Raw genomic sequence first — 72,089 nt, 5'->3', positions numbered from 1 at the left:
TTAGTTCCATTTCTCTAGGAGGTGGGTCCAAAAGGATCTTGCTGTGATTTATGTCATAGAGTGTTCTGCCAATGTTTTCCTCTAAGAGTTTGATAGTTTCTGGCCTTACATTTAGGTCTTTAATCCATTTTGAGCTTATTTTTGTGTATGGTGTTAGGCAATGATCTAATCTCATGCTTTTACATGTCCCTGTCCAGTTTTCCCAGCACCACTTATTGAAGAGGCTGTCCTTTCTCCACTGTATATTCCTGCCTCCTTTATCAAAGATAAGTTGACCATATGTGCGTGGGTTTATCTCTGGGGTTCCTATCCTGTTCCATTGATCTATATTTCTGTTTTTGTGCCAGTACCACACTGTCTTGATTACTGTAGCTTTGTAGTATAGTCTGAAGTCAGGGAGCATGATTCCTCCAACTCCGTTTTTCATTCTCAAGATTGCTTTGGCTATTCGGGATCTTTTGTTTTTCCAAACAAATTTTGAAATTTTTTGTTCTAGTTCTGTGAAAAATGCCAGTGGTAGTTTGATAGGGATTGCATTGAATCTGTAGATTGCTTTGGGTAGTAGAGTCATTTTCACAATATTGATTCTTCCAATGCAGGAGTATGGTATATCTCTCCATCTATTTGTATCATCTTCAATTTCTTTCATCAGTGTCTTATAATTTTCTGCATACAGGTCTTTTGTCTCCTTAGGTAGGTTTATTCCCAGATATTTTATTCTTTTTGTTGCAATGGTCAATAGGAGTGTTTTCTTGATTTCACTTTCAGATTTTTCATCATTAGTGTACAGGAATGCCAGAGATTTCTGTGCATGAATTTTGTATCCTGCTACTTTACAAAATTCATTGATTAGTTCCAGTAGTTTTCTGGTAGCATCTTTAGGATTCTCTATGTATAGTATCATGTCATCTGCAAACAGTGACAGCTTTACTTCTTCTTTTCCAATTTGGATTCCTTTTATTTCCTTTTCTTCTCTGATTGCTGTGGCTAAAACTTCCAAAACTAAGTTGAATAAGAGTGGTGAGAGTGGGCAGCCTTGTCTTGTTCCTGATCTTAGTGGAAATGGTTTCAGTTTTTCACCATTGAGGATGATGTTGGCTGTGGGTTTGTCATATATGGCCTTTATTATGTTGAGGAAAGTTCCCTCTATGCCTACTTTCTGCAGGGTTTTTATCATAAATGGGTGTTGAATTTTGTCGAAAGCTTTCTCTGCATCTATTGAGATGATCATATGGTTTTTCTCCTTCAACTTGTTAATATGCTGTATCACATTGATTGATTTGCGTATATTGAAGACTCCTTGCATTCCTGGAATAAACCCCACTTGATCATGGTGTATGATCCTTTTAATGTGCTGTTGGATTTTGTTTGCTAGTATTTTGTTGAGGATTTTTGCATCTATGTTCATCAGTGATATTGGCCTGTAGTTTTCTTTCTTTGTGACATCCTTGCCTGGTTTTGGTATCAAGGTGATGGTGGCCTCGTAGAATGAGTTTGGGAATGTTCCTCCCTCTGCTATATTTCGGAAGAGTTTAAGAAGGATAGGTTTTAGCTCCTCTCTAAATGTTTGATAGAATTCGCCTGTGAAGCCATCTGGTCCTGGGCTTTTGTTTGTTGGAAGATTTTTTATCACAGTTTCAATTTCAGTGCTTGTGATTGGTCTGTTCTTATTTTCTATATCTTCCTGATTCAGTCTTGGCAGGTTGTGCATTTCTAAGAATTTGTCCATTTCTTCCAGGTTGTCCATTTTACTGGCATAGAGTTACTTGTAGTAATCTCTCATGATCTTTTGTATTTCTCAGTGTCAGTTGTTACTTCTCCTTTTTCATTTCTAATTCTATGGATTTGAGTCTTCTTCCTTTTTTTCTTGATGAGTCTGGCTAATGGTTTATCAATTTTGTTTATCTTCTCAAAGAACCAGCTTTTAGTTTTATTGATCTTTGCTATCGTTTCCTTCATTTCTTTTTCATTTATTTCTGATCTGATCTTTATGATTTCTTTCCTTCTGCTAACTTTGGGGTTTTTTTGTTCTTCTTTCTCTAATTGCTTTAGGTGCAGGGTCAGGTTGTTTACTCGAGATATTTCCTATTTCTTAAGGTGGGATTGTTTTGGTATAAACTTCCCCCTTAGAACTGCTTTTGCTGCGTCCCATAGGTTTTGGGTCGTCGTGTCTCCATTGTCATTTGTTTCTAGGTATTTTTTTATTTCCTCTTTGATTTCTTCAGTGATCACTTCGTTATTGAGTAGTGTATTGTTTAGCCTCCACATGTTTGTATTTTTTACAGATCTTTTCCTGTAATTGATGTCTAGTCTCATAGCATTGTGGTCGGAAAAGATACTTGATACAATTTCAATTTTCTTAAATTTACTAAGGCTTGATTTGTGACCCAAGATATGAACTATCCTGGAGAATGTTCCATGAGCACTTGAGAAAAATGTGTATTCTGTTGTATTTGGATGGAATGTCCTATAAATATCAATTGTCCTTCTTGTTTAATGTATCATTTAAAGCTTGTGTTTCCTTATGTATTTTCGTTTTGGATGATCTGTCCATTGGTCAAAGTGGGGTGTTAAAGTCCCCTACTATGAGTGTGTTACTGTTGATTTCCCCTTTTATGGCTGTTAGTATTTGCCTTATGTATTGAGGTGCTCCTATGTTGGGTGCATAAACATTTACAATTGTTATATCTTCTTCTTGGATCGATCCCTTGATCATTATGTAGTGTCCTTCTTTGTCTCTTCTAATAGTCTTTATTTTAAAGTCTATTTTGTCTGATATAAGAATTGCTACTCCAGCTTTCTTTTGATTTCCTTTTGCATGGAATATCTTTTTCCATCCCCTTACTTTCAATCTGTATGTGTCTCTAGGTCTGAAGTGGGTCTCTTGTAGACAACATATATATGGGTCTTGTTTTTGTATCCATTCAGCCACTCTGTGTCTTTTGGTGGGAGCATTTAGTCCATTTACATTTAAGGTAATTATTGATATGTATGTTCCTATTCCCATTTCCTTATTGTTTTGGGTTCGTTATTGTAGCTATTTTCCTTCTGTTCTGTTTCTTGCCTAGAGAAGTTCCTTTAGCATTTGTTGTAAAGCTGGTTTGGTGGTGCTGAACTCTCTCAGCTTTTGCTTGTCTGTAAACGTTTTAATTTCTCCATCAAATCTGAATGAGATCCTTGCTGGGTAGAGTAATCTTGGTTGCAGGTTTCTCTCCTTCATCACTTTAATTATGTCCTGCCACTCCCTTCTGGCTTGTAGAGTTTCTGCTGAGAGATCAGCTGTTAACCTGATGGGGATTCCCTTGTGTGTTATTTGTTGTTTTTCCCTTGCTGCTTTTAATATTTCTTTGTGTTTAATTTTTGACAGTTTGATTAATATGTGTCTTGGCGTATTTCTCCTTGGAATTATTCTGTATGGGACTCTCTGTGCCTCCTGGACTTGATTAACTATTTCCTTTCCTATATTAGGGAAGTTTTCAACTATAATCTCTTCAAATATTTTCTCAGTCCCTTTCTTTTTCTCTTCTTCTTCTGGAACCCCTATAATTCGAATGTTGGTGTGTTTAATGTTGTCCCAGAGGTCTCTGAGACTGTCCTCTGTTCTTTTCATTCTTTTTTCTTTATTTTGCTCTGCAGCAGTTATTTCCACTATTTTATCTTCCACCTCACTTATCCGTTCTTCTGCCTCAGTTATTCTGCTATTGATCCCATCTAGAGTATTTTTCATTTCATTTATTGTGTTTTTAATCGATGCTTGATTCATCTTTAGTTCTTCTAGTTCCTTGTTAACTGTTTCTTGCATTTTGTCTATTTTCAAGATTTTGGATCTTGGAAATAGAATCTTGGATCATCTTTACTGTCATTATTCTGAATTCTTTTTCAGGTAGACTGCCTATTACCTCTTCATTTGTTAGGTCTGGTGTGTTTTTATCTTGCTCCTTCACCTGCTGTGTGTTTTTCTGTCTTCTCATTTTGCTTATGTTACTGTGTTTGGGGTCTCCTTTTTGCAGGCTGCAGATTCGTAGTTCCCGTTGTTTTTGGTGTCTGTCCCCAGTGGCTAAGGTTGTTTCAGTAGGTTGTGTAGGCTTTCTGGTGGGGGGGACTAGTGCCTGTGTTCTGGTGGTTGAGGCTCGATCTTGTCTTTCTGGTGGACAGGTCCACGTCTGGTGGTGTGTTTTGGGGTGCCTGTGGCCTTATTATATTTTTAGGCAGCCTCTCTGCTAATGGGTGGGGTTGTGTTCCTGTCTTGCTAGTTGCTTGGCATAGGGTGACCAGCACTGTAGCTTGCTGGTCGTTGACTGAAGCTGGGTGCTGGTGTTGAGATGGAGATCTCTGGGAGATTTTCGCCGCTTGATATCATGTGGAGCTGGGAGGTCTCTTGTGGACCCGTGTCCTGAATTTGGCTCTCCCACTTCAGAGGCACAGCACTGACTCCTGGCTGCAGCACCAAGAGCCTTTCATCTACCCGGCTCAGAATAAAAGTGAGAAAAAGTAGAAAGAAAGAATTAGTAGAAGAAAGAAAGATAGAGAGAAAGAAAGGAAGAAGGAAAGAAAGGAAGGAAGGAAGGAAGGAAGGAAGGAAGAAAGAAAGAAAGGAGGGAGGGAGGGAGGAAGGACAGAAAGAAAGAAAGAAAGAAAGGAGGGAGGGAGGGAGGAAGGAAAGAAAAATAAAGGGTGAAAGGAAGAAGGGAGGGAGGAAAGAAAGAAAGAAAGAAAGAAAGGGGCTGAGGGAGGGAGGGAGGAAGGGAAGGTAGGAAAAAAAAGAGAGAAGTTGAAGTAAAATAGAATAAAGTATAAAATATAGTAGCGTTAGTAAAAATAAAAAAGTAATTATTGAAAAAAAAAAAACGGACGGATAAAACCCTGGGTCCTATGGTGGAAGCAAAGCTATACAGAGAAAATCTCACACAGAAGCATACACATACACATTCACAAAAAGAACAGGGGCAAAAAAATCGAAAATCTTGCTCTCAAAGTCCACCTCCTCAATTTGGGATAATTCGTTGTAAAAAGAGGAAAAGGAGAAAAAGTCTGAAATCTTGCTCTTAAAGTCCACCTCCTTAATTTGGGATAATTCGTTGTAAAAAGAGGAAACGGGGAAAAAATCTTAAATCTTGTCCTCAAAGTTCACCTCCTCAATTTGGGATGATTCGCTGTCCATTCATGCACTCCACAGACGCAGGGCACATCAAGCGGACCGTGGAGCTTTAATCCTCTGCCTCCGAGGCTGCACAGAGAGATTTTTCTGTCTCTTCTCTGCTCTCACAGCTCCCGGGTCTCAGCCTTGGACCTGGCCCCGCCTCTGCGTGTAAGTCGCCGGAGGGCGTCCGTTCTTCGCTCAGACAGGACGGGTTTAAAGGAGCTGCTGATTCGGGGGCTCTGGCTCACTCAGGCCGAGGGGAGGGAGGGGCACGCAGTGCGGGGCGGGCCTGCGGCGGCAGAGGCCGGCGTGACGTTGCACCAGCCCGAGGCGCTCCGTGCGCTTTCCCGGGGAAGCCGTCCCTGGGTCCCGGGACCCCGGCAGTGGCGGGCTGCACAGGCTCCCGGGAAGGGGGTTGGACAGTGACCTGCGCTCGCACACAGGCCTTGTGGCGGCGGCAGCAGCAGCCCCAGGGTCCCACGCCCGTCTCCGGGGTCCGCGCCTTCAGCCCCGGCTCGCGCCCGTCTCTGGAGCTTCTTTAAGCAGCGCTCTTAATGCTCTCTCCTAGCACACCAGGAAACAAAAGGGAAGAAAAAGTCTCTTGCCTCTTTGGCAGCTCCAGACTTTTTCCCCGGACTCCCTCCGGGCTAGCCGTGGTGCACTAACCCCTTCAGGCTCTCTTCCTGCCGCCAGCCCCCGTCCTCTCCCTGCGCTCCGACTGAAACCCGATACCCGAGCCTCAGCTCCCAGCCCCACCTGCTCCGGCGGCGGAGCAGACAAGCCTCTCGGGCTGGTGTGTGCCTGAGGGCACCGATCCTCTGTGCGGGAATCTCTCCGCTTTGCCCTCCACACCCCTGTTGCTGTGCTCTCCTCCGCTACTCCGAAGCTTTCCCCCTCTGCCACCCGCAGTCTCCGCCCGCGAAGGGGCTTCTAGTGTGTGGAAACCTTTCCTCCTTCACGGCTCCCTCCCACTGGTGCAGGTCCCGTCCCTATCCTTTTGTCTCTGTTTATTCTTTTTTCTCTTGCCCTACCCAGGTATGTGGGGAGTTTCTTGCCTTTTGGGGGGTCTGAGGTCTTCTGTCAGCGTTCAGTAGGTGTTCTGTAGGAGTTGTTCCACGTGTAGATGAATTTCTGATGTATCTGTGGGGAGGAAGGTGATCTCCGCGTCTTACTCTTCCGCCATCTTCCTCCGTCTCCACTAATCATCTACAGTGAGTTAATATGAGTTAGAACTGAGGTGGAAGCAAGATGAGATCTCCAACTCTTGAAAGGTCTAAGGATTTATCAGAGCCCAGGGACCGGTAGAAATGCTCAGTTCTCTGCTTCCTGCTTAGATTTCACAGTCAAATACAAAACAGTTGCCCCAGGAAAATCATATTGCCATACACCCTAATTCTTAATGTTTAAGGCAGGCCACTTTACCATTTGTTGATCATGAATTGAATGAATGAATGAATCTGTTTTGATTCTCTTAAATCTCAGAGAGTAATATGTTCTCATAAATAAAATTTTCATAATTTCAATGCTTAATACTCCTCCATGAAAAGTATTTAGATAGTTATCTACAAGATTTTGGCTTAAAAGATACATTGAGACCCTTTGCTAATGTCCTTTTGCTTAATCATGGGCTATGAAGGAGAGGAAGTCTGCTGCTGAGAAACAAGATTCCTTTCTCTACATTCAGTAGGCACTAAATAAATATTTGTTAATTGAGTAAAAGGACTCTCACATAAAAAATGACTAGAGAAAACATAAGTTCAGGGTGGGTTCAACTCTCATAAACTCTCACTGGCTATGCTTCTTGATGAACTCTTTGTGACTTGAGACCGTGTTATCATGTAGCAGTGTGTCTACCCCTTGAAAAGTATGGGTGAGAAGGCAGTTGGTGGGGGAGAGGGGAAGCAAAATGAAATGGAGAGAATCACTAAACATCCAACATCCATGGGACTTGCTTCTGGCAATCCCTTTGGGGAAGAGAAGTTTTGCAATTTGCCTCATGATTGTAAAATGAATGAGGGTTAAAGCAACTATACTCCAACAAAAATTAATTAAAAAAATAAAATGAATGTGGATTGGTTGCATGTTTGAGGGAGATTGAATTGTTGGTGATAATGGAGTAGGGGAATAGAAAAGGAGGGAAAGATGGAATGTTTTGAGCAATTTAGCAGAGTAATATAAATTTCTAAATTGTGATGCAAATGCTCCGTGTTAACCTTGGATTTTTGATACCCCCACACCTCTGCTCAGTGAACAGGCAGGTGAGTCACACTTTGTGTTTGTTGGTTTTGATCTGTGGTATATCAGCCACCCAGCTACCACAAGGTCCTATAGAGATGGATGCAGAAAGACTGGAGAGATGTCTACATGTTACTGCTCCCTGGGCCAAACTGCTCCAGCGTCACACAGTTTCTGCTCCTGACACTTCCTGCTTGGCTGGGTGACCAAGCCCTGCCCAACCTTCCCAAGGTTCCACTGTTTACCTCCTTGTTAAGACCCCAGGTGGAGGAAGGAAAGTGACATCTGAAAGAGGATGTGCAGTCTGGACAAAAGGCTGATTTGGAGAGAATTGTTTGTCTGGCCACAGGACCATAACTCTTCAACATTGTCTCAATGAACATCCTCACAAGCTCTGAAAATAGTAACCTCTGAGGAAAATAGCTAAGAACTTCCCTATGGGCAGAATGACCCTTTGTCTATCATTGTTTCTCTGGCTCTAGATCAGGAGTCAGCAAACTTTCTCTGTAACAGGCCAGAGAATAAATAGTTTAGGCCTTTCAGGTCTCTGTTGTAACTATGTAACTCTGTCATTGTAGTAGAAAAGCCACCATAGACTATGTGTAAGTGAATGGGCACAGCTTTGTCCCAATAACACTTTATTTACCAAAACAGGCAGCTGACCAGCTCACAAGCCACTGTCTGCTAGTCTTTATTCTAGACCATTATTTAATTCTGGACTTTTTTATATGTGTGATATTTTTCTAATGCGTATGAATAAAACTAATTTCATCTCACTCTTCTTGATTTAAAGCTGTGCTCAACAAAAGAAGTAAATGAAAACAATATTTTATTCTATACATAGAAAATCCATATGAGCCAAGACTAAATCTGAGGAGTTGGAGAATTGCTTATCCAACGATAAACACCAAGTGGATGGGGCTCTGTGGGCTCTAAGGAACTGTACAGGGATAAACAGACCCCTGTCTCACCTTTAATTGTGAGATATTAATGGAACAAGAATGAATAGGAACACCTACAGGAGTTTTGGTCTGGAGTTTTCTCAAGAGCAAGACTCATCTCTTGCATTCATTCTGTCCCATGAATAATCCCTAGTGACTGACTCAAAGGTTTAATTAGTCAACTACAACCCTGAGCCTGTGAGGTTGCCCATCATGTGCCTTTTCAAATGCACCTCTAACCATGACTTATAATATTTCCTTCCTATCTTGGAAAGCATTCTCCTTGGGAATTTTCCAACTTCTAGATGAAGACTACTAATGGTATAAAAATCAGCTTGACTGTAGGTTCCAGGGCCAAGTCCCTGTGGGATCTAGTCTCTATCTGTGAAGGAGGGCAAAATTCTTGAACTAAGCTAATTCTTTCTGTAACTCACATTTTCTGCTCTTCTAATTTCATTAAACAACAACAGCAACAGATTGTCCCTCAATGTTCAACAGGTAAGTCTGGTTTTCCACCTGCAACAGTCAGTAGCAAACCACACATTTTTCTCAAAAATTATACTTCCAAATTCCACAAGCTTCTTGTGGCATTTGGCTCTGGCTTTGCAGTGATATTTTTGGAGTTATCGCTTCTTTTATATGACTGACCTCTGCTTCCTGATACTACATAACCAAATTCTGGTAATCATGGTATAATTAAACAGTGATAGAAAGAATATTTTCATTTGAGATATAACTTAGTTCCTCACCTTGAGGTCAAAACCCTCAACTATAATCCTAAAATATAATGCAGATGTCACAGACAGAACATAGACTGGTACCATAAATAAGTGAACAGACAGGGTAGAAACTAGAGAATCTGTGACCAATCTAAGAAAAGCAGCCCCAGCGGAGGATATTTGTCCTTGGCAATGATTTTTTTTTTCACTATAATCAGTCACCTAAAAACTGAACCCTGGATTTAAATCCATTTCCACCTAATTGCACGTTGATTAAATGGACAAAAAATTTTGAAACATTTAAGTAGAAAGTTCTGATAATTAAAGATACTGGATCTTGGGGGGACCGTCAAGATGGCAGAGGAGTATGACATGGAGATCACCTTCCTCCCCACAGATACATCAGAAATACAACTACATGTGGAACAACTCCTACAGAACACCTACTGAATGCTGGCAGAAGATCTCAGACTTTCCAAAAAGCAAGAAACTCTCCAAGTATCTGAGTAGGGCAAAAGAAAAAAGGAAAAACAGAGACAAAACAATAGGGATGGGACCTGCACCTTTGGGAGGGAGCTGTGAAGGAGGAAAAGTTTCCATATACTAGGAACCCCCTTCACTGGTGGAGACAGGGTGTGGGTGGGTGGGAAGCTTCAGAGCCAAGGAGGAGAGCGCAGCAACAGGGGTGCAGAGGGCAAAGCGGAGAGATTCCCACACAGAGGATCGGTGCCGACTAGCACTCACCAGCCTGAGAGGCTTGTCTGCTCACCTGCTGAGGTGGGTTGGCACTGGGAGCTGAGGCTCAGGCTTCGGAGATCAGATCCCAGGGAGAGGACTGGGGTTGGCTACGTGAACACAGCCTGAAGGGGGCTAGTGCACCACAGCTAGCTGGGAGGGAGTCCAGGAAAAGTCTGGACCTGCCTTAGAGGCAAGAGACCATTGTTTCAAGGTGCGCGAGGAGAGGGGATTCAGAGCACTGCCTAAACGAGTTCCAGAGATGGGCACAAGCTGCGGTTAACAGCATGGATACCAGAGATGGCCATGAAATGCTAAGGCTGCTGCTGCAGCCACCAACAAGCCTGTGTGCAAGCGCAGGTCATTATCCACACCTCCCCCCCCCCCCCAGGAGCCAGTGCACCCCTCCACTGCCAGGGTCCCGTGAACAAGGGACACTGCCCTGGGAGAACACATGGCATGCCTCAGGCTGTTGCAATGTCATGTCAAGCTCTGTCACCGCAGGCTCGCCCAGCATTCTGTACCCTTCTCCCCACCAGCCTGAGAGAGCCAGAACCCCCTAATCAGCTGCTACTTTAACCCCGTCCTGTCTGGGCAGGGAACAGATGCCAGAGGGCGACCTACATGCAGAGGAGGGGCCAGATCCAAAGCTGAATCCCAGGAGCTGTGCAAACAAAGAAGAGAAAGGGAAATTTCTCCCAGCAGCCTCAGGAAGAGCAGCTTAAATCTCCACAATCAACTTGATGTACCCTGCATCTCTGGAATATTTTAATAGACAACAAATCATCCCAAAATTGAGGTGGTGGACATTGGGAGCAACAGTAGACTTGGGGTTTGCTTTCTGCGTCTAATTTGTTTCTGGTTTTATGTTTATCTTGGTTTAGTATTTAGAGCTTATTATCATTGGTAGATTTGTTTATTAATTTTGTTGTTCTCTTCCTTTCTTTTTATACATATATATTTTTTCCTTTTTCTCTTTTTCTGTGTGTGTGTGTGTGTATGCTTCTTTGTGTGATTTTGTCTGTATAGCTTTGCTTTTACCATTTGTCCTAGCATTCTGTCTGTCCATTTTTAAATTTTTTTAAATTTTTAGTATAGTTTTTAGGGCTTGTTATCATTGGTGGATTTGTTTTTTGGTTTTGGTGCTCTCTTCTTTCCTTTTTTAAATTACTGTTTTATTTTTTATTTTTAATATTATTTTTTATTTTAATAACATTTCATTTTATTTTATTTTATTTTATTTTATTTATTTTCTTCTCCCTTTTCTTCTTAGCCATGTGGCAGACAGGGTCTTGGTGCTCTGGCTGGGTGTCAGGACTGAACATCTGAGTGGGAGAGCCAAGTTCAGGAAACTGGTCCACCAGGTACCTCCCAGCCACATGTAATATCAAATGGTGAAAGCTCTCCCAGAGATCTCCATCTCAATACAAAGACCCAGCTCCACTCAATGACCAGCAAACTACAGTGCTGGACACCCTATGCCAAACAACTAGCAAGACAGGAACACAACCCTACCCATTAGCAGAGAGTCTACCTAAAATCATAATAAGTTCACAGACATCCCAAACCACACCACTGGACGCGGTCCTGCTCAACAGAAAGGCAAGATCCAGCCTAATCCACCAAAACACAGGCACTACTCCCCTCCACCAGGAAACGTGCATAACCCACTGAACCAACATCACCCACTGGGGGCAGACACCAAAAACAACAGGAACTACAAAACTGCTGCCTGTGAAAAGGAGACCCCAAACACAGTAAGTTAAGCAAAATGAGAAGACAGAGAAACACACAGCAGATGAAGGAGCAAGGTAAAAGCCCACCAGAACAAATGAAGAAGAAATAGGCAGTCTACCTAAAAAAGAATTCAGATTAATGAAAGTAAAGATGATCCAAAATCTTGGAAATAGAATGGAGAAAATACAAGAAATGTTTAACAAGGACCTAGAAGACCTAAAGAGCAAACAAACTATGATGAACACCACAAGAAATGAAATTAAAAATTCTCTAGAAGGAATCAATAGCAGAATAACTGAGGCAGAAGAACGGATAAGTGACCTGGAAAACAAAATAGTGGAAATAACTGCTGCAGAGCAAAATAAAGAAAAAAGGATGAAGAGAATTGAGGACAGTCTCAGAGATCTCTGGGACAACATTAAACACACCAACATTTGAATTATAGGGGTCCCAGAAGAAGAACAGAGAGAGAAAGGAACTGTGAAAATATTTGAAGAGATTATAGTTGAAAACTTCCCTAAAATGGGAAAGGAAATAGTTAATCAAGTCCAGGAAGCACAGAAAGTCCCATACAGGATAAATTCAAGGAGAAACACACCAAGACACATATTAATCAAACTATCAAAAATTAAATACAATGAAAAAATATTAAAAGCAGCAAGGGAAAAACAACAAATAACATACAAGGGACGCCCATAAGGTTAAAAGCTGGTTTTTCAGCAGAAACTCTGCAAGCCAGAAGGTAGTGGCAAAACATATTTAAAGTAATGAAAGGGAAAAACCTACAGCCAAGATTACTCTACCCAGCAAGGATCTCATTCAGATTTGATGGAGAAATTAAAACCTTTACAGACAAGCAAAAGCTAAGAGAATACAGCAACACCAAATCAGCTTTACAACAAATGCTAAAGGAACTTCTCTAGACAAGAAACACAAGAGAAGGAAAAGACCTACAGTAACAAACTGAAAACAATTAAGAAAATGGTAATAGGAACATACATATCAATAATTACCTTATATGTAAATGGATTAAATGCTCCTGACAAAAGACATAGACTGGCTGAATGGATAAAAAACTAGACCCATATATACGTTGCCGACAAGAGACCAACTTCAGACCTAGGGACACATACAGACCGAAAGTGAGGGGATGGAAAAAGATATTCCATGCAAATGGAAATCAAAAGAAAGAAGGAGTAGCAATTCTCATATCAGACAAAATAGACTTTAAAATAAAGACTATTACAAGAGACAAAGAAGGGCACTACATAATCATCAAGGGATCAATCCAACAAGAATATATAACGATTGTAAATATTTATGCACCCAACATAAGAGCACCTCAGTACATAAGGCAAATACTAACAGCCATAAAAGGGGAAATCAACAGTAACACAATCATAGTAAGGGACATTAACACCCCACTTTCACCAATGGACAGATCATCCAAAATGAAAATAAATAAGGAAACACAAGCTCTAAATGATACATTAAACAAGATGGACTTAATTGATATTTATAGGACATTCCATCCAAAAATAACAGAATACATATTTTTTTCTCAAGTGCTCATGGAACACTCTCCAGGACAGAACATATCTTGGGTCACAAATCAAGTGTTGGTAAATTTAAGAAAACTGAAATCATATCAGGTATCTTTTCTGACCACAACCATATCTAGCTATCAGACTAGATATCAATTACAGGAAAAAATCTGTAAAAAATACAAACACATGGAGGCTAAACAATATACTACTTAATAACCAAGAGATCACTGAAGAAATCAAAGAGGAAATCAAAAAATACCTAGAAACAAATGACAATGAAAACACAACGACCCAAAACCTATGGGATGCAGCAAAAGCAGTCCTAAACGGGAACTTTATAGCAATACAATCATACCTTAAGAAACAAGAAACATCTCAAATAAACAACCTAACCTTACACCTAAAGCAATTAGAGAAAGAAGAACAAAAATACCCAAAAGTTAGCAGAAGGAAAAAAATCATACAGATCAAATCAGAAGTAAATGAAAAAGAAATGAAGGAAACAATAGCAAAGATCAATAAAACTAAAAGCTGCTTCTTTGAGAAGATAAACATAATTGATAAAGCATTAGCCAGACTTATCAAGAAAAAAAGGAAGACTCAAATCAATAAAATCAGAAATGAAAAAGGAGAAGTAACTGACAGTGCAGAAATACAAAGGATTGTGAAAGATTACTACAAGTAACAATATGCCAATAAAATGGACAACCTGGAAGAAATGGACAGATTCTTAGAAAAGCACAACCTTCTGAGACTGAACCAGGAAGAAATAGAAAATATAAACAGATGAATGACAAGCATGGAAATTGAAACTGTGATTAAAAATCTTCCAACAAACAATAGCTGAGGACCAGATGGCTTCACAGGTGAATTCTACCAAATATTTAGAGAAGAGCTAACACCTATCTTTCTCAAACACTTCCAAAATATAGCAGAGGGAGGAGGCCACCATCACCCTGATACCAAAACCAGACAAAGATGTCACAGAAAAAGAAAACTACGGGCCAATATCACTGATAAACAAAAATCCTCAACAAAATACTAGCAAACAAAATCCAACAGCACATTAAAAGATCATACACCATGACCAAGTGGGGTTTATCCCAGGAATGCAAGGATTCTTCAATATATACAAATCGATCAATGTGATACACCATATTAACTAATTGAAGGAGAAAAACCATATGATCATCTCAATAGATGCAGAAAAAGCTTTTGACAAAATTCAACACCCATTTATGACAAAAACCCTCCAGAAAGTAGGCATAGAGGGAACTTTCCTCTACATAATAAAGGCCATATATGACAAACCCACAGCCAACATCGTCCTCAATGGTGAAAAACTGAAACCATTTCTACTAAGATCAGGAACAAGACAAGGTTGCCCACTCTCACCACTATTATTCAACATAATTTTGGAAGTTTTAGCCACAGCAATCAGAGAATAAAAGGAAAAAAAAAAGGAATCCAAATCGGAAAAGAAGAGGTAAAGCTGTCACTGCAGATGACATGATACTATACATAGAGAATCCTAAAGATGCTACCAGAAAACTACTAGAGCTAATCAATGAATTTGGTAAAGTAGCAGGATACAAAATTCATGCACAGAAATCTCTGGCATTCCTATACACTAATGAATGATGAAAAATCTGAATGTGAAATTAAGGAAACATTCCCATTTACCATTGCAACAAAAAGAATAAATATCTGGAAATAAACCTACCTAAGGAGACAAAAGACCTGTATGAAGAAAACTGTAAGACACTGATGAAAGAAATTAAAGATGATAAAAACAGATGGAGAAATATACCATGTACTTGGATTGGAAGAACCAACATTGTGAAAATGACTATACTACCCAAGGCAATCTACAGATTCAGTGCAATCTCTGTCAAACTACCAATGGCATTTTTCACAGAACTAGAACAAAAAATTTCACAATTTTGTATGGAAACACAGAAGACCCCGAATAGCCAAATCAATCTTTAGAAAGAAAAACAGAGCTGGAGGAATCAGGCTCCCAGACTTCAGACTATATTACAAAGCTACAGTAATCAAGACAGTCTGGTACTGGCACAAAAACAGAAATATAGATCAATGGAACAGGATAGAAAGCCCAGAGATAAACCCACGTACATATGGTCAACTTATCTTTGATAAAGGAGGCAAGAATATACAATGGAGAAAAGACAGCCTCTTCAATAAGTGGTGCTGAGAAAACTGGACAGCTACATGTAAAACAATGAAATTAGAACACTTCCCAGCACCATACATAAAAATAAACTCAAAATGGATTAAAAACTTAAATATAAGCCCAGACACTCTAAAACTCTTAGAGGAAAACATAGGAAGACCACTCTCTGACATAAGTCACAGCAAGATCCTTTTTGACCCACCTCCTAGAGAAATGGAAATAAAAACAAAAATAAACAAATGGGATCTAATGAAACTTAAAAGCTTTTGCACTGCAAAGCAAACCATGAACAAGATGAAAAGACAACCCTCACTATGGGAGAAAGTATTTGCAAATGAAGCAACTGATAAAGGATTAATCTCCAATATATACAAGCAGCTCATGCTGCTCAATATCAAAAAAACAAACAACCCAATCCAAACATGGGCAGAAGATGTAAATAGACATTTCTACAAAGAAGATATATAGATTACCATCAAACACATGAAAGGATGCTCATCATCACTAATCATTAGAGAAATGCAAATGAAAACCACAATGAAGTATTACCTCAGAATGGCCATCATCAAAAACTCTACACACAATGAATACTGGAGAGGGTGTGGGAAAAGGGAACCCTCTGCCCTGTTGGTGGGAATGTAAATTGATACAGCCACTATGGAGAACAGTATGGAGTTTCTTAAAAAACTAAAAATAGAACCTCCATACGACCCAGCAAACCCACTACTGGGCATATACCTTGAGCAAACCATAATTCAAATAGAGTGATGTACCACAATGTTCATTGCAGCTCTATTTATAATAGCCACGACATGGAAGCAACCTAAGTGTCCATCGACAGATGAATGGATAAAGAAGATGTGGCACATATGTACAATGGAATATTACTTAGCCAAAAAAGGAAATGAGATTGAGTTATTTGTAGTGATGTAGATGGACCTAGAGACTGTCATACAGAGTGAAGTAAGTCAGAAAGAGAAAAACAAATACCGTATGCTAACACATATGTATGGAATCTAAAAAAAAAAACAAAAAAACAAAAAAACAAGTTCTGAAGAACCTAGGGGCAGGACAGGAATAAAGATGCAGATGTAGAGAATGGACTTGAGGACACAGGGAGGGGGAAGGATAACCTGGGAGGAATGAGAGAGTGGCATGGACATATACACACTACCAAATGTAAAATAGATAGCTAGTGGGAAGCAGTACATAACACAGGGTGATTAGCTCAGTGCTTTGAGGCCACTTAGAGGGGTGGAATAGGGAGGGAGGGGGGGAGATGCAAGAGGGGAGAGATATGGGAATATATGCATGTGTATAGCTGATTCACTTTTTTATACAGCAGAAAATAACACACCATTGTAAAGCAATTATACTCCAATATAGATGTTAAAAGAAGAAAAAAACAAAGATACTAGATCTTATTCCACTAACCAGCTTATTCCCATTATCCAGACCACTTGGTGGTTTCATCTAGCAAGCTCAGAAGAAGGAACAGAACATGACTTTACAATACAATGTGGTGCCTTTAAAGACTGGATGAAAGCATAGGGGGTGGGAAAGCAAAATGTCCACTGAGGACAAGGGTCCCCTATGTGAAGTCACCAATAGAGTGAGCTAAGGAGTAGGAACTTTAGCAGAACACCCTTTATCCATGTAAAAAGTTATGTTTACCTTGACATTCCCTGTAATGGACTGAATGTTTTAGCCTGATACCCATTCATATGTTAAAACCATATTCCCAATGTGATAGTATTTGGAGGTGGAAGCTTTGTGAGGTAATTAGATCATGAGGGTGGACTCTTCATGAATGAGATTAGTGCCCTTATAAGAAGAGGCTGGAGAACTAGTTGGGTCTCTTCCTGCTGTATGAGAATACAAGTCAGCAGCCTGCAACCTGGAAAGGGGTCCTCACCAGAACTGGACAATGCTGGCACCCTAATCTTGGACTTTCAGCCTCCAGAAGTGTGAGAAATAAATTTGTGTTGTTGATAAGCCCCCTAGTTTATGACACTTTGTTAGAGCAGCCCAAGCTGAATAAGATATCTCCTCAGGAAAAATAAGATGCATCTCTGAGTGACTAAGGAATAGGTTGAAACTTCTATCTTGTCTAAAGATGAAGAGGTTACACCTGATATGTCTCATTGCCTAAGAGTGAGGGAGAAGGTCAGACATTGGATTCTCTGCAGAAATGAAAAATCCAGTTCCCCCCTCCCCTCTCTTTCAGACTGGCTCACTGTCCTGTCTCCCTCTTCTCTCTTCGAATGAAACAGTGTAGTTCTGATATGCCAGAGAGAAAAGTCTTGGAAAATAAAGACAGTGACTTATTACAAAGATAGAAAACAGTTACTGTTTTCACAGATGAAGTCTCAAGCTTTCCTATCCAAAATGCAGTTTTGAGTGACAGTGGCAAATATTACTGTACTGTTACTGGAAGAAAATTCTAAAAACAGAAATAGTAAAGAGTAGTAAAGATTGAAGTCTTAAGTAAAACTGTCACTCCTGTGGGAGCTGGGGTGGATAGGAGACAGTGATAGCAGAGCAGGTGGATACCTCATAGGGGAAAGCTACCCATACACCAAACATGAACTGGAGTGCTTGTTGTTTGACCATGCAAGGGAGACATGGTACGTGGCATGTCTGGTTCTGAATGTCCTGTTTGCTGGGGTTGTTTCCCACCAGGTACTTTTCAGCAGGAACTGTAAATCTTACTGCTCTGAAAACTGTTGTGATCCTTCTCTCCAGAGCTGTTTCCATGTCTTGGGCTGACAGTCAGCTCTTCTGGGCCCATTGAGGAGGGCCCAGTGACCTTGATCTCTCTTGAAAGACCCACCCCTCTCCACAGAGCTCAGATGCCCAGCTCCAGTTTGCTTCTTCAGAGATAGCAGGACCCTGGGGTTAGGCTAGAGCAGCTCCCCAGAGCTCTAGATCCCCACTATGTGGAGTGAAGACTCAGGATCTTACTGGTGCCAGGCAGAGACAGTGACTCACAGTGTCAGAAACTGGAGCCTCCAATCTTAAATTCACGGGCAGAATAAGTATCAGTGGGGCTGAGCATGGGGAAAAACATGAACACTGTAGCTTCAGCATGGACGGCTAGTCTTTTGTTTCTTTGTGCAACTTCTGTTCTTGTGGAAAGTAGGAGCTGGACTAGAGAAACTCTCAAAATTGTTCTTGGTATTTCATAAGAATAACAAATGGACTAAGCTCCTTATAGTCTTTCTCTTCTTATCAAAGTAATATCATCAATCAAATCTTCATTGATCACTGACTGTGTGCGCTGGCATTTAGCAGAGGGTTGGGAACTTTAAAAGACAAGGCTCCTGCTCTCCAAATGTCTCCACATGCTGGATTGCAACATATGGGGCTAAAATGAAGAGTCAGAGGAGCAGAAATCAAAGTGAACGGGAGTGGTCAGAGGAGGGGGTGACAATTTGTGTTGATCCTTGAAATTGGGAATAATGGAGGAATTTTTATTGACTTTATTAGGAACAGTGCCTTTTTCAAGGTAGACTGATGCTACCAGTGAACTTCTTCATTCTATGCAAAAGGTATGTGTCTGCACAGTGACTCATCCAAAAAAAATGTTTCTTCTCTCATGTAGTGGATGATTCATCATGATTCTTTAATGATTGCTACCCATGAAATTAGCCAAGATCTGGGTTAGGACCTGCAAGTATCTGTATCCACATTTTTCAAGGATAATTACCATGGATTCCTTACCATTGTATACTTGTAATATGTTACATAAGCAATACCCATATTCCCACTCCTTGTATTAGAGGCTGAAATAAGTCTACCTTCTGTTCCCAGAGTCTTTCACAGTCAGGGTTCTCATATGTCATCTTCTATTCAGCTAGAAGTCCCGGGCTCTAATGTAAGCTTAGATACCCAGGAGCCTGGGGGACAAGAGACTGAAGGAGGAGATCTCACCTTATTCTGCTCAGTGGCTGAGGGTACAGGAAACATCACATTTTCCTAGCACAGAGAGGCCACAGGAACCAGTCTGGGACAGCAGCCCAGGATTCCCTGTCAGCAGACCTGGAGATCTCAGCCGTGAAGGAGCACAGTGCTGGCCAATATTATTATAGAGTTGACAATGGTCACAGTCCCATCCAGAACAAGGTGGTGAATATCTCTGTGAGAAGTAAATTTCACTCCCATTCATCTCAGACAGAAATCCCCAAACCAAGAGCCAGGAGTCATGAGGAAATTCCAGGAGATCCCAGTGATCAGTGCTGTGGAGAACCACCAACAATTTGAGGATGGGTTACCTTCACAAGTTAAACTGCTGACATCTTTTTTTTTTTAATAGCAGAAAACACAAAGGGAGTTGGGTTGGCATTAGAAGTAAATAAGATGAGAACGACAAATGACCATGTCTCTAGACAATGACCCAGAATTGATATTTCCCCAAATTTCTAAAGACACTTTGAAAAAACAACCTCTGATTGCTCTAATTGGGATACAGGAATGGAAGGAATACACAATGACCAAGAGCCAGGCCAGTTGCTGAGATCCTGGTATGGGAATTCATGAGTCTAATGCAGCATCACAAATCCTCTCTGATAGCTCCCTTTGGGTCTGTTAGTTCCAACATCTTGTCCTGTCCTCACCCTCAGGGGTCCCAGGACCCAGGCTGTCATGGGGGATATGGTAGAGCTTTGCTGTGAGGCTTGGAGCTGCCCCTACATCCCCCCACCAATCCTGTACCGGTTTTATCATGAAGACATCAACCTGGGTAGCAGCTCAGCGCCCTCTGGAGAAGGAGCATCCTTCAGCCTCTCTCTAACCGCAGGGCATTCTGGAAGCTACTCCTGGGAGGCTGACAATGGCCTGGGGGCCCAGTTCTGTGAACTGGTGCCACTCTCCATTTCAGGTGGGTTGATGGTCCCTGGATACAAGAGTAGTATTATAGTCAATGGCTTTTTATTGATACCATACTTGGGTTTCAGAAAATAGGTGGAGGTCTAGGTGATGTCTGCTCTATGGGGGGAGTTGGAGAAGGTGAGCTCCCTCAATGCCTGACTGCTTTTCTTCTCTCCACACTAACCTGAAAAGTGCACACTATGCTTAAAGTTTCATGAATTTATATTTACTGTTTCTGCATAGTATTGGCAAGGATTCCAGGGCCCATTACTGACATAGATTGGATTTGAAAAAAAAAAAAAAGAGAGAAAAATGAAAACCTTCAAAAATCTGATCATTTATTTTCATGCTTCACAATTTTCTAAGGTTCCATGCAGTGGGCAACGTTGCCATATTACTAATTTTACAATATGCCATTTTTCCCTGTGTGTAGTCACTTGAGACTAAAACCATTAACACATTCCTCCATGCTTGACTTTTAAATAAAAAGTCCAATTATTAAATGTAATTTAATAATTTTCAATAGACAAAATTAGTTTATATGCAATGGAGTAAAATGTAATTAAGAGTTATATTTAAATAAATGAAAACAATTTAGTATAATATTTTCTCTTTTATTTATCCATTTCTTCTCAGTTACCCTACTCATGACAAGAACAGTGACTCCTTTTTGAATTCTTGAATCTATTATATGGATCATAAGGGGCCATCTTCACCTGCATGTTTGGTGGTTGATGCTGAGTATAGGTTGGGACCTCAACCTAGACAGTCAATTAGAGTGTGTATGTGTGACCCTTCAATGTGGTCTGGACTTCCTCATAACATGGTGGCCTTAGGGTAGTCAGACTTTTTATATGTTGGCTTAAGCTTCAAAACAAAATGTGATAGTGAATCTACAACATCTCATCAACTAATTCAAAAATTACAGTATCACTTCCACCACAGTTTTATTGGGTCTTAGCGCCTAACAAACTTGTCCAGATACAAGGGGAGGGAGTATAGACTCCACCTCTAAACTGAGGAACTGTCAAAAATTTTACAGCCATATATATATTTTTTATTGAAGTATAGTTGATTTACGATATTGCATTAGTTTCAGGTGTACAGCACAGTGATTTGGTTCTGTTTCTGGGTTTTTTTTTGCAGATCATATTCCATTATAAGTTATTACAAGATATTGAATATAATTCCCTGTGCTATACAGTAAACTCTTGTTGCTTATCTATTTTATGTATCATAGTTTGTATATGTTAATCCCATACTTCTAATTTATCCCTCCCTACTTGTCTCTGTCTCCTCTTTGGTAACCATAAGTTTGATTTCTATGTCTGTGAGTCTGTTTCTGTTTTGTATATTTATTCATTTGTATTATTTTTTAGATTACTTACATGTAACTGATATCATATAGTATTTGTCTTTCTCTGCCTGACTTGTTTCACTAAGCTAAGTATTCTCTAGATCCATCCATGTTGCTGCAAATGGCAGTATTTTATTCTTTTTAATTTTACAATCATATTTTAAACATTTCCACACACATCAACATGAATACCAGTCCATGTCTCCCAACCCCACAGGACTGTGTTAAAGCACAAGCCTCCCTGCTGCCCTTTCTAGACTTGGCAAGTGCCCTTTTTTTTTTTTTTTTTTTTTTTGCGCTACGCAGGCCTCTCACTGCTGTGGCCTCTCCCGTTGTGGAGCACAGCCTCCGGACATGCAGGCTCAACGGCCATGGCTCACGGGCCCAGCCACTCCGCGGCATGTGGGTTCCTCCCGGACCGGGGCACGAACCCGTGTCCCCTGCATCGGCAGGTGGACTCTCAACCACTGCGCCACCAGGGAAGCCCCGCAAGTGCCCTTTTAAATAAGGTTTCAGAAGCCAGGTTTTTCCTCCATGAGCTCCTTTCTTCTCTAATCGTGTCTCAGAATTCTTCACTGTCTTATTATCTCTTCAGTACCTTGAAAGAGACTTTTAAAAGAATTTCGCCCAGCATTTCTAGTGATCCTCAGAAGAAAGGTTAGTTCAGTTTCTTCTTCTATCATTACTGGAAGCATAAATGCATCCACCTTTTATAACCAACACTTTCATAAAGGTGTTATGTTTTTAGCCTTTTCAGCATAACTATATCTCTTTGTAATATATAATTTTTAAGACCCAAAACTTAGAGAATACCTCCAAATGATATATCATACTGACCCCTACTAATATTATACTAGCCAAAATACGTTACCAATGACTAATTATTGGGTCTATTATGTATGGAAAACTTACACATATTATCTGGAATTATAAAAAAGAAAAGTATATTTTAAGTGTGTGATATTGCCCATGGTTAACAATCTTGGGGAAGTAGTTTGCCATGTTCACACAGTCAGTAGAGGGTAGAGCTAAGACCAGAATCCATATTTTCCTGACTGCAGAGGCTTAAACCTGACTTTGTTGCACCTCCTCACTTTATTTTCCCCTTATAAGTTTCACCAATTTTAGTAAGGCATCATTTATTAATCTATAAGATACAGCATCTATATTAAACAGTATAAAGTTTCTAACAAAAATTAAAGATAGAACTATTGTATGATCCACCAATCCCAGTTCTGTGTTTTCATCCAAAATAATTGAAATCAGGATCTTGAAGAGATATTAGCACTGCTATGTTCATTAAAACACTATGTGCAATAACCATGATGTGGAAGAAACCTCACTGTCCATCAATAAATGTATGGATAAAGAAAACATGGTGGGCTTCCCTCGTGGTGCAGTGGTTGAGAGTCCGCCTGCCGAGGCAGGGGACGCGGGTTTGTGCCCCGGTCCGGGAGGATCCCGCATGCCGCGGAGCGGCTGGCCCCGTGAGCCATGGCCGCTGGGCCTGCGCGTCTGGAGCCTGTGCTCCGCGGCGGGAGAGGCCACAGCAGTGGGAGGCCCGCGTACCGCAAAAAAAAAAAAAAGAAAGAAAACATGATATGTATGTTACTAAGTCCAAGCTCCCTCTGCTCGCTGCACGACAGGCCAATAAATCAGGAGACAAGGTGTTGTGGCAAAGAATAATGACTTTATTTGGAAACCTGGCAGACTAGTGTCTAAAAACACCCATCTTATCGGGGTCTGGATGTCAGTTTCTTTTATAGAACAGAGGGTGGGAGGAGGTGAGGAAGTAAAATAAAAAGGCCATAAGCTTGCAAATATCTTCTGGAATGGCCAACCTCAGAGAAGGGACATGCTAATTTCTTCTTTCTTGCAGCTGTTCACAGGTGGACAGGGTCAGGATGCTTCCCTAAACAAAGGCACTTTGGTTTAACATCCAGGCAGAGGGGCAGGGTTCCCGGAGGCAGGCCATTATGTACACACAGTGTCATTTTAGTGAACAAAAGCAACAAGAAGCAAAGGTTAAAGTAAAGAAACAGATCCAACATGGAGTCAGGATTGGCTCTGCCCTGTTATATGTACATACAATGAAAAACTACTCAGCCTTAAAAAAGGAAGGAAATTCTGCAACATGTGACAACATGGATGAACCATGAGGACAATTATGTTGTGACATAGGCCAGTCACAGCAAACAAACAATGCATTATTCCACTTACATGAGCTATCTAAAATAGTCAAATTCATAGAATCAGAGTGGAACTGTGGTTGCCAGGAGGAGGAAATGGCGTAAAGTTTCAGTTAAGCAAGATTAAGTTAAGCTTTAGAGCGCTGCTGTATAACATTGTATCTATAGTCAAAAACAATGTATTGTATAATGAAACATTTGGTAAGAAGATAGATATCATGTTAAGTGTTCTTTCTACAATAAAAAAAGAAAGGAAGGGAGGAAAGGGTGTAGGAGGAAATAAGGTACAGAAGGAAGGAAGAAAAGAAAGAAAACATGATGGAGAACACACCAAACTCTTTACAGCCCTCTGATACTACAGTCTAAGGAGAGAAAGGAACATCATACAATCACATAAATGCATACAGAAAAACAAAATTTGGTAACTGTCATGGGGGGGGGGGAAGAATAGAATGCCTTCTGGTTAAAGAAGAGGACTTCTTTCCATTATAGCCTCAGGATAGCCTCCACAAAGAAGGGAAACTTGATCAGAGGTTTCTGTTTCTAATACAAAGATGTTTTTGTATGGTCATAACTTTCTATCCTGGTAGTTAGATTGCTGAGAATGGTCTGTCTCTATGTCTCGAGCATGCATTCCCAACAGAGGTGATATCACCCTCAAAGCAGCAAAAATTGGTCCTTGTGGAGGTGAAAAAAAATCTTACTTTTTATGTATATATATACATACAGCATATCTGTGCTATTAATGTTTCATAGAAGAGGAGCGTGGCTAGAAAAAAAAATCTGAAAAGGCCCCTTAGGGAAATGCTAATGAAATAAATGTCAAGAAACCCTGGTCCAGAGTTTTCCATAGTTTCTCAAAAAATACTTATTTAATGCCTCCCTGCAAGGGAGAATTGGTAGAGGTACAAGGGATACAACAGTGGGTAAGATAAACATGGGCCCTTGAATGACAGCTGAGGAGAAGACGTAAAAACAAACAAGAAAATAGAGGAAATAATTACAAATAATGATAAATGCTATGAAAAAAAAAAGCATACAGGGGCTTGAAACAGAAAATAATCAGGTGAGACCTCTTTGATTGCAAGGCCAGGGAAGGCCTCTCTGATAAGGGCTCTGGCTTTAAAGACAGAGGTTCTGTATTATGGGCCCTAACAGTTGTTCTTTCTTTCATAATGCAAGTGCCTGACTTAAGCTTTGATTGCTGAGACACCCACTTCAAAGAGCTGCTTTGAATAAACACATTGCCAGCCACTAGATAAAAGGCAGCACCAAAGCCCACCCCACCGCCCTCCTTTGCCCCCCAGGCTCCTTTGTTTTAGAGATATTGGTTGATTTTGGTAACTGACCATTTGGGCCTCTTGTTTTTTTCTCTTCCTGTGCTTTAACTTCTGGCTTTTACATTTTAAATTCACCAATAAAGAGTGAGCCCTCAAAACACTAAGCCCCACCCTCCACCCCAATAAAGGCAGAACCCCAGCCCATGACCTCACAGTGTAGCCCCAGGTGTGCCATGTGCTTTCCAGGACCTGTGAGTAATAAACTCTTTTTTTTTCCAAAGTTTCTTCATGGTTATTGCTGAGGGTGTCTTGCAATCGTAATCAGAATCACAAGGGCCTGCCCAGGCACAGCACTGGTTATAGGCTGAGATGGGGCACAAACAGTTTCCTACCTAATGTTTGTTCTTTTTTTTTTTTTTTTTTGCGGTATGCGGGCCTCTCACTGTTGTGGCCTCTCCCGTTGCGGAGCACAGGCTCCGGACACGCAGGCTCAGCGGCCATGGCTCACGGGCCCAGCCGCTCCGCGGCATGTGGGATCCTCCCAGAGCGGGGCACAAACCCGTGTCCCCTGCATCGGCAGGTGGACTCTCAACCACTGCGCCACCAAGGAAGCCCTGCTTGTTCTTTTATCTCCTAATTTGCACAGATCTGGGAGGAATTTAGGGGCAGCTCCTTTTGTTGTTGGTGAATTTTTAAAAATTTTTCCTCCTCAACAACTTCGTGCCAGTTTATGTAAGGTCAAAAGGCTTTCACGTCTGCTGTGACCCTTTGACTTTTTGTGACTTACACCATAAAGCATAGCAGGACACCACAGTCACCAGATATGTCTATATTAGGAGCCTTATGCAGAACCAGATGTCATATGAATTCAAGGTAATGGAAGGGTTTTTCCATTTGAAAAATGAAAAAAAGTTATTTGAATACTAGCAAATCTATAGCGTGGCATTTCAGAGAACCCAGCACAGCTTTGGAGACATTTCTCCAGAGAGAGTTGAGCTGCTGGAAGATAACTGTCAACGTCTAAAACTGCACAACTGCCGGTGTTAAAATTCAAACCACATTTCGGAAGGTTGTGTTAATTTTTCAGAACTTAACACAAGATTTGATTATTTTACTTCCCCTTTTCTAACTCTTACAGATCTCATCTGAGTACCTCCCTTCTGTCCTCTTTCGTGGGTGAGAAATAAGCCTGGCTTGTGGTGAGACAGACTTTCCCTGCCTTCAGCCAGGCCAGGTCCCCATGTTTCTGTGGCTGCTACTACTGATCCTGGGTGAGTAGATGGGTTGGACTGGGACAGGGGCCTCTGTTCCTAATGTCAGCCAGGGAAGACCAAGGAGCTTCTGTCTCTGCTTCCACTTGGGGTTCAGAGACAGATAGCAAGTGTCAAATGAAAGATAAATGCACAACGTAAAAGTTGAGAATTAAGTTTTATTAAGAAACTTACTGAGGACTACCACCCAGAAGACAGCCTCTCAGATAGCTCTGAGGAACTGTTCCGAAGAGGTAAGGGAGGAGACAGGATATATACAAACTTTTTGCTAGAAAAACATGTATTCAAGCATAAAAAGATTACTGCTAATCACAAAGAAGAGAAATCTCAACTTAATGATTTTAGTGCTTTTCTCTGTATGGGAAGATGCAAGAATCTGGGGTCATTTAAAAATTTCCCTTAGATATGCATCTTAACTATCTAAGGACCTGTATATCCAAAACACAGAATGCTTCTTGTTTTTCTCCATCCTGAATTCCCCTTGGAGCTCACTGTTGGCCGGCAGCTGCAGTGGCTAATGGCTTGATCCTTTTAAAACTGGAATGGCAGGCAACATTTTTTTCTTTACAGTGCCCTTCGTTGGTCATAAATTCGACCAAGGTTTGGGAGGCATTTCATGACCTATTTGTCCCGTGGCGCTAAGAACACTTATTCCTAAGTAAGGCGAAGATCTCAGTGATAGGCCGTTCATGTGCTATATCTGGATTAGGCCCTGTTAATAACATAAAGTTCTCTGGATCATCTGTCTTACTAGTCTATTATGATCCAGGAAATGTTTTTCCCTTGTTACTTCTTCCCATATCTAGAGTTGCACTATTACAATTATTCTGTATAGAGTTATATATGTGATCATTGCCTCAAGACTTTTAGCCATCATTAATTTTGTTAGAGGCCTGGTTAAACATCAGGTAATTTAAGAGACAACAATATTACAAAATAGACAGAATATAAGTAATATAGCTCAGAGTGGAGCAGAGAGAGACACAAAGCATAGTTTGAAAACAACAAAGAGAGAACAGATTAAAATAATGATGAGTATAACTAGTTATCATCTGGATTACAATAAGCCATAAAGTCCAGAGGGGAGCCAGCTGGAAAAGCCAAATTCTGGAGGGATCAGGTAGAGAGAAAAAGATAAATATTTCATCTTTGTTTACAAAGGTATACTTTATCAATTTTTTGTAGGTCATAGTGTAAGAGGAAAGGTTTTCTGGAAAATAAAGATTAAAAGTCAGTAATATTTCAGAAAAAAGTTATAAAATGCAAATTGTGTTTATTAGTTCATTCAGTCCCATGTAATTGATTCCTGCTGATCTGGATGAAGTCGTCAGGTTTTCCATTAGAGTTTTATAATTTCTTACCCAGTTCAGTGGTATGATTTAGAGTCATCAGAAACCTTATTTGTCAAAAAGTCCTTTCTGTGAATCTTCTTGAAGATCTTGATTTTGTAAAAGCATCATAGTAAAGCAACGACTGTCTATGAAAGACAAAAGATTTTAAATGGCATGGTTAAATATCTGATTACAATGTAACTGACAAAGAATATACAACATTCTGTGACATACAACATTTTAAGATAATAATTAGAATTATGACTAATAACACTATACCAGGACATATTGGATTTATAGGAATTTCATATAATTTTTAGAAGCCCTATATTAATGACATATACCCATATAATATAGCCTAAGAAAGTTTATCACAACTTATTTGACAATATTTCCCATGTAATTTAACATACTCAACAAACCTAATTAGTTTAATATCTCTCTTTGAGATGTTTCAGTGGCCCTTTGAAGAATCACAAAGTTAGCTAGAAGTCAAAAGAATTCATTTGGCATTTGACTTGGGAAATTTGTCAAAGATATCAAAAGGTTTTTAAAACACTTGGTCAAATAGGATCATAGGTCAGTGTGAAGCAATACTTATTCACTCAACCAACGAGACCATAAAAGATTTTAAAGGCAAATACAGAAAGCTACAACAAATTACTTAAAAGGTAAAGAAATTTTACAATCTGTTATCAAAAGCAGATCAATATTCCAAGAAAACTTTATTCTCTGAACTTGGAGAGAAAACCAAATTCTAGTTTTCTACCAGCTTACTTTCAATATTTAAATTTATTTACTCAATTAATTTTATTTTAATTTTAGCCAGTCCTTCCTGACCATGCACAAAACTCTTTTCTTGGGGTTCCTTTCCCACAAACCTTCTGTAACTTTCTTTTTTACTTTCAGATTTAGTCCTGTGCTTTTTCTTCCTTTTTCTCTCTCCAGAACAAAATGACTCTCTTTTCCCATAACAAACTGTCCATTCTTTATGTCCTTTTCCTTTCATGCAAAGTTGTTGCCCTTATTAATTTTAGTAGTTTTAATTATATATATTAATTAGAATTCTTAATGTTTAAGTACTGTAATTTCTAGTAAAAGCTAAGAAGCAAGCAACGATGCACTGTCTTTTACATTAGCATTCTGTAGGTTGGCAAACTTACAAATATTATTTATGATTTCTAAAAACACTTGCTTTTTTATAGACTACTTTTTAGTGTGGCACCAAACTTTTTTATTAATAGTCCTAAATATCTTTAGTTTCTCGGCAAAATGAAGCCTATATTCAGTAATTAATATTTCAGTATCTTATTTTATTTGGAAATGGTCTAGGTATTTAATAAATTTCCATCATTTAAATTCACTTAGCAAAATTCTAAAGTTTCAAGTTACCAAAAATCTAGTGAAACTATTTTTAAGTAGATATACCATAAAACAATTATTCTTCAAGAGTTCACCTAAAAGCTCTTACCCCATTTATATCTAATTCATTTGTTCTCAACAATTATGTTTAGATTACCCTTGAAAACTTTGAGACATGGCACCAAGGCAGCCACCATCCCAAGCTATTTTTCTCATTGATAAATTTTATAATAGAGATAATATGACCTTATTTGACTTTTAGTAAACCTAGGTGTAATAAAAGTAAGACATATCTGTATTAATTAAACCAACAAACTTGAACTTTAGTACCGAATATTAATTTAATATTGAATATTTCCCAGATCATGTGAACTTGAAATTCATTTGGGTTAGTTTCTACTACATTTAAAAATATTTAATTTGTAAATGCCTACTTTTAAGTCAATTAAATAGAGCTCTTCTATAAATTTAATTTTGATAATACTATCTGAAGGTAAAGATGTATCATATGTATAATGTACACACAGATGTATAAACAGACATAACTAGAGATCTCATAACTTCATTTAAAATCTGAGTCATGAATCAGGTATTACAATATAAACTTATTAATTTATAAATGGCAGTTGGTGTAAGTTAAATTTATTTGCTCAGATAATTAAGGCTTTTTACTATTTGCAGAAAAGACTTTGAGATTTGTATCTGTCCTTTATAAATCCTTAAGGAAGCCGTTAATTCGATTTTGGGTGAGGGAGCCTTTCAAGAAGTTTGAGTTTGTTTGTTTGTTTTTGTTTTGTTTAGTTTTTATTTATTTAGTTTTTTAGATAAGTAAGAAGTGGATTTATTGATTTTTAAAGTTTTTGATTAATTTTTATTGGAGTATAGTTGCTTTACAATGTTGTGTTAGTTTCTATTGTACAGCAAAGTGAATCAGCTATACACATACATATATCCCCTCTTTTTTGGATTTCCTTCCCATTTAGGTCACCACAGTGCATTAAGTAGAGTCCCTGTGCTATACAGTATGTTCTCATTAGTTGTCTATTTTATAGCCTCAATAGTGTATATGTGTCAATTCCAATCTCCCGATTCCTCCCACCCCCACCCCTTTCCCCCTTGGTATCCATACATTTGTTCTCTACGTCTCTATTTCTGCTCTGCAAATAGGATAATCTATACAATTTTTCTAGATCCCACATATATGCATTAATATACGATATTTGTTTTTCTCTTTCTGACTTACTTCACTCTGTATGACACTCTCTAGGTCCATCCACGTCTCTACAAATGACCCAGCTTCATTCCTTTTTATGGCTGAGTTTATTTAGAGAGATATACTTTCCATAGACAGAATGCGATTTGTCTCAAAAGGCGAGACGGCCCTGGGAGAAATACACTCCACAGACAGAATGTGGGCCATCTCAGAGGCAAGAGCACCAACAGTTTGAGTTTTATTGATAAGGCCTCTTTTTTACTTTTTTCCCTCTTCAGCTTCAGATTCAACCTGATTGAGCTAATTAGGCTCACTCTCAGGTCACTGTGGGCTGTATTTACATTTCTGATTTGTAGATTGGCAAGACAAAGACAGTTGCTTTTAATTCCCCAAAGGACTGGTCTGCTGCCTAAATGATATTAAAAGATTGATTTGCCCAATTACATTTTCTTTCATTTGCTTTTTTAATATCAGCAAGAAGATTTTTCACTAAACTGGAAATCAAGAGTTCTATGTTCTAGAACTTTGGGATTCAATTTATCATGCCTTCAAAAATTTATGCACGAGGTATTCTACAAAGACCCTTTGTGCATGCACAAATTAAACAGAGCAATTTACCCTAGGGGCAAAAAATATTTATTATTGCTTTTATTAGTCCCTGAATGTTGGGGCCCAGGTTTTACTTTATACTGTGTGGACACAGGTAACTCTATTGGTTTCTTTCTTTTTTAAAAAAATCATCTTTTAATTTAGTTAATTATTTATTTATTTTGGTTGCACTGAGTCTCAGTTGCAGCTCGCCAGCTCCTTAGTTGTGGCATGCAAACTCTTAGTTGCAGCATGCATGTGGGATCTAGTTCCCTGACCAGGGATCAAACCCATGTCCCCTGCATTGGAAGGCAGATTCTTAACCACTGCACCACCTGGGAAGTCCCTATTGGCTTCTTTTAGTATGTTTAATTAGTACTGCCTAAGGGGCAGATTTATATGCCCTGTCTTATAATACCAGACACGGGAAGCATTCCTCATAGGGATGTAATGTCTATCCCACAGTACAATTAGACAAAAGAGATGTAACCATCTTATATAAAGTCCATTCAAATACACCAGTTTTTATAAGATTTTATTTCAAATTTATAACTCATACCTTTAACTTAAGCCTCCATTAGGACCCCATTAACAAGTCTTGGTCTTATAAGGAGTCCAGAAACTTTCCTTTTTATCCCCTGGCCATTTTATCCATTTTTGTATAAAAAGCTTTGGGGTCCCCAGTGAGGGGTCAAGCCAAGGGACACAGGCCCTTTTGTCAATCTTAACTTCATTAATTGATCTCACTGTTGTCCCAAGCAAATGCTAGTCAGGTATCTCAGTGTAATTTTCTTCCAGCCTTTAAATTTTGTTTCAAAACAGGGGTTAATAGAGTGTACTTTAATGTTGGGGGGGGACTAATTGGGGGGTCCCTTTGGTCTATACAACCCCAGGTAGTGTATCAAACTTTTGTTTTAATCCCATCAAAATCCATTTTATTTATCCCATTTCCTAATAATCATCTAAAGATTTCCATTCTGTTGGGATAAGTCCCTTTAAAATTTTCACCTTGTTGGAAAGAAGTCTCTTGACTTTCCCCTCAGTTTCTTCTTATTCCCCTGTTAATCAACCTAATTAACATTAATTAAGCTAATGTTTTTATTAGCATCTGCAAGAACCATTGAAGGGAAGCTGAGACCACAAATAAGGCTTCCTAAAACAGTTTTTATTTGTTAGTTTTAAACTAAGGGAGTTTTTAAGGTTACCTGTTTTACATATGTATGTATGTATATATATATATATATATATATATATTGCATCTACCTTTTAATTTGGTATTTTCATAGGCACCAATAAAACAGCTGTTTAAAATGAGAGCTCTCTAAAAATTTAGCAATTTACAAGTTTCTCCAATTTAAAGAATCCAATGTCTGGCCATTGATGAATAGCATCTTAATAGCGACTCAAACCAATAAGATGCAAGAGCCATCCCCACAAGAGAGTGCAGAGAATGCAGCCTTCTCAAAATACAGAAAGTTTACTCCCCGTAATAGTCTAAGAAACTAAAGGTCTTTTTTGTGCAGGTAGACACAACAAAGGTTGAGATGACAAGGCCCCTTATGGGCTGGGACTCCTTATAACAAATTTTCCTGAGAGCTGGCACAGCCAGACAAAAAGACTGCTTGGAATCCCAGTCTATTCAGCTGGCTGCCAAATGTACACCATATGTGTACCTTCTGGATGGCAGAGACCAAGCTCTCGAAACACGGAATAAAATGCCTAAGAAGATCAGATATAACATTTACATCTCAAAATCACAGGGAGAGAAATGCAAGTTCCTCCTAGATGGGCTTTTGTTCCTTTAAGGTCAAAATTTTGAAAAGATGTTTTATCAAGCTGGCTTTCTTCTAATCATTTTTAGAATGTCAAAAGAACCCTATCTTGGCCATTTTAGGGCAAGATTTCCTTTAATTCCCAATTAAACAAGTATTCAATATTTGTAAGTATAAATTCCATATGTACATAAACATGGCTGGAGTGTTAGTTGGAGGCTGGTTTTCTGATGGCCTTCATTTTACCCAGTCCAGAGGCTCAGTGTCTTCCAACTGAGTAAATCCTTGTATCTTTACACCAGTCTCCCCCAGTATCTTTAAAATGGGGTGGAGGTGATTTTGGAGAGGCAGAAGTGAGTGGTGGCATGAAGCGAGATCTTAATTCCCTGCCCAGGAATTGAACCTGGGTAGCCTAGATGAAAACCAGGAATCATAGCCACCAGACCCCCTGGCTCTTGCCGCCAGTGAAAAATGCATTTCTCACGGAGGTAAAAACTGTAAAAACAGGTACAAAGTTTATTATTAGAGACATAGCACAACAAGTGGGAGAGCACACAGAGAAACAGTTTAGCAAGGCAGAGATGCACACCCATAGAGAAAGGGTGTGGGCATCCTCCCTAAGGAGAAGGAGACCAGTAAAGAGGCAGTTAAGTCATTTATATAGGGCAGTTCTTCCGGGTCTTTTTTTACCTTTGGCCAATTATCTGGCTTCTTTTTCCACACCTGACCTGCCCTAGGACCCTCCCCCTCATGTGTGTGCAACTTTTTTCCAAGATGGATTTCAGCCCAAAGGCCTATGGGGTGGCCTTAGCATCACATATTATGAGGTGGTGAGCCCTCCTTTTTGACCCTCAAGGAGACTTTCTGCCCATGTGCAATGTGTCTCTTGCCCCAAGAAGGGGAAATATGTGACCTCTTGACACTTTACTCAAACAAGGTTTAGCCCCTCTCTGTTCCAGCCATGACTGTTAACTTAAGGTGACCCCGAGCAAGGGCAGCCAGGGAGGGGGACACAGGATGCTGGAACCCAGCAGATCCTCTTCTGTTATTCAGCTGTACACACCCTGCATGCATACACGTGCACACACAAACACACTTGCACGCATGTACACATGAACAGAACTGAACACAGAGTGGAGACTCCCAGCCCAGGCGGCGTGTAGTTGGGCTTGTCAGATCACCCCTCAGTCTTTGAAGGTGTCCACAGGAGACAAAGCCTTGCTATTTACACTGTCTCTGTCATTGCTTCCATTTCGGAGAGCAAACAGGAGACTGATTTTCAATGTCTAACCTGGAGCCCATCTATCTCCTGTCCCAGGAAATGCAAACAGGAGTCTAGCTGTAAGTGTCCAGCCCGAAGCCCATGTTTTCCTGCCTCATGAAGTGTAAATGGGAGGCCAGTTGTAAATGTCTAACCTGGGGCCCATCTATCTCCTGCCTCAGGGGGAGTGGGGACAAATCCCTGTTATACACCACAAAATAGAACTAACTCAGGATCATCAACCAATAATTGGGAGATCCTACAAACAATAAATGCTGGAGAGGGTGTGGAGAAAAGGGAACCCTCTTGCACTGTTGGTGGGAATGTAAATTGATACAGCCACTATGGAGAACAGTATGGAAGTTCCTTAAAAAACTACAAATAGAACTACCATACAACCCAGCAATCCCACTACTGGGCATATACCCTGAGAAAACCATAATTCAAAAACAGTCATGTACCAAAAATGTTCATTGTAGCTCTATTTACAATAGCCAGGACATGGAAGCAACCTAAGTGTCCATCAACAGACGAATAGATAAAGAAGATGTGGCACATATATACAATGCAATATTACTCAGCCATAATAAGGAACGAAACTGAGTTATTTGTAGTGAGGTGGATGGACCTAGAGACTGTCATACAGAGTGAAGTAAGTCAGAAAGAGAAAAACAAATACCGTATGCTAACATATATATATATGGAATCTAAAAAAAAAAAAATGGTCAGAAGAACCTAGGGGCAAGACGGGAATAAAGACACAGACCTACTAGAGAATGGACTTGAGGATACGGGGAGGGGGCAGGGTAAGCTGGGACAAAGTGAGAGAGTGGCATGGACATATATACACTACTAAATGTAAAATAGATAGCTAGTGGGAAGCAGCCGCATAGCACAGGGAGATCAGCTCGGTGCTTTGTGACCGCCTAGAGGGGTGGGATAGGGAGGGTGGGAGGGAGGGAGATGCAAGAGGGAAGAGATATGGGGATATATGGATATGTATAACTGATTCACTTTGTTATAAAGCAGAAACTAACACATGTTGTAAAGCAATTATACTCTAATAAAGATGTTTAAAAAAAGAATATATGAAACATTATGCTGGGACTCTATAAAGCCATGGATATTATATCATGATTATATGTTTAAGTAGCTGAAAGTCATTTGTAGTCTTAATATGCATGGATGATAAAATAAAGTACATGATGAATATGGGCCTTAAACCAAAATAATAATAATAATAATTGGGAGATCCGAGAACCAGGAGAGACTTACCCAAATTTGTCTAAACTCGTGGAAGAGGCAAATGGGCACAAGAGGCCCTTGCTGGTACCAAGGCTCCTGATCCTCAGGCAAAGGAGTGAAGTCTGCTCTGGGTCCCTTTGTGGTCACCAAAACTATTGACTAAAAGAAAACTACACAATGTGAAGTCTGAGTTAAGTTTTATTTGGGGAAATTATTGAAGACTATAGCCCAGAAGATAGCCTCTCAGATAGCTCTGAGGAACTGCTCTGAAGAGGTAAGCGAGGAGCCAGGATATATACAAACTTTTTGCTAGAAAAACATGTAGCCAAGCATCAAAATATTACTGCTAATCACAAAGAGAAATCTCACCGATTTTAGTGCTTTTCTCTGTATGGGAAGATGCAAGAATCTGGGGTCATTTGAAACTTTCCTTTAGATATGCATCTTAGCTATCTAAGGGCCAATATATCCAAAGCACAGAATGTTTCCTGTCTTTCTTCATCCTGAATTCTTCATAGTACACTGTCTGTGGGCAACTACAATGGCTAATAGCTTGATCACTGTAGAACTGGAATGGCAGGCAACACTTTTTTTCTTTACACAAGAGATGAAGAATGAACAGAGCTGGGTCCCAGGAAAACCAAAGCCAACAGAGCAAACCAAGTATATTACCCTTGATTCTTCAACCATTACTTTTTCATCTCATAGGAAGCTTGGATGTTTCTTTCTACCAAACCCCTTCTAAATCCCTCACATAAACAATTATTTTCAAAATTCAGGTGAGTAAGGGAAGATCTGCTGAGAAATATGACCCCCCTTCCTGAGACTTTAAGCCAGTATTTAACCAGAGATTGAAAAAGTAGGAGGAACAAGTACCCAGGTAATGAGGGGAGGAGAAACCATTTCTCCAAGCCCTTTTCTGTCTCTACATAGCTGAGTTCAGGCTAGGGAAAACAGGGGGGAATGAACTATGAAGGTGCTAAGTATTAAATAGCAAAGAGAAGAGTCAGGATTGTGGGTACAAGTCATTCATGTTTATACAATAAGTTATAGGCTATTCTTTTTTGTTTCTTTGTTTGGGGACTATGGGTATCATAGAATGGGGGCAAAGAAATGGGAAGGAACAACCAAAGAAGTGGTTGTGGCTGGGTTGTTGGAACATTTCTCAGATTGTCTAAGTGAAAAGGTTTGAAAAACATTGCTCTGTGCTAACCTTTAAATCTTGGCTCCCTCACAGCTCCTGGAAGAGATCAATCAGGTCAGTTTTCCCTTTTCTCTGTTCCTCCTGGTCTCTGGGCATTGGTCCTCCCAGCCAGCACTGTCTGTACCCATAAATGAGGCCTGTGGTGATGTGCCAACATCAGTGGTATTGCTACTCTGAGGTCACACCTGTTGCATTAGTGGGTGAGCAGACCCTCCTCTGACTTCTCCAGTCTTCAGTTCTTTCCCTATTACCGAATGCCACAGTGTAGAGGGGAAGGAAATATTTGCAGAAGGAAAGGCAGAGGCAGGAGGCTGATATTGAGAGAAACTTGGATCTGATCTCCTCTATTCCCTAAGACCCCTCTGTATGTCCAAGCTGGTGCCACTATCAAAGAAATATAGAAATATCTCCTATTCATAGTGGAAAATGCTAGAGCCAAATCTTTATACATCTCCAAAAGAAGCTCATGTCACTGCACTCTTTCAATTTCTGGTCCCATCGGTTAGTTGCAATTATATATACAAATATGATTATGCAAGCAGTCCATGTCCCTTTGTTCAAATTTTTTGTATCCTGTATCAATTACTGATTATGCTCACCTTAGGCGGAGAGTAGAAAAAAAATTGCCTTCCCCATAGACTCTCAAATTAAGCAAAGTTTAAAAGAATTGTAAGTGAAACAAATCTTGTTCATTAAATATTAATAGCCAAGTAGGTACTGGCTTTTCAGAGTCTAGAAACTTCTTCTGAGGTATATACATCCCAGGCTGACTTTTACCTTGACAGGAATGTATAGGACAAGAGTATTTCAGAATCAACCCACCTTCAGAGGCCCTCACAGTGTTTGCCCAGCTACGAATCACATCTCCTGAACTTTTCTGAGCCCATACCAGGAACCTGAGACCTATCCTCCACCTACCCACCCACTGCTACTAGGCAAAAAATGACAAAGAACAGATTCTGTCCCAGGCAGTTCCCCAAGTTGTGTCTGCTCCATTTCCAACCCTGGTCCTAATAGGAATTAGCCCAGAAAAACTCCTAGTTGCAGCTGGGCCTTTCCTTATGCTCCACCCACCTCTCATTCACCTTTACCTGCCTTCATATTTCCATTTCCTATTCAGGAGTAACTCCAAAAGCTTTTCTTCTCCTCAATCCTCCATGGTCCACAAACTTCAAAAACAACAGAGTGACTCTCACATGCAGGGATTCCCTTTCTCCAGCCCAAGGAGACATATCTTGGTATCATAATGATCATTTGTTGGATAATAAACATGAAGAGATCCAAATACGCAAGACTGGATATTACAAATGCAAGACTCGAAGATCTTCTCCCAGTGACCCCGTACATATGGATTTTTTATCTGGTGAGGAAAGAAAAGAGGGAGTCTCTGAAATTAAACCACTGGGCAGCATGTCTAAGGGCTAGGCTAATGCAGGGAGCCTAGGCAGGGCTGTAAACAGGCATGAGGATATTTGAGGTATTGACCCCAGTGGGGAAAATAAGGAGATAGGGCAGCAACAGGATGCTGCCTTGTCCATCCTCTCCATCCAGAAAAGTACTGGTAAGTCAGAAGTCACCAGGAAAAAGGGACTTGGGTCTGAAGAAAGGTATGGTATAAAACTTCTCTTTTAACAATATGTATGGGGATTTCTTTTTTTTTTTTTTTTTTTAAACCTTTATTTGATCACCTTAACAGCATCTGTTTATTGTAATTCACATTATTTTATTTTTTATTTTATTTATTTATTTTTTTGTGGTACGTGGGCCTCTCACTGTTGTGGCCTCTCCCGTTGCGGAGCACAGGCTCCGGACACGCAGGCTCAGCGGCCATGGCTCACGGGCCCAGCCGCTCCGCAGCATGTGGGATCTTCCCGGACCGGGGCACGAACCCGCATCCCCTGCATTGGCAGGCGGACTCTCAACCACTGCGCCACCAGGGAAGCCCTGGGGATTTCTTAAGGATATTTTCTGGAAATTAGTTCATTATCTTAGGACAAGGGAGAACTGGGTTTTGGGATCATGTGGAAATGTTGATGGAGGACATTTTCAGGTATGTATAGGATTGCAGCTCTTTCTTCATGGCCAGAAATGAGAGTTTGAAGAAACAAGCATCAGTAAATAAATTGATTGCATTCCTCCACTCTTTGCAGAAGGACTGATCATCCAGGCTCCACACCCTGTCTTTGAAGGAGATGATGTTGTTCTGAGATGCCAGGGGAGAGAAGCAACAAGTGAAACAGTTTTTTACAAAAATGGAAAAAAAATTAGTAAGAGCTATACATCAAACTTCACACTAAATTCAATCTCCAGGGACAATGGCAAATACCATTGTACTGCTTCTAGAAAAATCTTTTGGGGAAACACAAGGAAAGAAATTTCAAAACCTCTAACAATTCAAGTTCAAGGTAATGGCTGCCCTCCTGTGGGTAATAGGACTTGGCAGGGAAACTGTGTGATGATTTAGGAAGGGACTCATCAGTGGGGATTTCATGAAAATCCTCCAGTCATGGGAGGGAGATGGGAAGTGGTTCCACCTACTTGGGTCTCTGTGTTCTGATAGCTGGTGCTGAAAGCACACGTGCGTCTTTCCGGGAGCCCTGAGTCTCACTACCTTGGGAACTGTGTTTGTTCTTCTCTCTAGAGCTGTTTCCCCCTCCTGTGCTGACAGCCAGACCCTCCCAGCCCATAGAGGGGAGACCAGTGACCCTAAAATGTGAGACTTGGCTCCCTCCACAGCGGTCATACATTCAGCTTCAATTCTGCTTCTTCAGAGAAGACCAGGCCTTGGGATCAGGCTGGAGCAGCTCCCCAGAGCTCTATTTACCTACCATGTGGAGTGAAGACTCAAGGTCTTACTGGTGCCAGGCAGAGACAGTGACTCACCCTGTCAGGAAAAGAAGCTTGACACCCCAGATACATGTGCAGAGTGAGTGTCTGTGGAGCTGCACTTCCAGAGTCAGAGCCGGGGAGAGGAGAGCAGAGCAATGACATTTCCTGCTCCCTAGGACACTGAACATAACAGAGAGGAGCATCTCAGCTGTCCTGGTATCCTTCTCTCTTCAGGTTCAACACTGGCCTAATGTCCCTAGAACATTCTCTTCCATCTAACTCAGTTAATAACAGTTATTGATCAGTTACTGTGTCCCCAACCCTGTGGGGGGTTACAGAGCCATACAGGATATGTTCTGTCAAGAGTCAACAGATAACTAGAAGCACAGATGACCACAGGCAGTCTTTAGAGGTCCCTATGCTGCTTCCGTTTATTGACCTAAACATGCTCCAAAACAAAAGTGGAAGATAAACATGAACTGGAATAACCAGAAAAGAATGTGGGAAGATGGAGGTGAGACTGGAGAAGAGCCTTGAAGGATAGGAAAGTGGTTTGAATTTCAGGATAGAAGTAATATTCTCAGGGTTCACTCTTATTTTGTGATCCATCGGTGCACCAAAGATTCCTTAGATATAAATGTAAATAAAATGTGACTGCAGTCAGCATTAGGTTTAAGAAGATCAGGAGCCTAGTCCCCACATTCCCCAAGAATGGGAACTGTTGTATGTGGTAAGAGGGGTGTTTCTGCCTCTATAATAACATGCACAATTAATTCCTTATTGCCCACTTTGGACCCCTGCTTATTGTACCTGCTGCTATTGGCTTGTTCGTAACAGAACCAGCCTTCTGCTTGACCCTGAAGTTTCTGCCATGAGAACCCTCATGTGTCGTCTTGTGTCCTCCCAGGAGTCCCTGTGTCTGATGTAAATCTAGAGATCCAGCCCCCCGAGGGGCAGCTGATTGAAGGAGAAAATCTGCTCCTTATCTGCTCAGTAGCCAAGGGTACAGGGACTGTCACATTCTCCTGGCACAGAGAGGGCACAGTGAGAAGTTTGGGAACAAAGACCCAGCGTTCCTTGTCGGCAGAGCTGCAGATACTCAATGTGAAGGAGCGTGATGCTGGGAGATACTACTGTGCAGCTGACAACATTCACGGTCCCATCCTCAGTAAACTGATCAGAGTCACACTGAGAAGTAAGTTCCCGATTCCTTCTATTCAGCCTCAGTTCACAAGCCAGGGTTTAGGCTTTCTATCAGCCATGAAGCTCTTTGGAAGAAGGCAAAGGAACAGAGTTGTGAAGATTTAGAAGCTAACCAAGAAATGGCAAAGATGACAAAAGTTGAAGATATTTTACTTGTGGAGAGGACTGTAGTGATGAAAACAAAATTATCCAGGATTACTCTTCATGGTTCAAGAGATATATCTATATTTAAGTTTCTTGAGTGGGGTTATGAGTCTGTCACAGCAACAGAGTCCTCTGACAGTCTACTATCTCTCTCAGTTCCAGTGTCTCGCCCTGTCCTCACCCTCAGGGCTCCTGGGGCCCAGGCTGTGGTGGGGGACATGATGGAGCTTCACTGTGAGGCCCAGAGAGGCTCTCCCCCGATCCTGTACCGATTTTATCATGAGGATGTCAGCCTGGGGAGCAGCTCAGCTTCCTCTGGAGGAGGAGTGTCTTTCAACCTCTCTCTGACTGCAGAACATTTTGGAAACTACTCCTGTGAGGCTGACAATAGCCTGGGGGTCCAGCTCAGTGACAGAGTGACTCTCAATGTTACAGGTGAGTAGGGATGCCTGCAGCAATTACAGCCCAGAACAGACTGTGTCTTCTCTTTTGGGCTATTTGCTGGTGTGACATTCCAGCAGACTCCCCACTTTTTCTTCCTCTACCTGAGAGTCCTAGGATTCTTTCTTCTGACTATACATTCAGGAACTTAGGCCATTCCTAATGGTTTTTCTGCATTTATCAAGATGATCATATGATTTTTATTTTTTATTTTATTGATGTGATGCATCATGTTGATTGATTTACAAATGTTGAACTACTCTTGCATACATGGAGTAAATCCCACGTGATCATGGTGTATGATCCTTTTAAAGTACTGTTGTATTTGGTTTGTTAATATTCTGTTGAGGATTTTTGCATCTATGTTATCTGAGATATTGGCCTGTAATTTTCTTTTTTGTGTGTTGTCTTTGGTTTTGGTATCAGGGTGATGTTGGCCTTGTAAAATAAGTTAGGAAGTATTCTCTTCTCTTCAGTTTTTTTGAATATTTTGAGAAAGATAGGATTTACAGCACCTTTGAATGTTTGGTAGAATTCACCTGTGAAGTCATCTGGTCCTGTGCTTTTATTCTTGGGAGGTTTTTGATTTCTATTTCAGTCTCTTTCCTAGTGATTGGTCATTCAGATTTTATTTTTTTATGATTCAGTCTCGGAAGGTTGTGTGATTCTAAGAATTTGTCCATTTATTCTAGGTTGCTCAATTTGTTGGCATATAACTGTCCACAGTATTCTTGTATAATCCTTTGTATTTCTGGGCATTCATTGTTATAGCTCCTCTTTCGTTTCTGATTTTATTTATCAGAGACTTCTCTCATTTTTCTTAGTGAATCTAGTTAAAGGTTTGGCAATTTTGTCTATCTTTTAAAAGAACCAGGTCTTAGTTTTTATCAATATTTTCTATTTTCTTTTTAGTGTATATTTCATTTCTCTTTGAATCTTTATCATTTCCTTCCACCTACTGACTTTTGGCTTCATTTGTTCTTCTTTTTCTAGTTCCTTTATGTGCAAAGTTAAATTTGGTATGTCATATTTTCATTTTCATTTGTCTTCAGGTATTCTTTCAATTCACCTTTGATTTCTTGTTTGATCCAATAGTTGTTTAGCAGCTTGTTGTTTAGTCTCCACATATTTGTGATTTTCCAGCTTTCTTCTTGTGGTTGATCTCTAGTTTCATACCATTGTGATCAGGCAAGATGGTTGATATGATTTCAATCTTCTTAAATTCATTGAGACTTGTTTTGTGTTCCAACATATGGTCTATTCTTGAGAAAGTTTCATGAGCACTTAAGAAGTATGTGTATTTTACTGCATTTGAATGGAATGTTCTGTATAAATTTATCAAGTCCATCTGGTCTAATGTATCTTTTAAGGCTGTCGTTTCCTTGTTGATTTTCTTTCTGTATGATCTATCCATTAATAGTGGGGTGTTACAGTTCCCTACTATTATTGTGTTGCTGTCAATTTCTCCCTTTAGGTCTGTTAATAATTGCTTTGTATATTTTGGTGCTCTTATGTTAGGTGCATATATATTTATCACTGTTACATCTTCTTGATGAATTGTCCCCTTTATCATAATTAATGTCCATTTTTGTCCTTTGTTATCTTTTTTGGCTTGAGGTCTATTTTTTCTGATATGAACATGGCTATACCCACTTTTTTTTTTTTTTGGCTGCCATATGCATGGAGTATCATCTTCCATCCTTTCACTGTGAGCCTATGTTTGTCTTTAAAGGTAATGTGAGTTTCTTGGAGGCAGCATAGAGTTGGGTCTTTTTTACTCCATCTAGCCACTCTCTGTCTTTTGATTGGTGAATTCAACCCATTTACATTTAAGGTTATTATTGATAAAGGAGAATTTAGTATTGCCATTTTACCTTTCATTTTCAGGTTGCTCTATATCTCCATTTTACCCCCCCCCCCCCCCTTAAGTTTCTGCCTGCTCTTTTGGTTTTTTGGTTTTCTATGATATTTTTCTCAGTTTCCCTTTTTTCATGTTTTGTGTCTCTGTTCTAGATTTATATTTTGTGGTTACACTGAGGTTTGCATAAGACCTCTCCTAGATAAAATAGTCCATTTTCTGCTGATAGAATCTTATCTTCATTTACCTATATGGGTTCCATCCTTTTCCTCTTCCCCTTTTATGTTTTTATTGTCTCAAATTATCTCTTTTTGTATTGTGAGTTTTTTACCAAATTGAAGTAGCTATAGTTATTTTTCTACTTCCCCTCTTTTACCTTTATGCTATAATAAAGTGTTTAAAACCTATTCTGATAAAGAGTTGCAATTTTCTGATTCTGTCTATTTATCACTTTCCTCAAAGTTTTGTGTACTTTTGCCTTTTTGTTTTTTGTAGAAGAGCTTCTTTCAACATTTCTTGTAAGCAGAACCTGTGTTGATGTATTCCCTCAGCTTTCATTCATATGGGAAGGTCTTTGTTTCTCCTTCATATCTGAATAATAACTTTGCTGGAAAAAATATTCTTGGGTGACACTTTTTATCTCTCAGTATTTTGAGAATGTCATTCCATACCCTCTTGTCCTGTAGAGTTTCTGCTGAGAAACCTGATGATAGGCTCATGGGGATTCTTTTGTAGGTTACCATCCTTTTTTCCCCAGGCTGCCTTAAAATTCTTTCTTTGTGATTGACTTTTGACAATTTTAATATAATATGTCTTGTAAAAGGTCTTTTTGCATTGAAGTAATTAAGTGTTCTCTTAGCTTCAAGGACTTGTATATCCAGTTTCTTTCCTAGGTTTGGGAAGTTCTCAGCTATTATTTATTTAAATATACTCTCTGCTCCCCTCTCCTTGTTTTCTCCTGGGACACCCCTTATGCTAATGTTGCCTTTCCTAAAAGAGTCAGATAGCTCTTGGAGAATTCCCTCATTTTTAAATTACCTTATTTATCTCTCCTCTTATACTTGTATCATGATTTCTATCTTGAGATTGCTAATTCTCTCTTTCATATAGTCTGATCTATTTCTAGTTCTTTCCAAGGCATTCTTTCAACATTTATTCAGTTCTTCAATTCCAGAATTCCTGTTTGGCTCTTTTTTAGAGTTTTAATATCTCTGGTAAAGTATTTCTTTTGTTCATTAATTTTATTTCTGAGCTCATTAATCTGGCTTTCTGAGTTTTCTTGTAGCTTGTTGAGTTTCTGCATGACAACTATTTTGAATTCTTTCTCAGTTAGATCACAATATTTCATGACTGTAAGTTTGGTTTCTGGAGAATTGCCAGTTTCTTTTAGTGGTACAGTGTTACTGTGATTCTTCATGGTACTTGATGGGTGGTTTCTCTGCTGGTGCACTTGATGTAGTGACAGTTAGAAAACAGAGGCCTTTCTTTTGTTTTCCAGTAGGTGGTGGTATGGCATAAGTTTTTGGTTTCTCTTACCTAAGCTGCCTCTGGCTATGTTTGAGAGTAGTCACCTTCCATCCTCCCCTCTCTCTATAAGTGTGGCTCTATTATCACTTCCTGTGCCTCCGGGGTTACTGCTACTTTGCTCCTGAAGTGTTGCTGTTATCATCACCTGGTGCCCCAGGATGCTGGGCTGTTCTCTCATGTCTGGGATCCCTTGAGTCATAGGCTCCACCAATGCAGGCAAAGCAAGGGGGTAGGATGGGAGCCAGGGTCAGGCTGGCACCTCTACCCTTTCTGGTGTCATAAGGTTTGTGGACTCTGCCGTTGTGGATTGAGGGGCAGGGGCTGGCGTCATGGGACACTCATTAAAAAAATGAGTAAAGGACTTGTATAGACATTTCTCCAAAGAAGATATATAAATGGCTATTAGATACATGAAAAAAATGCTCAACATCACTCATTATTAGGGAAGTGCAAACCAAAACTACAATGAAATACCACCTCATACTCATTAGGATGGGTACTAAAAAAATAATAGAAAATAACGTGTTGGCTAGGATGTGGAGAAATTTGAATCCTTGTGTAATGTTGGTAGGAATGTAAAATGATGAAATCATTATTGAGAACACTATGGAGGCTCCTCAGAAAATTAAAAATAAAGCTACCATATGATACAGAAATTCCACTTCTGGGTATACATCCCCCAACACTGAAAATATATTCTCAAAAAGATATTTGTACACGCGTGTACAGAGCAACATTATTCATAATAGCTAAAACATGGAAACAACCCAATCCATTTATCTGTTGATAACCCAATATCCATTATCAACAGATAAATGGATAAGCAAAGTGTGGTATGCACATAACATGAAAGATTACTCAGACTCAAAAAGAAAGAAAATTCTGTTACATGCTACAACCTGGATGAATCTTGACGTCTTTATACTAAGTGAAACAAACCAGTCAAAAAAAGACAAATACTGTATGATACCACTTATATAAGATGTTTAGGTTAGTCAAAATCATAGAAACAGAAAGTAGCCTGGTGCTTGTCAGGGGGTGGGGAAATGGAGTATAGGGAGTTATTGTTTAACGGGTATAGAGTTTCAGTTTTACAAGGTAAAAAGTTATGGAGATGGATGGTGGTGTTGGTTTCACAATGTCATGAAAGTATTTAATACCACTTAACCATACACTTAAAAAGTTTATGATGGAAAAAGTTAAGTTATGTGCATTTTACAGCAATAAAAATTGGATAAAAATATATGAGGTGATGACATGGGTGGAAAGGCACACTGAGATGTGCAAAGAATGTATAAAGCTTTACCCCTGAGACCCTTAGCATTTGGCCCAGGTCATTATATATTGCAAAGGATGTACAGAAGGGTGAATTATTCCCATTCAATGGATTGTCTCCATGCTCCCTCCCCTTTAGCCAATCTCAGATGCAAAGCAAAGCTTAGATGCAAAGCAAAGCTTCATTGGCAAACTTCTCTTGCCAATGAAGCACACAGCTTATATTTAAAGCACTGCACACAAATTGGCTCATCCAGGTTCCCTCACAACTTAGCAGAATCAGCAATCTCACAGTTCACATTTCACATTAATTAATTATTGATTAATAATTCCATATGTTAATTAAAAACATAATGATTTTCTGTTTTTCCTGGCTGTCCTATTTCTATAATCACAAAGTAAAATGGGAATCATGTTGTTATTGCTATATCTGGATATTTTGGGGCCAATCTGGATCAATTTGGTCATCCACTCATTCATGAATTATTGATGAACTATTTCACGAATTATTGATGAACTATTACATGCCAAGGCAAAGTTCCAGCAGCCGGAAATACAAAAATGAACAAACAGATAAGTCCTCATTCTTTTTTTTTTTTTTTTTTTTTTGCGGCACGCGGGCCTCTCACTGCTGTGGCCTCTCCCACCGCGGAGCACAGGCTCCGGACGCGCAGGCTCAGTGGCCATGGCTCATGGGCCCAGCCGCTCCGCGGCATGAGGGACCCTCCCAGACCGGGGCACGAACCCGTGTCCCCCCGCATCGGCAGGCGGACTCCCAACCACTGTGCCACCAGAGAAGCCCCCGATAAGTCCTCATGCTTATGAAACTTACATTCTATTAGAGGAATCAGATATACAACAATGACAGATGATAGATAAATAAGAGAGAGATACATAGATACATAGATTGATAGATGTTAGTGTTAATGCTATGCAGAAAAATAAAGCAAGATAACTGGGTAAAAGGTAATGAGGTCCTACTTCAGATAGGTGTGGAAGTCTAGGTTTAAAGCTAAGTCTCAGGAGTCAATCAATGATATGGAGAAACAAACCTTGCTTTTAGTTATTATTTCTAACAGTAATAGTAACTAACATTTATCGAGCATTTTACATACATGATTCTTATTACCATAGCTTGTGATATAATTATTATTAACTCCATTTTACGAAGGAATAAACTGAGACTTGGAGCTAGTAAAAAGTTTTTAAAACAGCAAGATCACAGGGCTAATAAAGGGCAGAGACGGGATTTAAACTCAGGTTTTCCTGAATCCCAGGTCTATGTTCCTACTACTAAACTAAACTAAATATTTCCTTTATTAACTTATCTTGTACACATACTTAATTAAAACTGCTCATGAACTATGTTGCTTCCCTCAGTTCCAGTGTCTCATCCTGTCTTCACCTTCCACCCTGCTGGGGCCCAGGCTATGGTGGGAGATGTGTTAGAGCTTCGCTGTGAGGCCCAAAGAGGCTCTCCCCCGATCTTGTACTGGTTTTACCACAAGAATGTCACCCTGGGGAGCATCTCGGGCCCCCTTTGGAGGAGGAGCATCCTTCAACCTCACTCTGATGGCAGAGCATTCTGGGAACTACTTTTGTGGGGCTGACAATGGCCTGGGGGTCCAGCGCAGTGAGATGGCGACACTCAGTATCACAGATGGGTTGGTGGTACCTGGGCTATAGGTTACATTTATAATCAATAAAATATTTCTCCAATAGACTGTAGAAATTCTCCCAGTGTCAAAGAGTTATTAACATGAAACCAAGGCTTGAGGCTTCTGGAGACTGATACTGATTTCATGGGGGTGGGGGAGGGAAAAGGAATAAATTTTAATGTTAGATTCTGGCAATAACTCTCATGTGCTATTATTTTGAAAATTACAAATTATACTGTAAATGATTCAAATTGAGAAATCAGAACCTGGCAAAAACCCGTCCTAATATATCGCTAGCCCCCACCTACATGTTTTTTGTCTTGATAAAAAAATATTTGGCCCTGAACTCAAGTACAGGTCTCTTCACTTAGGGCCTTCCAGTAACAAAATAACACTTATCACCGAGGGGGTCACTGCAGGGCTGCTAAGCATCCTTGGCCTTGCTGCTACTGCTGCTCTGGTGTGTTACTTCAGGACCCAAAGGAATTCAGGTGAGTGGCTATATCATACTCTTTGATGTTGTGACTTTTGCCATTGCTGTAATAACTTGGACTTGTGTAGTACATCCTATAAAGGTTAATTATTCCTTTCCAAGTACTAAGCCCTCAGTTCTAATCACTGCCACTCTGTGGCAGTGACAAAAAGGTAGAACAAATTTCTTAATGAAGTTACTACTCCATGTGTTTAATTTGAGATTTAAATCAGAGAACAGAATTTTGCTTCCATTTAAAAATTAGAAAGTTAAGTATTTACTGTTCCAACCCCAGTCCAAAGCTTACTGAAATCAAAAAGAAGGAAAAACAAAGTCCTCCACTTGTAACAACAACAAAAATTGACAAAAGCCATAAGTACAAACCATAAACTCTGAGATATATTTGAAAAGCATATAAAGACAGTGATATTTATTAGTAGATAAAATTAATAGATATTCTGAGAATGAAATTAAAATTTCAATTTCTGATTGTTTGTTGCTAGTATATAGAGATTCAGTTGATTTTTGTACATTGATCTCATATCCTGCAACCTTGCTAAACACACTTATTAGTTCTTGTATTAGTTTTGTAGATTCCATCAGATTTTTCTGCATGGATGATCAAGTCATCTGTGAATAAAGATAATTTTACTCCTTCCTTTCCAATCTGGATTCCTTTTATTTCTTTTTTTTGCCTTAATGGACTGGCTAGAACCTCCTGTACAATGTTGAATAGAAGCGTTGAGAATAGACATACTTGTCTTGTTCTTGAACTTAAAGGGGGGAAGTATTTGGACTTTCACCACTGCATATGATCATATTAGCTGTGGATTTCTTGTAGTTGCTGTTTATAAAGCTGAAGAACTCCCTACTAATTGTAATTTGCTGACAGTTTTTACAGAAAAAATGACAAATGTTTCTTCTACATTGATTGAGATGATCATACAATTTTATTTTATAGTCTAGTGATACAGATTTTGGATTTTGAATGTTGAACTGGCTTTGCATTTCTGGGGCCAACCTAACTTGCTTATAATTTTTGAATTTGATTTGCTAAAATTTTTAAGAACGTTTGCACCTATGTTCATAAAGGATATTGATTTGGTAGTTTTATTTTCTTGTCATTTCTTTTTCTGGCTTGATGTCTAGGTAATACCCACTTAGTTATCACTTCCAGAATTCTTCATTCCTTTTTGTATATACATACATCCATATGGTATCATTCTCTCTCTGCTTGAAGGACTTTTTTTTTTAACATTTCTTGTAGTATGGGTTTGTTTGTGAACTTGATTGATAGTGTTGCTGAAGTCCTCTATATCCTTACTGATTTTCTCTTTACTTGATCTATCAGTTATTGAGAGAAGGGTATTGAAATCTTCAACAATATTTGTAGATGTTTCCATTTCTTCTTTCAATTCTATCACATGTGCTTCATGTATTTTGAAACTTTATTATTAGGTGCACACATATTTATCATTGTTATGTGTTTTTGATGAAATGACCACATTATCCTTATGACCTTTTTATTCCTGTAACATCATTTACTCTGAAATATTCTTTGATATTAATATATTAATATAAATAATGTTAGCATGATATTTCTTTTTTCTACTCTTTTACTTTTAATTTATTTGTGCCTCTATATTTAAAATGTATTTTTATAGATAGCATATAGTTAACTTGAATTTTTAATCTAATATGGCAGTCTCTACCCTTTAATTTTAAAAATTTAGACCATTTACATTAATGTGATTATTGATAGGGTTCAGTCCCTAAATCTATTATTTTGCTATTTGTTTTCTATTTGTCTCATCTGTTCTTTGTTTTCCGTTTCCTTTTTTTACTACCCTCTTTTGGACCACTTGAGTATTTTTTATGATTCCATTTTATTTCCTTTTTTGGCTTATTATATATATAACTCATTGCTTTGTTATTTTAGTGGTTGTTTTAGAGTGTATGGTATACGTATCTAACTTATCACAGTCTACGTACAAATGACATTATATCACTTCATGTATAGCATAAGAATCTTACCATTGTGTACTCCATTTCTCCCCTGCCGTTACATTGTTATTAATTTTGTAAACAATTATCTTTTAAAGAAGCTTACATATAATTTAAAAATATTATACATTTACTCATAAAATTATCACTTCCAATGTTCTTCATTCCTTTTTGTATATCCATATGTTCATCTGGTGTCATTTTCTTTCCACCTAAAAGATTTCTTTTAACATTTCTTGTAGTATGGGTCTGCTGGTGGTGAATTATTTCAGCTTCTGTATGTCTGTAAAAGTCTCTGTTTTGCATTCATTTGTGAAATATATTTTTACTGGCATAGAATTCTGGGTTGAAAATTTTGTTTTCTTTCAATATTTTAAAGATGCTGTACTGTCTTCCTGTGTGCATGATTTCTAACAAGAAATCTGCCATCATCCTTGTCTTTTTCCTATGTGATTGCTTTTATTTTTCTCTCTGAATGTTTTTTCGTGGATCAGAAATCTTTAAGTGCATGGACTGTTTTATTCAGTGCTTTGGGTGCTTATAAGGTTTCAAGACTTTATATCTGGAATTACTAATCCTTTACTTTCTGTCTTTCTCTGTGGTGTAACATGAACTCTCTTTTTCTGTCAGACAAAATACTTCTGTTTTCCTTTTTCAGGGCTCATATTGAAAATCAAGCAAATAAACAAATGATTGGGTCTCAATTTAATGAAGACTTTACATACTTTCCTTAATGATAGTGGTTAAGCATTGTCTTCTGACTTCCACTTTCAGGTCAATTAATGAGCATCCATCCTTCCTCTTCTTTGTACAAAATATGGCATCATCATTTTATGACTGATATTTAAAGCTACTTAATAGTTTCTTAAATAATATTACATATACAATTATGTGTATAGCACTAACCCTGATAGTACTCATCATAAAATCTGTCATTCATTTAGAGTCTATTACATGCAATTTTGTAGTGTCTAATTCTCTGTTTTTCAGTATGTACATTTCACTTCAATTCAACCAATATCATTATAACCATATTAAAGATGAAGAAATGAAGATTTGGGGGGGAGTTAGCAAACTTTCCAAATTCATGTGTATCTACTAAGAGTTAGAGTTAGGTCTTAACTGGGGTCTCCTTCTAGCCCTTGAGTCCATATTCTCTCCATTACATCTTGGTAACCTGTAAAAGGCTGGTTGTACCTCCTACTTTAAAAATTACTTTTCTATCTCATTGCCTATCTGGATGTCATTTATTAATCAGTAACAAACTAGAAGTGCAGACATTAGAACCTCAGTATTGCAGTTGATAATATTCAAAAAACAGGTTGCTCAGTCAGTACAACACCAAATAACACAAGGGAAGGAAAGATTACCAATCATTATTTTATGTGATCCATGAGGGCAGAAACCCAGGAGATTCTGTCCTCTAGATCTAAGGGAAATGTTTTTTTAAATAGCAAACTCAACTAAGGAATCCTGACAGAGTCAATCAGAGGGTTTCTGCCTTTCACATCTCAAAATATTGTCTACTGTACTTCCCTCATAGCAAAGTCTTCCTTCTCATTATTGACCAGCCTTCTCAGGGAAGAGCTCAGTCCTTTCAAATTAATCTAAAAGTGAAGGACTCTGCTCCTTAAGCCTGAGTGTTTTCTCCAAGTTACCTAAGGGAGTGATATATTTATTGACTCTATAACTGTTTGGAATTAAATTCCAATAATGTAACTCTCCAAACTCCAGTCTCCTTAGCTGTATAATGGTCATAATAATAGTATATACCTTTTAGGTGCTATGAGACAATCTATGTAAACTGCTTAGCACAGTGCCTGGCCCATATATCTTTAGTGAATACTAGCTTATATTATAAATAGCCACCTTCTGGGTCTGTTTTCCTTTATGCAGATGAGGAGATAATCTGACTTTCAGATGCATCCTGGGACTTAATTAACCTGCTTACAAGTAAGGATATTAGTTGTTGATTGATATGGTTACAATGGCCCTGAGGAGAGAGATACAGGCCAGGATCATGCTTACACACCTCTATTTTAACTCAGGACACCTGGTTCACAAAGATGGGGTTTGTAGACATTAATCAGTCATTTTCCATGAGAGGTAAGGCTGAATATGTTTACTTTGGGAAATAACTTGTGTTCTCTAAGACCAGTGAGACAGATATAGAGCCACAGATAAGTAGGCAAAGTGCAGAGATGGGAAACTGGGAGGAGGCCGTACTGGGCAGGCCAGAAAGATTTCAATATTTTTCTGTTAATGGAAAGCTGGCATATTTTCAAGGCTGATGGAGTAGGCTTCCAAATTAGGTTTACATGTAGTCACCTATTAAAAAATTGTCAACTTGTTTTTCTTTTAGTCCTCATAGTACATAGTTTAATTTGTTCAGCTGTTTAACAAATCTTTACTAAATATTTTCAACCTTCTAGGCATTAGAAATAGAAAAATAATTAAGACAAGTTTTGCGCCCTCAAGTAACACACCTTTTCACGAAGGAGAGAGTTAGAGGCAAACACAGAAATAGATAATTAAAATACAATGTAGTAATTTTAATATTGCAGGGTTCTATGTGCAAGGATATAGGTCACTTAATCCAGCCTGTTGGCATCAGGGAAAGCTCTGGAGGAGGAAAGATAAATTGGTATTAGCCAGGTGAAAGCGAAGGAAAGAAGGGGTATGGAGAAGACAATATGCACCCAATGTTGTTGAAATGGATTTGTAAGGTCAGAGATAAAGAAAGGTCTGGGGTTATTCTGGTAGTCCTATTGAGTCATACTCGTGTAACAAGTATTAATTTTAACCCCCCTCTAGGTCTCAGTCTCCTTGTCTCTACCTTATAGGGCTGCAGTGAGAATAGAGAAGTGGGAGTACGGGAAGCACTTGATCTAGAGTTAAATATTAAGTTGTCTCTCTTCTGCTACTTGATCACAACTACTTAGAGTTCATGATGCTATTACTGATTGAATGATTGAGAATAAGTGTGACTCTGTGCAAATGTCTCTCCAGACCCCACCTTCCTTATCTATAACATGACATAAGGGGTGGAGCCAGATGTTCTCAAAGATTTGCCATAGCTGAAATCTAGGCTGAATTTGATTTCTGGGAAAGGATGTTCTAACAGAGAGCACATTGTCCACGGAGATCACTTATCATCAATGTTCCTTTTTTCATTTTTCAGGAGGACTTTCCACCACTGGAACACCTAGGTGAGGTCTCTGCTTCTTGTGCTGTCAGCATTTTCATTTTATTTATGCTCACAAGATAGAACATGGAATTATGTACATTAAAAAATATTTTACTCATTTCCTGTTAAAATTTCAAATTCTTATGAAATAAAAAATGTGATTAAGAAGGCCACTTTCAATCATAGTTGTGAATAATACTCACTTATACCTACTTATACACAGAATTAATGTTATTTACTATCCATGGTTAATTTATCTCCTTCCTTAAGTGTGCGCCAGTAGAGAATTGATCACTGATGTCTTAATGATATCATCTTTCATAAGGCTACATTTATTCACTCCCTTATCCCTCATTTCCCCACTCATACACTCATTCAGGAAACAATTATTGAATGCTGGCAATGTTCAACTCACAATATTAACTGCAGAAGGAAATGAAATTGGAAAAAAATACTTTTCCTGAAGAGCCTTCATAGTATTTTATAGGAAAGGTAGGTCATTGTAATATGAGGTAGAAAACTGAAAAGAACCTAAAAAAGGACAAAGGTCAACTTCTGTGGAATGCAGAAGCCTTTGTGTATCGATGTTGAAACATTTAAACTTTTGAAAGTAATAAAAAATAGGCAAACACAAGTGTTTACTCTATCAAAGGGACCTTGAACTATGTAGCCTTTGTCTTCTGACCTTGCCTCAGCTGGCCTTCTCTGTAATGCTGCCCTGGCTCTGTCTTGTGCCATACTTCTGACGTTTTCTCAAAAGACACATGAAGACTGTTAGAGTAGCAGCCATGATATTTTCACATGAACCATGCTGAGCTCTTCCTGGATATTGATTTTCCTGAGATTCTGTATAATCCACAAATACTTTTCTCCTTTTTGTCTCTCTCCCCTTCTTCACAGTTACAGTCCCAGGGAGTTTCAGGAACCTTCTAGAACCTCCAACACAGACCCCCAAGAGCCCACTTACTCTGAACCACCAGACCCAATGGAACTGCAGCCAGTGCACAGCAATGGTGAGAACTTCCTAAGGAACAGAGGGCTCCAGGGAGGACCCAGGGAAGGAAGAGATTGAGCAACAGTCCATGGCTCAGTCATATTCAATATAAAAATGTAATTTCTGGCACTATGTCAAGGTTAGAAGGTGGTTATAAACTTGATGACTGGGAAGAAGATTTTATAGTGTGAGTTCTTGACTACAGCCAACTGTGATCTATTCTTTTGCAGTGGATCTTGGTGAGAGCAACCTGGTTTATTCCCAGATCTGGAGTATCCAAGATACAAAAGAAAATTCAGGTGAGACACAAGTAGAGGTAAGGTGGCAGTGTTTTATCAAATCCAGCAAGGGGTTTTTGATGAAAGAATCATCTCAATATGAATCCAACATGAGAGGTATTAACTGCTCCTCTTATATTACCAATCTTATAATCACATCCATTCCCTCTTACCTGTCTACACTGCCACCATTACCCCATAAACTCTTTAAGGACAGACACCTTATTTCTTTGCAAATATATCAGTAGCATATAGTGTTATGCTTAGAAAATGATAGGCCCCCTCAAATTTTTTTTAATGAATGAATGAACATAATTGCTAAATTAAGCCTTTAATTATGTAATGTGTAGACAATTGTAATTCTCTTAACTGGTCTCTTTATTTCTAATCTCATTCTCCTTCCAACCTTCTAACGACCTGTTTCCTGCGTGATCCCTCTGAGATGCACAATTGATCACATCATTGTCTAGGTTAACTACCCTCAGTGATTCTCCATTTTAAAGCATGACCCTTGCCTCCCCCTGTGATTTTGTCCCTCCTCTAAGCTCTGCCTTATGTCCTTACTTTAGCCATATTGAACTCTTAACATTTGCTTGATCAAACTGGGTTGTTTTGTGCTTTGGTGCTCGTGCTTCTTATTTGTCTTGTAATGTTCTTGCCTCTAGTTTGTCTGTGACCCTTGCTCACATTTCAAGAAATAATTCAGCTACCATCGTGAAACTCAGTAGTTCCCACTGACCTTCCCTATCTCCTAACCTGAGAGGAACTGATTACCCTTTGTGGCAACAGCATAGTTTAATATGTATTTTTATCTTAGTGCTCATAATACTTGTTGCATTTGTTTCCATGTCTATTTCTCTCCTTAAAAATGATAAGATTCTTAATTGTATGGACTAAGTTTATGTCATTTTTGCCTCTTTATGGCTTACCAATGCTTAATAGAAGGTCATTGTTCACTGAATGCTTATTGGCTGAATAACTAAATGAAAGAGATCCAGAGAATCCCTTGGAAGGATAGGAGAAATACACACACTGAATTTTCTCAATGTTAGCACTGCATATCTTTGGCTTACTGGGCATTTTCTGTTTGGCCTTAGAATGCCAAGTCCCTGTTGGAGCTGCCTCCTCCAATTTCACTGTGCAAAGTGAAGTGAATCATATTTATTTCCTTCTCCCAGATGATCAATGTAGCCATTGAGGCCCTAGAGGTAGGGAGGTGGAAATAACAGAATTGCTGTGCTGGGGTTGTGATGAGCAGTGGAAAAAGGAAGATATTTTCAAGAAAATCATTCTGGGCATTTTATGGGCAGAGGAAAGGCTTTATTGTTTACAAGTGTGAGGATGAGATTCTTGGTCTGTGAGGGCTTGGAAGAATTCAGCAGAGGAGACAGCTAGGAAATGAGTCAGCAGAGGAAAGATTGGCTTGGAATGCACTGTGAATAGGTTGTAAGTTACAGTGTATTACCCACAGTTTAATACTTTTCTTTCCTCTTCCCATCCAACAGCAAATTCACCAAAGAAACACTGGGAGGATAAGGTGGGTTATATTTCCTGGATTGCTTTCCGCTCTGCTTTTCCTCACCTACATTTAGGTACTTACTATTTGTGTTTTGGGTTGTTTTTTTTTCCACCAGGAGCCTGCAGTCATCTATTCAGAGTTGAAGAAGGCACATCTAGATGATTCTGCAGGGCTGGCCATCAATCAAGACAGGGACCCTGAAGATGCTGCAGAAAACTATGAGAATGTCCCATGTGCATTGTCAGCCGTAGACCACTAGCTCTGTACCCATAGTGGGTCACAGAGACCCTGAGAAGCAGCCTGTGTCATTATCTCTGTTATCTCCAGCCATGCTACCTCTTTCCCTCCAGGGCTCAGCATCCCGAGAGGCTGGGCTATAGGGGACATCAGGCTGGGTGAAAGTTCTGCCAAGTTCCTCTGTGCCTGAGTCTGTGTGTTCTCTAGGAACATAGTGAGCAGCATGTGAGTAAATTCTGCATTCTTTTCACAGTAGAGACACATGTGAAGGCAGGGCAGTTAGGCCTTCAGCTCCCGGGCCTGTTGATGAGAAAGGAGAAACGGTCTAGCCAGGATCATGAGGATGTGATCGTGACCAGTTGATCTAAGTGGGATCAAAATCTTTTAATGTACTATCTCTACATAAACAGTTTGTTCTAAACATCTGTTTCCATTTTTGTGTGGTTGATAGTGGCATTGCTGATGTTCTGTTGTACATGCTTTGTTCCAGCTACCAAATTGGAAACAACCAAAAAGCTTTGTTCTATCCACATATATACTATTTCTTCATGAAATATACATCAGTATTAAGATTTTTTTTAATAACACATTCTATTGAATGGGAGAGAGCTTCCAAATTGTCTGATTAGATAGTATAATGGACTGAATTGTATTCTCTCAAAATTCAATGTGACTATACTTGGAGATAGGACCTTTAAGGAGATATTTATAGTTAAATGAGGTCATAAGGGTGGCCCTTAATTGAATTGGACTGGTGTCTTTCTAAGAGGAAGAGGAGACACCAGAGCCCTCTCTATCTTTCTTCATGCACACAGAGGAAGGGCCATGTGAAGACACAGCAAGACAGATATCTGCAAAGCCAGAAGGAGTCAGGAAGAGAGGTCTCACCAGAAACCAACTCTGCCAGCACCTTGATCTTGGACTTCTAGAACTGTGAGAAAATAGATATCTGATGTTTAAGCCACTTAGTCTGTGATATTTTGTTATGGCAGCCAGAGCAGACTAACACAAATTTATACATAGATACATAGATGATAAATGATTGATGACGATGATGATGATGATGATAGATAAATAGATAGATACAGATAGATGCAGGTATATGACACACACACACATACACACCCCAGCCCACACAGAATTTGTAGTCTTCAAGATACTTCATCTCTCATAAGATCAAACATTCCTCCTACCAGTTGCAGCTCAGTTTTACTGTATAATTATTCAACATCCACTATTTGATGGCTACAGAAGCATCAACATCAATCTTGGAAGGTCAGTAGAGCCAATGATTTACATGACTCAGATGATAAAGCTTAGTGTCACTCAGGAGCCCGCATGACCTGAGCTGGCAGTGGGTGTAGAGATGCAAGGCAATTAGTAGGCTCAAAGGAAGACATCCCCTTCCATTGCTCAGTGACTCCTAATCAATTCCTCAATTGACTGACAGATATTGGGTGTCTACCAATGAAGAAAAAACATTTTTTTAAGTATGCCAGCAAAAAATGTCAGAAGCAGTTTTATTCATAAGTTCTGAGGCAGAAAAGGAATAATTGAAATTGTTAGCCTCTATCACCTAGTGTTACACTGAACATTTTTAGCTTTGAAAACAATAGACCTTAAGGAAAGAAGCTAGAAGTTCACTGAGGACTGATGTACCTCAACTGATACAATTTATGGACATCATTGATTTTATACCAGCCATCGTTGATAATGTTATGTAAATAATGAAATGATGCTTTGCAAACCTTGAAAACAACTCAGCATAAAAGTACTGTGTATTTCAAATTTTATGTTTTTCCCCTTGGGTGTCAGAAGCTTAGCCATCAGGAAGTATAACATATATCAAAATGCAATCTGATTTGAGGCTTTTAGCCTTGGCTAATGAATTCAACTAACAAGACCATTTGCCAAGGGAAAAAATGATTGCCTTCTTAAAGAGGAAATACATACTTTTATTATGAAAGAGGGACTTACCATTCTAGTTTCCATACTAGTAGGTACAATATGCAATCCATAATGTATGCCTGGCCTTTAGCAGGAGCAAGGAATCCAGGTGTAGTCTGTGTCTGTGCTTAAATTTTGCTCCAAATGCCTCCCCACCTTGAGCTCCAGAACGAATAAGGTATACAGGAGAAGGGGAACGTGACACTAGATCCAGCTGTGGGAAACCCATCTAAGAGAGTGGTGACAAAAGGCAGGTTTTCTCTCTTGACTTAAGAGAGAAAGAAATCCCTAAGGGAGAAAGACAGGATTGAGGTAGCTTCCCATGGACAGTGAGAGTCACTCTCCAGGAGTGCATGCAAGAGGTGCAAGCAGCACCAAGGACAGCAACCTCTAAGACAGACAGAATCAGGAAATACCAGCAAGAAATGGGGACACCAGAGGGGCTGTACAGCCCACAGAATAGTTCCGAGTGTATGGAGGACCTCCCTCCCAGAACCCCTTATGCAGGTCTTCAAACTAAGGGCAAATAGTAGTACCTGTAAGCAGTCAGGGAGGGTCTAAGGAATATTTCAGAGAAGATTCATGAGGAAATTATTTTCCCAACTAGTCAGGAAGGTAACAATTGAGGCATTAAGATTCAAGACATTACTATAATTTATTTCTTTACATTTATTTTATTTTTTACAAATAATTGAATAATTTATGTGGAGTAAACTGCATGGATTTAAAGTATACAATTTGATGAATTTTGACAAATATATGCATCCATGAAGACACTACCACAATCAAGATCCCAAATATCTCCATCACCCCCCAAAGTTTCCTTATCCTGTATGTAATACTTCTTTCCCTCCACCTTTATCTTATGCAATCATTGATATGCTTTCTGTCACCATAGATTACAGTGTATTCTCTAAGATTTTATATAAATAGAACCATAGAGTATATACTCTTTTGTGCCTGGCTTCTTTCACCAAGCAGAAAGATTTTGAGACTCATTCACATTGCTTCGTGAATCCATAGTATATATATATTTTTTATTGCTGAGTAAATATTTCATTATATGTATATACCACTTTTGGTTATCCATTTACCTGTTAATGGACATTTGGATTGTTTCATTTGTCATTATTAAAAATAAAGCTGCTATGAAAATTCATGTACAATCCTTTGTGTGGACATATGTTTCCATCGCTCCATTGTAAACACTCTGGAGTATAATTGCTGGGTCACATAGTAGATTGATGCTTAACATTTTAAGAGGCTGCAATACTCTTTTCCAAAATGGCTGTACCATTTTACATTCCCATAAACAGTGTTTGATAGTTACAGTTGCTCCACATCCTTGCCAACACTTGGCATTTTCAGTTTTTAATTTTGGTCACTCTAAGGAGTTTGTAGTGTGGTATAGTGTTATCTCATTGTGGTTTTGATTTCACTGATAATCAATGATGTTGATTATCTTCTCAATTCCCTATTAGCACTTTGTAGGTCTTCTTTTGTGATGTGTCTGTTCACACATTTTACCTCTTCTTTATTGGATAGTCTTTTTTTTTTTTTTTTTTTTTGCAGTACGCGGGCCTCTCACTGTTGCGGCCTCTCCTGTTGTGGAGCACAGGCTCCGGATGCGCAGGCTCAGCGGCTATGGCTCACGGGCCCAGCCGCTCTGCAGCATGTGGGATCTTCCTGGACCGGGGCACGAACCCGTGTCTCCTGCATTGGCAGGCGGACTCTCAACCACTGCGCCACCAGGGAAGCCCTACTGGATAGTCTTTTTTATGATTGAGTTGCAAGAGGTTTTTTTGTTTGTTTCTTTACATATCCTGGTCTGATTTATGTGTTGCAAATGTTCTCTCCATGTCTGTAACTTGCCCTTCATTTTCTTTCTTTTTTTTTTTTTTTTTTTTTTGTCGTACGCAGACCTCTCACTGTTGTGGCCTCTCCTGTTGCGGAGCACAGGCTCCGGACGTGCAGGCTCAGCAGCCATGGCTCACGGGCCCAGCCACTCCACGGCATGTGGGATCTTCCCGGACCGGGGCATGAATCCGTGTCCCCTGAATCGGCAGGCGGACTCTCAACCACTGTGCCACCAGGGAAGCCCTGCCCTTCATTTTCTTAATGGTGTCTTTTGAGAGAAGATATTCTTTTATTTTTGATAAAATCCAATTTATCTACTTTTTCATTTTATGGGTAAGCTTTGTGTTTTTTATATAAGAAAGTATACCCCAAAGTCAAAAGATTCTTTCCTATTTCATTTTCTAGAAATTTTATAGTTTAACTCTTACATATAAACCTAAGAGCCATTTAGAGTGAAAATTTTTGTGTGTGTATTGTGTGAGGAAAAATGTTCATTTTTTTCTTGTGAATATCCAGTTGTTCCAGCACTATTTGCTGAGTAAACTTTCTTTTGCCTCTTTATAATTTGAGTTCTTTGTCTTCTTATTACTGAGTTACTGGAGTTCTTTATGTATTTGGGATATGTATACCTTTGTCAGAAATGCTTAGCAAATATTTTCTCCTGATACATGACTTGCCTTTACATTTTCTTAACTGTACCTTTCAAAAGCAAACATTTTTAATTTGATGTGGTGGATTTATAGTCTAAATCGTTACCAGTTCCCCAGCCCAACAGCTATTCCTTGTTTCTACATCTTCACATTTCCCAATCATTAACTCTTGAGTCAGCCTTTTACTTCAAAAGACAAGGTCACAGGGGTATGTACATGATTTCAATACTGATTTCTAATTTGATTACATTGTTATTGGAGAACATTCTATTACTTCAGTCATTTCAGACCTATTGGGACTAGTTTTATGACCCAGTATATAACCTGTCTCGATGAATATACCATGTGCACTTGAAAATAATATATATTCTGCAATTTTGGAGTGTCCTATTCTATAAATATCAATTAAGTCAAGGAAGTTGAGAGTGTTGTTCAAACTTTCTGTGTCTTTATTTAGTTTTTGTCTAATGTTCTTTGAAGAACTGAGAGAAGAATGTTAAAATTTCCTACTACGATTGTGGAATTATGTATTTTTACCATCAATTTTTGTGTCATGTATTTGAGGCTCTGGTACTAGATGTATACACATTAATAATTATGGATTCCTGAAGTTGTCTCTTTCACCATGAAATTCCATTTTATCTCTAATAATAATCTGTCTTGAAATCTATTTTATCCAATATTAGTGTAACCACTCCAGTTCTCTTATGCTATTGTTTGAATAATGTATGTTTCTCTCCATTTACTTTCATTCAGTGTCTTTATATTCCAGGTGTGTTTCTTGTAAGCAGTGTATAGTTGGGTCTTTTTAAGTATTCAGATAATTTCTTTCATTTCATTAGTGTTTAGACCACTAACATTTCAGATAATTATTGATATGGTTGGACTTATTAACTTTAGTTTTTGCTTCCTATTTTTCTCTGCTGTTTTTTTGTTCCTTTGTTTTTCCCTTTCCCTCTTTTGAATTATTTGAATATTTTTCGTATCCTATTTTACTGTGTTAAATATGGCAATTTTATTATCTTTTTAGCTATATGTCTTTATATTATTTTTAAAGGCTGATCTAGAGATTACAATATACATTGTTAATCTTTCCTGATCTGCTTGAAATTAGTATTCTACTTCTCCATAGAAAATGGAGAAATAAAACCATATAGATATCTTTATATCCCTGCTCCTTGAATTATTTATGTGATATTTGTCATAGGTACTACATTTACATACATGTAAAAAAATCACATAAGTGATTGTTGTAATTTATGTTTTAAGTAGTCACACATATTTTAAATAACTTAAGTAGAAAACTGTAATCTTTTATTTTTCTCCAGATATTTCAATGTTGTTAACTTTTCCTGAAGATCCAATTTTCCCTCTGATATAATTTTCCTTCAGTACTTAATATATTTGGACATTTTTCATGCTCTTAAGTATTCTTCTAAAACATGAATTTAATAGCTATATAGTATTGCATGATATAGATTCCCCCATTTTAGGATATTTCATTTTTTTTTCTACTTTTGTAAAAACTTTGAGGTGTAACTTCTGTCTGTATCTCTGATTATTTTCTCACAATAAATTCGTATTGGAAATGGAGTATAAAGAATGTTAAAGCTCTTAATCCAGTACAACTTTATATTTTATTGTTCCAGAAATGTGCATGTGTTCCAACACTGGGTGGTGTATTTTTTTTTTTTACAAATATGATAACAGAAGCTATATTTGGTGGTTTATATTTTATTTGGTTATTAACGAAGTTGAATATCATTTTATGTGTGTGGGGTAGTGTTCTTTTTTTTTAAACCAATAGTCAATTTGTGATAATATTTTTATATTTTTTTCTAGCATTTGGAATCGTCTTTTCCTAGCGAACTGTGTGATTACTTTATGAACTAATGATACTAATCCTTTACTTATTATGTGTGATGTAGATATTCATGGCATGTCCTTTGCCTTATACTTTTGTTCATGGTATTTTAATATGCCAAAGTTATCTAATAGAATATAAAAATATATTCATTTATGAAAGTGCCCTCTTCCAGCCATGGGTGAAGAGACAGGACATCTGCTGACACTTCTCTAAATTTCTCTAAACATGAAACCAAAACTTGGTCTGAAGAGAGGAAATACCCATGTGTAATGTGGAAGACATGCCACTTCTTGAATTGCATTCTCCAAAGCAGGGTGTCTTGATGCTCAAAAATCTCTGAAAATTAGGTGTCAGACAGAAAGAATTAAAGATTGGGGCCCCTAACTGCAAACAACCTAACAGCAAAGGACGATTTCAGAATCATGGACTAAGGGTTACTGCTTAAAAGAACCATAATCCTTGGGTCATTCAGTCTAGAGAACAGCTTCATTTTTCCAAAAGCAAGTATGGTGGAATATATATTGGAGCATCTACTTTTGTCTGTGCTACGCACTTACAGGGGACATACTCTTAAGATGCAAGCCAAAAACAGTGCCTTGTTGGTGAATAAAGAGACATTTATATCAAGGATTATAATTTACAATGAAATAGCCTCTCACAGGTCCCTTTGACATCTCAGTTTCCTCCCAGTACTGTCCTTCTAGTAGATAAAATCATATTTACACATTACTCTCTCTGACAACTGTAAATTCTTCTCTCTCCCTTCCTTGGTTTGAAGGAAGTTGAATGGATCTATCTACACAAGCCACTCTTAAAATAAATCTCTCCCCTCTTCTCAGTCGATGGATAATTAATGTGATTCTGCTTCAACAACTGCTCATTTCTTCAGCCTTTCAGCTAGGACTGGCCTGCTTTACATATGGTGTGAGGGGTAAAAAAGGAACAGAGGGAAGTAAGCACAAAACGAAGAAGTAGTGGTTAGTAGGTTGCTGAGAAAGTTCTCAGAAGTTTGCAGATTGAAAAGATTGGAAAATGAGCAATTCTGTGCAGGTGTCTGGCTTCTCTTCTTTGGCAGTTCCAGGCAGAAGAAAAAAAAAAATCTGTGACTTCCGTTCCTGCTTTATGGTCTCCAGGCAAGGTCCACTCCCTTTATCAGCACCCAGAAAACTCATATATATCTATCTAAGCCCCTTCTCTCTAACAGCTACAAGAGTGAGGCTCCCATCACATAAGGCCAAGAGACCTCCGTGGTTACACCCATCTGCACCCCAGTCTCTTGCCTATCATTCTGTGTGAGCAGGGCCTGCCCTAAAAGGTAACCCTATCTGCTGAGGAATGCTAATGAGGGAGGGATAAGACCTCTTCAAAGAGAAGGGCAGGTTTTACAGGTGGCTATTGATGGAACAATGTCTGTGCCATCAGTCTCCTTGGGATTTGGCAAATGACAGACTTCGGTGAGATGGATCCTGAAAACAAAGGGAATCTTGTAGAAAAATCCACGATCCATGTCCAGAATAAAGTAGTATCCTTGTGATCATCATCTGCTTTCAATAGCCAACCCAGCCATTTAGCTTTAGCTTCCCATTAACCAGGTGCCTCAACTAGTTCTTCATATAAACTTTTTTTTTTTGATCCCTCAGTACCTAATGGAAAGAAAGGCCCCTAACACTAATATGGTAAAGAGGAGAACCTTGTTCTCCACACAGGTTTCAATCTACTGAAAGTGGAAATTGCTCTTTACTCATAAAATATCGATAGGACTGTTTTGGTATCAGGGAATGTGGACCAACTTATGTGACCTTAAATAGAAGTGGGAAATTATTATTAAAAAACAACTGCTTTTAGAATACTGATCAGAAAGGTCAGAAACAAATTGGAATCAGAAAGTGGGATGTTGTGGGAACCTCAGCACTAACCTGCCCCTGAAACCAGGCAGACTCGTCCACCAGCTCCCTGTGTCCTTGGACAAATACTCAACTTCCTTATGCCTCAGTTTCCTCATATTAAAATGAGAATAACAATATTTTGTGAGGATGAAATGAGTTAACTTGTGCCAAGGGCTTAGAACTATGTCTGAAATTTAGTAAACACTCAAATAGTAGCTGTTGTTGCTGTTGTTATTGTTTGCTTCATTTTATCTAACCACATATTTTGATTTCTATTTTGTTTCTTTCATAGAAAGCCCCACTATCTGAAACTATCTCGTTTACATAATCGTTTACTTGTATAATATTTGCCTTCTCCGCTAGTATGTAAGTTTCTTCACAACCTCAAGGACAGTGGGTGTCCTGCTGTGTGCCCTGTTTGCTGGTGCTGAGAACTCTCAGCTTGTTTCTTACCCAGACTTGTACTCTAGAAACTGTAACAGTGTCTCATCCCCAGGGCTGGTTCTATCTCCCTAGCTAAATGCTAGACTTCCTACCCCAAGGAGGGGAGCTCCTTGAGCCTCAACTGTAAAGATGAATTAATCAGAATTCATTTGATTTCAGGTCACACTGAGAAGATGACCATTTATAATGCTTGAAGTTCTGTTCCTTGTAAGGATTCCTTTCATCACTTTTTTTCAGGAACAATCCTAGTTGGAGTGGTAATGCTGTAGCAGTTCACTTCCAATTAATTTCAGCATTTTGTGCAAAATCGTCACGAAACAAGCCCTAGTTTTTCTTCTTTAGTTAACTAGTTATAAGGAACTCTACATGTGGGCTGAGAGAGAGGAAATGAGGCAAAAGTTGGTGCCATAGCAGCCTGAGCTACCTGCTCACACATCACAGAACTTACTTATGCCTGCTTGAGCCTAGTTTTGTTTTTTTTATTTTGTTTTTTTGTTTGTTTGTTTGTTTTTACTCTTGAGGATGGATTGCTGCTGTGCATATGCAATATGATTATATAACATCTATCTCATGATTTTGTGGTCACTTGATGTCCCACGGTTAAGCATTCAATTTCCAGTAAGACCCAGTAAGAAATCAGATACAACTTCTCAATAGAAGAAGAGTTATCTCAGGAGTTATCTCTAAGAGAGTACATAGTTTTTGTCTAAAATCTTAGGATTCTATGCTGTAATTCTCCTCTCCTGGCTCGTCGGATGTCCCATGCAACATCCATACTTGCCACAGTCATCTCAGGGGACATCAGATCTGCAGGACTGTACCCCTCCCATGGTTGAGCAGCTTCCATGGCAACGTGGACTTGTTGCAGACTCGTCTTTTGCCCTGGGCGTCACTCAAAACTGACAGTCGTCTGGGCTACTCAGTGATTGGGTCACAGCAGTACACTTAAATAAGGAATACGTTGCCTCCAAAATAAAAAAGAAAATCTACCAAGGATTTTGACTCTTCTTTAGTGATAAGGGGGTGTGAGGTGCAATAATTGGCTTTCGCGATGTCCTGAAATGGGGGTAATAATATCATCTAACTTACAGAGGTTTCGGGAGGAGGACATGGGATACCTGGCACAATGTATGGCATTTAGTAAGTCCTTAGTAAGTATTAGCTCAGAGGATGATGGGGGTGATGATGATTCTGTTTATTATTTCAACAAGACTGCATAGAGAATGCCTTTTCAGACTTTTAAAAACTTTCCTTCTTCCACTCCTCACCACTGCACACCGCAATCAGCAGAGTCAGAAACGGATAGAGATGACATTTGAGGTAGCCATAACTGTGTTCATATCTATTATAAAAAGCAGCTATCAAATTCAAGAAACCAGCTTAGATCTCTACTGTAAAAAGTTAATGAACAGGAACTGCCATTAAATGGAGTCAGAAGACCAGCAGGGGGAGCTCTCACACCCTGTGATAGCAGCAGAGTCCACCCGGAAGAAGAAAGACATCTTTTAGCAAGGACTCAGCAGCTAATGAAGTCATGGACTCTTTTTACTGCAGCCCTCTCAGCTTCCTTTTCCCTCTAGAAAATCATTCTCCTTCCCTCGCTGTGTGGGGACTTGCATATGGCTAACTGTGGTTGAAGACCCTGAATTGTAATTCTCTGCTGATCCCAAATAATCCCACCTTTGCTGGAGAAATACCTGACGGTCTATTTGTTTCAGGTCAACAGTACAAACAGCTGTTGTGTGTCTAAGTCATTTTATATGTAGCTATATTCCAGTGAAGTTCTAGACAATTTTTTTTTTACAGTTTTTAGCAAGAAAGTGGCAAGAAGTATCCTTGGTCCATACTTGCTGTGTATGTTTGTGTGAATGTGCATCAGGACGGGGGTGTGGGGAAGGACAGGGGGTGGGTACAGTGACCTCCACCCCCAGGAGGATAACAGGTCTTTGGGTTCCTAAGTACCAAACCCTCCATAATGCTAGAGAGAATAAACTGGTCTTTCCGTGTTTGTGTGGGCTAAGACCTTCCTAACAGACAATTCAATTTTTACTTTCAAGAAGGAAATGAACACTTTGAGTTCAAAAGGCAAAGGCAGTGGGAGACCTGGTATGAGAATAAGGGGAAGGAAAAGAAACAGAGGATTTGGGTCCAGGAAAGAGGTAGTCATCTGCTTCTGAACCGATGGAGCTCCTGAGTGGCTCCCCTCACACTGTTTTCAGGATCTGTCTGTGTCTCAGGGAGTCCCAGGGTCCATCAACCATAGGCTCTACTACTGGGAGGGACATCTTGAAAGTGTCCAGCAGTGGTGGCTAAAACAGAGGACCCATCCCAGAGGTACTCTTTCCAAGGAAGCCCTCCTACCACATGAGTGATAACATTGTCACCCACGGGCTTCAGCGTACTGAGCACCACTTACCGTGGAACTGCAATAGGACACATCCCAGGACTTGTAAGATCTATGTGATCACTAAGACCCACTGGGTGGAAGAGTTGGAGTGCATATGTAAGCAGCTCTTTGCAGGAAACTGCCCTCAGCAGGAAACCCCTTTTCTTGTCACTTTAGCAAAGCTATATTGTTACTTTTTTTTTTTTTTTTTTTTGCGGTATGCGGGCCTCTCACTATTGTGACCTCTCCCGTTGCAAAGCACAGGCTTCAGACGCGCAGGCTCAGCGGTCATGGCTCACGGGCCCAGCCACTCTGCGGCACGTGGGATCCTCCTGGACCGGGGCATGAACCCGTGTCCCCCTCATTGGCAGGCAGACTCTCAACCACTGCGCCACCAGGGAAGCCCTGTTACTAACTTTTAAACCAAGCACCCCCTTGCTCTACTCATCTCTGGCTCTAGCAGACCTTTCAAATCTTTTGATCACACAATACTTCGTTGGTTCTTTCTTAGATCAAAGAAGTAGAAATGAAGAATAAGTAATTAACAGATGACCATATCTCTTCCCTAACTTCGTCTTCAGTAATATCATGAACAAACTTTATGACCAAACTGTGTAAACAAGATAACATCTAGAGGAAGATCACAAGAAGTAAATGGGCCTGCATGCCATGGGGGATAGCGATGACTCTGACCCCCTATCTCAAAGATTAACTGAGATTATTTCCTTTTTTTCCTTTAAAACTTTCATGGTTGAGCAGCGTCTTTGGAGGTGATTTTTTTGGGAAGCTGAGTCTACCATCTCCCCAGATTGCCGGCATTCTGATTAGAAGCAACTTTCTTTTTTACCAACATTTGTCTTTCTTGAGTTTGATTTTTGAGTGGCGAGCAGCCAGACCTAATTCGGTAACACATATACTCTGGAGGTGAACTGAAACAATTTGGTGCACGTCGAGTATGGGACAGACAGATATTCCCCTTTTATTCATTTATTTCTTGTATGTGTCAGGTGCTAGTTTAAGTGTTTTCACATAGTAACATTTAATGGAGAAGTTGAGATTTCTGCTCAAGGTGAGAGCCAATAGGCCTTAGAGCACATGAGCGTGTTTGCAGGGTGTGAGCAGAGTAGAAACTACGTATAAGGAACCACATGGAGTATAAACAAGTGATAGATGAGAAGCATTCTGTTGAAAGACATCAAGTAAGTTTTTTGATCCTAACAGGAAAATAGATGATATGTCATTCTCTGTCAACGTTTTCTCCCCTCATTAGACTAGAAACTACATGAAGGCAGGGATCGTTAGCTTCGTTCAACACAACATGGCCAGGGAGATAAAGGTCACCTATATAACTCAGGCCATAAGACACAGTAAATAAGCAATAGATAATTGTTAAAGGAATGAATGAAATCCCCCAGACACTGAAATTAGAGAGACTTGAACTGTTATAATGGGATACCAAGTCTTACAGTTCCTGGATGACTCCTTGACTATTTTAGCTACATTGTTGGCCTATATTTAAACAGATATATAAACAAGAGAACAATTTCACTTCTTTAGGACCCGCAACAGAGGAAATGGCAATTAGCGAATAGCAGTGTCCTTGGCTTCCCCTTTTCAAAATCTTCTGGGCCACGCTTATTGGTGCCACTGTGGACAGCCTCTGTCCTCAGATCCAAGTACAACTGTCAGTTTCCAAAAGGAACTGCTTCTGAGTCTCCTGGAACAAGACTCCATGCTGCTGTGGATTTGCTGCTGGTTCTAGGTGAGTGGGCACCACAGAGCAGGACCTGGATGGGATGGATTGTTCAGCCTCCCCGGAACACTAGTGTCAGATGCCCATAAAAATTCCCTTGGGCTCTGCCCTCAGGCATTCTCTAGGGGTAAAATGGACTGGGAAAGCTTTCCTTGGAATGTGGGTCCCTATCTACTTAAATAAGAATTTAGCAGTGTGTCAAAATAAAAATGATGACAATAGAAATGTTAATATTTTTTGAGTGCTCACTAGCAATTTGCTTGTGTTAAGTATTTTCATCTGACACTAACTACTACCAAGTAGAATTCGTGTCAGAATTGAAGAATAGATAAATCGATGGTTATTATATAATTAACCACATCAAAATGCTAAATAGAAAAATTATGGTGACAACAGGTGCCAAAGTTATTAGAATAGGTATAAAAAAATCAATATCTATTCCTAAAATAAGTATCACAGAACAGAAGACTACCTACCTAACATAACAAAGAATACCTGTTCTAGATTGACAGCCAATATTACACATAACAGAACAACACTAAAATTGCCATTCAAATTGGAGCTAGAACCAAGATGCTTGCTATCATTATTATTTGTAATAGTTTTTAAATTTTGCCAATATGCTAACATTAGTAGCAAAAGTAAGAGGCAGACACATTGGAAGGCAAGATTTAAAATATATTATTCATTCTTTATTCATTCCCACCACACTTATTTGGCACTTGCTTGTTTGCTATTTTGTTATGAACTATGCAGCCTCTATTCTTGATTATATCATCTATGTGGTATAGTTTGAAGTACATGAATATGAATTAATTAGGAAGATTCAAGATAAACAACCAAAACAGTGACCTCCTTGAATATTATCAAATAATAGTTTGAGATTATAGTGAAGAAATTCCATCTAAAATAGCCATAAAAGTGAAAAAATAGGAGTGATAGAAATGTTTTTTGACTTATAAAAGGAAATCTATAAAACTGTCCAAAGAAAACTTCAATGAATGAAGACATGTCATTAGTCTGGATAGGAACACTAAGGTAGCAGTGTTATAAAGATGTCAGTTCTCCCCAACTTGATTTATAGATTCTATATAATTTCAATCAAACTACCTGCAGAATTTTCCTTGGAACTCAATAAAATGTTCAAAAACGTATCTGGAAAAATCTGTTGGTGAGAGTATCAAAGAATAGATTTTTTTTAAAAAGAGTAACATTGGAAATCTAATTCATATATTTTAAAAATAGATTCTAGAACAATATAAAAAGATGATATTATGGGTACAAGATATAAATATAGATCAATGGAAAATAATAGAAATCTAGAAATATGTTCAATTACATATTAGCTTAATTTATGGCAAATAGATATCATCACACAATAGATATTTACAGATTTCACTGTAAATTTTAAAGTAAACCAGATAATTAAGAAATAAGTGTATTTTTTTAATTCTCAAAAACATGGAAAATGAATTAAAACTGTATTGAATTTTTATACAGATTATGTCTTCCTAAGTACTGAAGTAGTAGAAAATTCAGAGAAGATTTTCTAAAATAAACATTTGATATTTCTGTAATATGATAATAATACAACTATAATAAAAATCAGTATTAACTTTGGAAAATATTTACAGCTAATAAGGCAAAGAGCTGAGCTATGATGCAAAGAATTCATGTAAATTGGCAAAAAAACTTGAAAATGTTTTGGGTAAATGGATAAAGATCATGATGATCTACTAAAAGACACTTCCTGCAGCAGCTGCTTACTTTATCACCCGCTTCACAAAAACCATTGTTTATCCCTAAAATCTAGCAGAGTGCCTGGTACGTAGCTGCACTCAATATTTCTTGTATGAATGAGTAAATCCATTCAAGAAACACAGATTAAAACATGGTGGTACAGTTTACAGTCAATAAATTTGCAACAGCAACAATAATCCCAGAAGGCTACATGCTAGTTTCCCAGCACAGGAAGATTGAGTGAAGCAGATGCAGTCACATTGCTCCTGGCAGCGGAAGTGGTAAAGCATATCTGGAAAGCCAGTTAAAAAATGGCATGTATGTTGACCTAGGAATCCCAGTTCTGGGAATCTAAAATAAAGGGGTGAACATGGAGAAGAGAATATGTACCATGATGTTCAATGTATTTATTATAATATGATAATATCAAAGAAATGAAAGCAGAATTCTAAACTGTATCTTAACAAGCACTAAAATTAGGTTAAGATAATACACAGGACTTCCGGGGAAGATGGCGGAAGAGTAAGACACGGAGATCACCTTCCTCCCCACAGATACACCAGAAATACAGCTACACGTGGAACAACTCCTACAGAACACCTACTGTACGCTGGCAGAAGACCTCAGACCTCCCAAAAGGCAAGAAACTCCCCACGTACCTGGGTAGGGCAAAGCGGAGAGATTCCTGCACAGAGGATCGGTGCCAACCGGCACTCACCAGCCCGAGAGGCTTGTCCGCTCACCCGCCGGGGCGGGCAGCGCTGGGAGCTGAGGCTCGGGCTTCAGTCAGAGCACAGGGAGAGGACTGGAGTTGGCAGCGTGAACACAGCCTGAAGGGGCTAATGTGCCACAGCTAGCCGGGAGGGAGTCCAGGAAAAAGTTTGGACCTGCCAAAGAGGCAAGAGACTTTTTCTTCCATCTTTGTTTCCTGGTGCGCGAGGAGAGGGGATTAAGAGCGCTGCTTGGAGGAGCTCCAGAGACGGGCGCGAGCCGCGGCTGACAGCGCGGACCCCAGAGACGGGCGTGGGACGCTGGGGCTGCTGCTGCCACCACGAGGCCTCTGTGCGAGTGCAGATCACTGTCCACGCTCCCCTTCCGGGGAGCGTGTGCAGCCCGTCACTACCGGGGTCCCGGGACCCAGGGGCGGATTCCCTGGGAGAACGCACGGCGCGCCTCGGGCTGGTGCAACGTCACGCTGGCCTCGGCCGCTGCAGGCTCCAACCGCACTCCGAGCCCCACCCACCCCCCGGCCTGAGTGAGCCAGAGTTCCCAAAGCGGCTGCTCCTTTAACCCTGTCCTGTCTGAGCGAAGAACAGACACCGTCCGGCGACCTACACGGAGAGGTAGGGCCAAATCCAAAGCTGAGACCCGGGAGCTGTGAGAACAAAGAAGAGAAAGGGAAATCTCTCCCAGCAGCCTCAGAAGCAGCGGATTAAAGCTCCACAATCAACTTGATGTACCCTGCATCTGTGGAATACATGAATAGACAACGAATCATCCCAAATTGAGGAGCCAGGAGTCAGTGCTGTGCCTCTGAGGTGGGAGAGCCAACTTCAGGACACTGGTCCACAAGAGACCTCCAAGCTCCACATAATATCAAATGGCGAAAATCTTCCAGAGATCTCCATCTCAACACCAGCACCCAGCTTCACTCAAAGACCAGCAAGCTACAGTGCTGGACACCCTATGCCAAACAACTAGCAAGACAGGAACACAATGCCACCCATTAGGAGAGAGGCTGCC

The 72,089-nt window shown here is 39.4% G+C and overlaps 1 protein-coding gene across 1 annotated transcript; it reads left to right on the top strand.

The window, feature by feature from the left end:
- Window positions 1-36,320: 36,320 nt before the first annotated feature.
- On the top strand, window positions 36,321-56,753 carry LOC307048206 (Fc receptor-like protein 3; the record flags this gene model as incomplete). The annotated part of the gene is given in 15 exon segments (XM_079697191.1): window positions 36,321-36,390; window positions 37,311-37,553; window positions 38,341-38,595; window positions 38,832-39,116; window positions 39,927-40,214; window positions 40,523-40,801; window positions 46,848-47,002; window positions 47,004-47,127; window positions 47,497-47,616; window positions 52,783-52,810; window positions 53,689-53,801; window positions 54,013-54,081; window positions 55,566-55,597; window positions 55,695-55,811; window positions 56,634-56,753. Coding segments are annotated over 15 exon segments (2,298 nt in total).
- Between the last annotated feature and the right edge of the window lie 15,336 nt (window positions 56,754-72,089).

The sequence above is a fragment of the Hyperoodon ampullatus genome, assembly GCF_949752795.1.
Source record: "Hyperoodon ampullatus genome assembly, chromosome: 2".
NCBI lineage: Eukaryota > Metazoa > Chordata > Mammalia > Artiodactyla > Ziphiidae > Hyperoodon > Hyperoodon ampullatus.
This window is presented reverse-complemented; position numbering and strand designations above follow the sequence as displayed.